The following is a 72,089-nucleotide window of genomic DNA, read 5'->3' as shown; positions in this document are numbered from 1 at the left end:
GCTCTTTGAAGGCTCAAAGATGCTGAAGGAAGGACTCTTGTTGCAGCAGTGAAGGCTCTCCAGCAGTGTGAAGCCACAGCCAAAAGGGGTAAGGTATTTCTCAAAGCTTTCCTTTGTGTTACTGTTGAAGGAACAGTCAGTGATTTAAAAGAAAACACAGTCAAGTATTTAAAGCCTAGATAAGAATGGCAAGGTCAAAGAAGAAAACCTCCACGCCTGTTAAAAATGTGTCTCCCTCCTCTACTAAAATAGAAGGCAATCCATTTGAATACATTTTATTTGAAACCCCAAAGTTTGATGGAAACTTTGATGTATGGGAAATAAAGATGAGGGCTTTCCTAAAATCTGAAGGGATTGAAGTCTGGGAGTCAGTGATTGATGATAGCAAGATGGATAAAGAATCCATGGAGTATGATGCACAAGCAGCAAAGACTATCTTGGATGGTCTCCCTGATTCTGTGAAGAGGAATCTTGGAAAATATACATCAGCAAAGGATATATGGGACAGACTGCATGATCTTCATGCAAAGGGAACACTGATCATGACCATCAGTGAAGAAGAAAGTTATGAACCCATCATAGAAGCTGAGAATGAGAAGCTTGACCTCATCAAGCTTCAAGTAAGAGAAAGGGATGAAGAGCTTGTCAAGCTTAAGAAGGAGCTTGACCAATGCAAGAGGAAACATCATGAAGAAGTCATATCCATGACAAATCAGCTGAATAAAGCAAAGAAGCAGGAAGATGTCTTGACAAGTCAACTTGAACAAAGGCACATGAGAGTGAACAAGCTTGTAGAAGAGATTGGACAGTACAAGGTAGAGGTCTCCTCCCTTAAGTCTGAACTACAAGAAGCCAATAAGCAGGCACAAGGAGCTGAAAAGAAAATGAAGAGCACTCAAGCAAAAGATGAAGAAATCTCCAAAATGAAGATAGAGATTATCTCCTTCAAAATAGTAGCAGCTGAAGCTACTCGTAGCAAGGAAGAAACTGAGGAACAACTAGCAAAGAAAAGTAATGAATGTGAAAAGTTAGAAGAAGAGATTGTCCTCCTCAGGAAGAAGGTTGAAGGGATGAACAAGATCATGAAGAGCTCTCAAGCATTGGATGACATGCTTAGCTATCATAGATCTCCATCTGATAAATCAGGACTTGGGTATGTAGGTGAACCCTCAAACAAGCATGAGGATGCTTTAAGCAAAGGAGATGTGAAGAAGCCAGAAAGAAGGTATGATGCTCCTAGTTCCAGCAAAGGCAAGGAGAAAAATGAAGGCAGCAATAGAAGAAATCCAGCTCCAAGAAGAAATGTAGCTGATGTCAAAGAGGCAAGAGGCAATGGTGATCATCAAAGGATCTCAAGGCAGCAAGGCTTCAGAAGTACATCAAGGAAACCTCCATCTCCCAGGTACCAAAGTTCATTTTATGGTTATTGTTATGCTTGCTCAAACTTTGGTCATATGGCAAAAGACTGTAGAGCATTTCATAAAGATAAATGTTGTGGTCTTCGACAACCTCCAAGAAACAATTTTAGAAGAAATCATGAAATGTTATTCATGAACAATGTTGAATGTTTCAAGTGTCATAACATTGGGCATATGGCACGAGACTGTAACTTAACATGGGCTCCTATGCAAGCTAGACCCATGCAAAAGAAGAAAGTTACACAAGTATGGAGAAGGAAGGAAAGGCAACCTGAAAACCCCTTGAACTCCCCAGTGGATCTAAATTTGTTTTGAGAAGAGTCTGCCAAAAGAAGACAAGCATACATTAAAGGGGAGCTTGTAATTTTTTGTTGTTGAACTGTCTTAACAGTCATTCTTTAATGAAGACTTCTTTTTATAAAGGAAAGACATGAAATCAAATCTGCCATAAGAGCAGAGAAGAAAAGGGGACAGCGCTCAAATGTAAAGTGCAGCGGCGCAATAAGGAGTATGCAGAGCATGGAGACCCTCACAGCAGTGGGAGGACAAAACATAAAACAACAGTTTGAAATTTTCTTATGGAGTACATGCATTGAAATGCATAGCAATGGAATGTAGTTTTCTTTTATGAAATGTGAGAGAACATACTCACAGCAGAGTGAGTACAATACACAGCAGTAAAAAAAAAAATGTTATGTTTTTCTTCATATGCAATGCAGCATGCAAAGAAATGCATAAAGAAAAACATGGACAACAGATTTTTAATGCACATGGGTGAATGATAATGTGTGGCAGCAGCAAATCGAAAGGAATTGCACAGCAGTGCATTGTGCAAAAAAATGAATGAAGACTAAGATTGTGTGAAGCAAGGGTGTAAAAAGAAAAGGCAGCAGCCCGTGTTAATTTTTTTTGTTGTGTGGAGAATGCAACGCAAAACAGCGTGAGGATGATTTCTCTCTATGTGCAAGTAATGGAGAGTAAAGAGTTAGTGTATGGGCACACAGCAGTATGATGAAACAAAAGGCAGCCACAGTGCAAATTACAGAGGCAACGCAGCAGCAAATAAAAACCCAGGGATGACAGTCTATGGTTATGGGTATGGACAGTAGTGAATATGAAAAATGCAGCAGCAAGAAGTTATGGACAGCAGCATGATGGCAAGAAGGAGAAGCACACAGCAATGCAAATAAGAAAATGCAGCAGCATGAAGTTTTGTTGAAGAAATGAAAGGTAATGGACAGCAGCACATGTAAAAGAAATTTTTTTCTTTACAGCAGTATATGTAACTGTAATGAATGTGTTGTTCATTGAATTGAAATGCAATATATGCAACAGCAGTGAATGTAAGAAATATTTACACACAGCAGTGTAAATTTGTAAGTTGGGACAGTGTAATTGTTCCAGAAAAGACAGAGTATTTTGTCTTTGAAAAGTGCACAAGCAGTGCAAGTGTAGACACAGCAGTGTGGGGTAGACACAGTAAAGAAGATGGCACAACAGTGCAGCAGAGAATATGCAGCAGCATAAAAGAACAATGTAATGAGTATGCACAACAGTGCAATGAATTTTTATTGTTTTGAAACTGCATCTAAGGCAGTGTTTGGCAGTAATCCCTCCGTGAGAGGAAGTGAAGTTCTTGGAGAATCCCTCTATCAAGAGGATGATGCTTTTCAGCATAGTCATTGGTGAATCCCTCTGTTGAGAGGAAGATGCTCTTTAGCATAGTTTGGTAAATCCCTCCGTCAAGAGGAAGATGTTTTTTTTACACAGGTGAATCCCTCTGTCATGAGGAAGGTGCTCTTCAGCACATTGTAATGGTGAATCCCTCTGTCATGAGGAAGGTGCTCTTAAGCACAGTTTCAGGTTAATCCCTCTATTAAGAGGAAGACAACTTTGTTTGTTTGTGAACTGCATCAGAAGCAGTTGGTGAATCCCTCTATGTGAGGAAGATATCTTTGTAACAGCAGTACTGAGGAATCCCTCTATGTGAGGAAGTGCTTGGGTATGTCCTAATGCCCAGCAGTTGAAATTAAAGGGGAGTGTTAAATTTGTAATTTCAACAGCGCAGGGCAGTTTTCGGAAAACCGCCCCGGTCTCCCCGCACCGCCTTTGGCAAAAGGTTGTACCAGCAGGAGGGGCTCCGCCGCAATCAGGACGCGCCACGTGTCCCCTGTACAGCAGCCGAAACCGCCTGCTCCCCGGCCGCTAAAGGTCGATTCGTTTGCCCGAGGATGGCTTGCGAACCTCGTCGGATCAGCTCAGCGATCTGGGCGCGCGATCTCAGCCGTTGATTTTCTGAAGGTGCATCTAGTCCGCTGCAAATCAATTTTTACGTAGCGTGTTTGTTTTTCCGCTTGACCGCCGGACAGGGAATTCAATGAAGTTTACAGTTTGTACGTAGATGTAGGTGAATTATTAAATTTTGGCTACGGCACACTATGTTTTCGTGCCTCTTATGTTTTAGGTCATATGCGTATGTTTTTTTTAATACAACATAGAGTTGTGTCTGAGCAGCGTATTGCATATAGAACAGGGAAAAGAGCACAGTGTTGTGTGCCTGCACGCGGGGGTTCTCTGTGGAAATGGTATTGTAAAGAACGCACAACAGTGCGAGAAACAAAACAGAGGAGGCATGTAATGTTTGTTTTGCCACTTGTAAATCACAGTGAAGTGTTGCGCGTTGGAGTTTTTATGAAGAACAGAGAAGGGTGCCTGCGCGCAATAAGTTTGCTCCCGGGTATGCAGTGAACGCACAGCAGTGCGAGAAGGGAAACAGAACAGAGGCATTGTAATGGTGGTTGGCCATTGTAAAACCAAGGAACAACATGAAACTCATTTGTAATACCCACAGCAGTGGAAGACCCGAAATGAGGGAGACAGAGTTTCTCCAGTGAATCCCTCTCTGCGAAGAGGATGAAATGTGTAACAGTTTTTGTTTTAAATCAATAAAAATTGTTTTTATGGCTGTGTAATACTCTGTTATGAGTATATTTGTTTTAATAGCTTCCCTGTGCAAAGGTCCTGGAAGAAATGGAACAGAGCATTGGCTCTTTGGTATTTGCTTGATTGGTTTTGGTATTTTCCCATTCAAAAATACCCAACATCAGTGTCTTTGGCAAACACACTGACGATGTTCTCAGAGCGCTCGTGTTCAAGAATTCAAACCAACATTTCTTTTAGTAATAGTACACCAGTCATTGCCTTACCACTACCACTACGAGAACGTATGTCATAAGAATATTTTGTTTGAAGAATTGGATTGATTTAGCTGGATTATTTTGATATGTGATGTATTTATATTCATGTGGAAACTGCTTAAATGATTAAGAAAAAGCGGGATTGAAGACAACCATAATGATTTTTGAAGTGTTTTATTCGTTGCTGGGCACTAATGCCTATCTGATATTGGAAGTGTTTTATTCATTGCTTGACATTAATGCCAGTCTGATATTGGAATTTTATGGCATTGGTGGATACACATATTGAGATATTTAACTGCACTCGCAATTGTATGGCATCTATCGATACATATATTGAGATATTTAATTGCAGTCTGTGATTACCAAATAAAATTTATATGGAAATTCCTTTAGTACAGTGAATACTCGCTCATCTATATTCTCAAACACGCTAGAGTCTAATTTCTATATAAAAAAACCATATTTAGTAATTGATATGTGGTATGAACCATTAGATTAGTAAATACGGTTGATATATTATATTACTTATATTAATAATTATTAAAGATTTAATTTTAAAGTTATTTTTTCATGATTAAACCACATTTACTAATGTAGTTGAGTATTTGTAATTATTAATAAGTATTGTGTCAGAGACACTCTACAAACCAGTATAGAGGTAGATGTGTAGGTGTAAATATTTAACATTTACATGTCAGTTTAATTGAAAAATAATAACAGCTCAAAAGTATTATAGAGCTGACTATGGTGGAGATGTTGTAGTGTAAACATTTAAATCTTGGCTCAATTAATAATAAAAGTTAAAAGTAATAAAAATAATAAAATTCAATTTGTTATATTGTAATTTTGTTTTGCAGGGAAGCTTAGCCCCTCCAACTCAAGTTAGAAATTATGCTCTAGGAAAAATTGCATAAATAATTATAAGTTACATTGGTCAATGCTAAATTAATAATGGTTGATAGACAAATCATCCTATAATTTTGCTTTGGTAGTAACTAATAAGTAATAACTTGCATAAATTTTAATAAGTCTACACATTACAATTTACTCCGTAAGTGTCGAAAAAAGCATAAATAATGGTGGGAAGTAACTCAAATAAGTATTTTTTTGCATCTTATTCATATTCATTTTAAAATCACAACACAAATATCTAAAAAGATTGCACTAATATTGCAATGATATCCATAAATTATGACATAAAATATGTAGGGCAGTGATCCACATGGCATTAAAACCTCAAGATATAGTCCAATAAAATGTTGAATTTTTTTAGTAAATATTGAAAAATAAATATTTATTTTTCATTTTTAAACATTATAATTTGGTCAATGCTAAACCAATAGCAATCAATAGACAAATCGCTTATTAGAGTTTTGCCTTGGCATGGACTAATAGTGATTCCATAACCATATTTAGATTTAATTAATAAGCATATAAAAACTTATTACTTAAAAAAAACTTACAATATAATAAGTTTCTTAACAATGAATCCAACCCCACTTTACCATGGATATTATTAACCTGTAAAAAAAAAATTGTTACAATAACATGACTTATACATACCACATGTTGAAAAATCGTAACTCATTTCACAATAAAAAAATAAAATGTAAAATATTTTAGACATTACATATAGCATTGATTACAAAGAGTGAAAATTCTCCATCATATGGGGAGAGAGAGAGAGAGAGACAAGGGACGCATGGTGGGGGTGCAGAGAGAAGGAGAGAGGGAGGGAGATAGTGGCAAAGCTGGAGGGAGGAGATAGAGAGAGAGAGGGAAGTGTACGAGACAAGGAGAGAGAAGAATGAAGAGAGAGAGGAGGGGAGGGATAGGAGAGATGCAGTTGGAGGGGGAGAGAGAGGGACGGAAGAACAAAGACATAGAGAGATAGAGGTAGAGAGAGAGGGAGTGACAAGGGAGAGATGGAGAGAGAGAGAGAGAGAGGGAGAGAGAAGAGGAGGGAAGACAAAGATGAGGATAGGAAAAGAGAGGGAGAGAAAGGGAAGCGAGAGGGGGATATAAAAATGGAGGGGGAGAGGGAGGGAGATAACGACAGAGTTGGATGGTAAAGAGGGAAATATGGGGAGAGAGACAAAGGGAGGTGCAAGAGAGAAAGCAAGAGAGGACCTGAGAGAGAGAATGAGAGAGGCAGGGAGGCATTAGAGGAGGGAAGAGAGAGAGGAGAAAGAGAGGGAGAGAGGGATCCATTGTAGATATGGCATGTGTATATATAAAAACTAGCCTAGACATCTTAACCTCGGATCTATCAAGCAATGAGAGAAATCAAATCTCTTTTCTCATTAAAATAGGTTTGTATCTCAAGAGATTTAATCCCACTGGACACTTGATAGATGCGGGGTTAAAATGGATCTAGGCTAAGATCATAACAACCATATCTCTCTCTCTCTTTAAATATATATATATAAACCAACGATGGGCCAACAACATAATATGGTTGATATACGCTCATAGGCCTATATAATCAGCCACATTAATAATTATTAGTTGTATGGTAAAGATTTAACGTCAAAGCCACATTTACACATGATCAGACAACAATTACTAGTGTAGTTGATTTGTAATATATATATATATATATATATTTCAAACTATAATATAATAATAATAATATATGGTTATTATTAATATAGTTATTTATCTCTCACCATTTTTTTACTGTGAATAATTAATATTTTTTATTAATATAAATCATTAATATATCAACGAGTTAAAGATTATTATTATTGAGTAATATATATATATATATATATATATATATATATATATATATATATATATAAACTTAATATTAAATCATATATTATAAACTCCAATATCATAAAATCAAATATAGAAAATTTCTAACACCATCAATCCTAATATATATATATATATATAGCTAGTTAGTTTAATTAGTTATTATTATCATTAAACATAATTATATATTTATCAACACACACACACACATATATAAATTCAATATTATAAACTTTAATATTAAACCTAATATAATAAAGCTTAATTTGTAAACACTAATATTAAACTCAATATTTTAAACCCTAATATTATAAACTCTATATATTAAACCTTAATATATTTTTAAATATGATATATTAAACCTTAACGTTATAAACCTCAACTTATATAAACCCAATATTATAAATTTTAATATTAAACACAATATTAAAAATCCTAATGTCATAAACCCAATATTTGCTTTAATTCCAAAGCGAGATAAATCCACTTCTTTTGGAGATTATAGGCCGATTTCTTTATGCAATTCACTATATAAGATTATCTCCAAAATTATAGCTGATAGATTGAAGAAAGTTCTCAACTCTTTTATTACTAAGGAACAGCACGCTTTCCTCAAGGACAGGCTTATCATGGATGCCGTTGCTATGGCACAGGAGTGCCTCCACTCCATATGCACCAAGAAAATTAACGCCGCTGCTCTTAAAATTGATCTCAAAAAGGCCTTTGACTGCGTCGATTGGAGCTTCCTCAAAATTCTTCTGGCAAAAATTGGCTTAAGACCCATGGCAATCAGCTGGATCATGGCGTGCGTGGAATCGGTCCATTACTCAGTGATTATAAATGGTATTCCATCCACTTTCTTCCATGCTGAGAGAGGGCTCCGCCAGGGATGCCCTCTCTCCCCGCTTCTTTTTATATTGGTGTTGAACTGTCTCAGCTCGCATATCAACCGTGCTGTTGACGAAGGTAGATGTATGCCTGTAAGGATTTGCAGAGACATCTCCCTCTCCCATAATTTCTTCGTCGACGATATCTTACTCTTCGCCATGCTGTGCAAATCCTCCTGGGTCTGCCTTTATATGCTCTTCAAGAAGTTTCAAGCTGCTACAGGCCTTTCGATCAACTGCGGGAAATCTGTGCTTTATCATAACGATTCAAACCCTGCTATTGCTCAGTGGATTGCAGACCGTTTTGAGATCAATCTTGCCAACATAAAGGATGGCTTCACCTATTTGGGCTTCCGTCTAAAAGCAAAGGGGTATCGTTGTATGGACTGGGCCTGGCTGGTGGACCGCTTCTTCTACAAGATTTCTCGTTGGGAAATGCGCTTCCTGTCTCTTGCAGGCAGATATATCTTGGTACAGACAGTTCTCTCTCAACTCTCGGTGTTCTGGAGCCACCTGTTCCTTCTCCCTTCATCTGTTATCAAGCAAATGAAGTCCATTGCTGCCACATTTTTGTGGAGTGGTCGACCTTTCCTCTCAAAAATTCACCTTGTAAAGATGGATACAATCTCAAGGCCGAAAGAAAAGGGTGGCTGGGGTCTTCTTGATATGAACCAATTTGGCAAGGCGCTCATCTGCAAATCCTTACACAGAGGCTTATTCGGGCACGGTCCGTGGAGCACCTTGATCAGACAAAAGTACCTTAAAGGCCGTCCCTTGGTTTACTGGTTCAAAAGATTTTCGCTTGGAATCCGAAATGGATCCCCCATTTGGAACAGCTTCAAAAAGATCCAATCTTTCTTCCTGAAGAATCTAAAGTGGACTCTTTTTTCGGGTTCCAGCGTCCTTATTGGTATAGATCCCACTCTATACAATCTGGAGTCCATGATTCCCCCCTCATTACTCTCTTTCTTTCATTCTAGAGGCCTTTTTACCTGGAACACTCTTATTGACTCTTGGTCCTCTCTTGAACCAATATGGAAATCTGACCTTCAGCTGGCCATCCCTCCCCTCCTCCGTCCCCTATGGCTTTCTTTCTCTTCCCGTTTCACCCATCATGGGATTCTCCAACTTGGCACAAAAGACAACCTCATATGGTCCACTGACACCTCTATCCATCCCATCTCTGTCCGGAAAATATACTCTGTCTTAATCGCTGATCTTCCTCCTATCCCCTTTGTCTTTCCTGTCAAAATCTGGAAGGCCCCTTGCCCCCTCAAAACCATCCTTTTCACTTGGCTTCTCTTCTCCAATAAGAATCTCTCCTGGGATGTTCTGCAAAGAAAAGGTTGGCACGGTCCAGGCAGATGTCAACTATGCCTTCAGGAGTTCGAAACTAACTACCACATGTTTTTTCAGTGTTCCGCCTCCTTTGCAATCTGGTATGATCTCTCATTGCTATATGGTTTTCCTCACTGTTTGTTTTCCTCTGTTCAGGAAGCTTTTTCATGGTGGGGCGCTCAATGCCCCACCTGGCAGGCTCTTTTCTGTCTCACATGTTGGAACATCTGGACGTGGAGGAACAGGCGTATCTTCCAGGCCTCCAGCCTGCCGCTTGCTTCCATTCTTCCTTCCATTTTGGGGTCTATGCCCACTCAGATTTAATTGGCTCCTTCTGCCTTTCACATTCTGTCATATGGTCAACAACGTTCCTGTTTTTTGGATCTATCATTTTCTACTGCTATGGGGCTCGTTTTTCCCTTAGGCGCGGATCTTAATCTATTCGACTTTGTGTCTGTGTTAATAGCTTCATATGGTTTACATTCTCCACAGCTATACAGGCTTCGGGCCTTCTTTGTGTATGATCATTCCGACAAGCGACTGTGGTATAGTTTCTTGCGCCCATATGGTTTATTCATTATGCACATCATGAACAGATAGCCTCTTATGCTCTTTTATCTTATGCAATCCACGTTCCGATAATGGCTGTGGCATTGCTTCTTATGCACATATGGTCTGCCAATTTCTGCACTCCATGTACAGATATACAGAATGAGGCAATGGGTCTTCTTTGTACCCAAGATCTTTATATTTTCTCAATATAATATATACTGATTTTTCTTTCTGAAAAAAAAAGGGTTGACCAAGCACACTCTATTTGTGTTTTTACATAATAAAATTGAATTTCCGAAATTAGAGTTGTAATGTTTATTTATATACAAAACATTACAACCTATTCAAAATACAACATTAATTTGTTATTTATGTCCATCAAGTAGCTTATAAACCCTAATATATATAAACCTTAATCAATATCTTATATAACATTGATATATATAACATATTTTAAAAAACCAATATTATAATCCCTAATATTAAATTCTATATTTACGTTGTAAGACGCGTTCTAGGAAGAAGTGTCACCCTGCACTCTTCTACACCATCAGATTCCCTCTAGGAAGAACACGTTCTGGGAAGAAGTGTCACTCTGCACTCTTCTGCACCATCAAATTCCCTCTGGGAAGAACTGTCACTCTGCACTCTTCTGCACCATCATATCTAATCTTAGACGATTGAAATTTCTTTCACCTATAGTCCACTACTTTAACTGTCAACTGTTAACTATCAACTAAATCTTGATTTGTTCAGCGGTTCACCTTATTGATATTTATATTTATTATAATCTACCAGGTACTTTCCCACCTTTCTCTCATTCTATTCTCCTCGACCATGGTGTTGACGACTTTGAATATGAATTCAAGGTTGATCCTTGCCATCAGATTCTGAAATAGACATAAGTTCAAAGAATTGTTTAGCAAGAACATGCCAATTCAATGTATGGAAATAGGATTTTTCAAATAGGCATCTTTATTTTGATTACAGATATTCCAAAAATAGACATCTTTATTTTGATATCTTTATCATTTTATATGATTTTTTTCTTTTGCAATTTTTTATAATGTTACCATTAATTTGAAATTTAGATCTCTCAATGCTATGTTGAAGTATTAATTGATTCTGGATGATTTATTAAACAGGATGCAAATATACAGAATTCGTTTCAATTGTTCAATGAAAGCGCGGATTTTTAGATTCCCTGCAATATTTATGTGAGCGATCCTCACAGCCTATCGAATTTTGTAAATGAAAGTTTCAACTTTGTTCATTCCAACGGAGAGAAGTATTAAGTTTTATGAATGGTGGTATCACTCCAAAAGTTCCCACCCCAACATGCATGATCAGGGCGTCTTAAATGATATCAAATCAGAGAAGCGCATGTTTGAAATAAGGTTGAAGATGTTGTTTCTCGATACCAAGTATTTTAGTGGGTTTTGTTAGCGGAGAGAAACTCTAAAGGATGTCGTCACAATGCATGCCAATTGTTGTATAGGCATGAAGGTTAAGCTCGTTGATTTGACTTTAATTCTGCAGGATTTGGCATCCTTCCACTCTCCCAATACCGTTGTAACAACAGAGTCCACTAGAGAGCTTCCAATTCTTGTTTCCACTCCTGGTAAGGTCTCAAGGGCTAATTGCCTATCTTCTGAGATTGTCACTCCCTGAATCATTGACCTAAAATAGGCTTTTACAGCTTCCAACATTTCCAACATTGAGATATGGAAGGTGATTTAATTTAATGGTTTTAATTTCAGAATATGCTTACATTTCTTCCTACTATTGACACCTAGAAAGTGATTTAATTGAATGATTTTAGTTTTCATTTGGCATTGGACTTGTACTGGACCATTCAGAAATGGAACTTTCCATTCTAGATAATACATATACTACAACCTAATAAATATGAGTAGAAAATATACATAAAACATCTTTCCACATGTCAGTATTTTTGAGAAAAGATAACTAATTACAGCACCCATGATATCAAGTTGTTGCTTGTGACTCAGAAAAAACCGAGAGCCTGAATCACATTGAGCAACATAGATTACATATTTAACATGATACTGCTCTGTATTGGTATAACAGAAAGTGGTATATACAGAGGAAATCCTGTATTGCATTTACAAAAAATACATCATTGTTGCTATATTTTGAAACAGCCGTCCATTTAGAAAGGTAGTAGTCCCTTTCTTGGAGAAGTTCTGTATGCACTGAATGACTTGTAGCATGTATGAGCCAGTGCAGAGAAATAACAAATTCCACATACAAAAATTTACAGTATTGTCAGCATGGTTATGAAGCAAAACTATGTTCTATAATGTCACCATCTATCGAAGAATCTATAGAAAGCTCCTCGTAGAGGACACTGTTTTTGCCCAGTGGCCAAGCATATGAATTCAAAAAAAAAAACAAAAAACTTTTGTATCCATGAGCAATTAAGACAGTAGTGCTTACTAATAGTTTGTCAGTCTTTTCTAGGTAGTATTGCAGACTGTAGTTTGTCAGTATTTTCTAGGTAGTATTGTAGACTGTTCATTCTTCCGATGAAAAATCATGGTGGATTAGTACATTATCATACTATATATGACTGCTTTATACAAAAAAACAAAAAACAAAAATTGAGGCTTGTATTTAGAAAAGGTTAACCCGGATGTGGGAAGCTCTCCATGTTGAAATTGATTTTCTCCCATGTAATCTCTAATTGCCAATCATCACTGCTTACCTGTAGTCCTTTTTTTGATAATCTATCTACATCCTTGTTAAAACCTCTTTTAATGTGTTGAATTGTGTATCTGTCTTGAGCTTTCCATAGAAAATCAATTCTATCCATCCATCCTTGTAATCTGGGATTGCTTATTGTTGCTCTCCCCATGACTTGGTCAATCATGATTTTTGAGTCACCGTATATGTGCAGCTCGGGGTTTCCAAGGAAGCTGTTGAACCATAGAAGACCCCAGAGAGCTACAACTTCATCTTTGGTATTGGTACCATCACCACATTTCCAATTCATCCTATATATCAAGTCAGCATTTATTGCAATCCACATGCACATTTGTTTCCTTGTGCTGCCCCATAAAAAAACCCATAGGATAAGAGAAATGTAACTCATTTTTCATTTTGGAATTCTCTTTAGAGCATAATGATTGTGCAGAATAAAAAGAAAGATTTGATATTATTTTTTCAATGATTATAAAGAAACCATCCCTGTTGTTTTGAAATATGTTTCTATTCCTCCATTTCCAGATTTCCCAGAAAAGAAAGAGAGGTATCATTCTCCATGCAGGTTTCTGAGTACTCCACCATTCCAAGGACTCTCTAATACAAGTATGTTGAATATAAGGGAAACCCATGAGGGAGGAAATTTTTTTCCAAACCCAAGTAGTGGGAGGGCAATGTAGAAAAATATGATTATTTTCTTCTGAGTGGTTTTTGCATATGCGGCAGATTCCCGGCCCATACCAATTCCTTTTTTGCAAGTTTTCCCAAACAAGATTTTTGTCATGGTAAACAAGCCAACTAAAGATAATAACTTTGATTGATGTTTTTGTTTTCCAGAATGCATACAGGGAATGATTCTCCTCTCTCCTCACAATTCTTTTTGTTAGTTTTTGGTAGGTGTCTTCTACAACAATGTTTTCAGAATGCATTTTCCCCGACCATATAATTTTATCTTGGGTCCCAGATCTACAAATGCCCAATTGTTTCATAGATGTTGTGATCTGAATCCATTCTTCTTTCTAGTGATCAGATAGCCCCAGTTCATTTGCATTTTTCCAGACAGGGAGATTTCCTTTCCAGTGTTTTATGACTTGTCCCCAGAAGAAAAGACCACGATCATTTAGGATTTGCAAGAAATAGTTTGAGATGGATAGATTCAAATCTGCGCCCAGATTGGGTCAAAACCAATCAAGATATTATTACCAGACTGGAATTTCCATGTCAGTAGTTGGATGAAGCATTTCTCAATTTTCAGAAAACTTGACCATATTTCTGAACCTTGTTTTTTCCCAATTGAACCCAAATGGCACCAATGAATGAAATCTTTGTTTTTTTGGTATTTATGTTGACTAACCTTACTCTAGTTATTTGTTCCAAATATTCCCTTCCAGAGCGATTTTATGAGTAAATCTTCTCCAAATCGACGAAGATCTAATATTGTCCATCCACCTACGTTTTTAGGGAGGGTTATATTTGAAAGCTTGATAAGATGGAATTTTTTCCTACTATTTGCACCTACCCAGATGAAGTTAGCCATGAGGCGATTTATGTCATTTACGATGGAGGAAGGGAGATGAAAGAGATGAGCCCAATATACCCCTAGTTGTGCTAGAACAGTTTGTGTTAGAATAGCCCTGCCCCTATAGATAGACATCTGTATTCCCATCCAGCTTTTCTTTTGTAGAATTTTTCTATGAGCCATTTCCACTCAGATATCCTATAACATGTTGGTTTAAGTCTGTACCCTAGATACTTCAACTCATTTTGCATAGGTTTAGCTGCTATTCCGAATAATTCTTTTATATATGTTATAGTTCTCATATCAGATTGGCTATAATAAAGGACTGATTTATTTTTATTCATGCACATTCCCGAAGCATTTGAAAATCTGCTGAAAATATTAAAAAGATAATACCAAGTGAAGCGGCATAACATACCCATTATGAGGATGTCATCGACAAAGAGGTTGTGCGTGATATGTATATTGTTGCCCAGCTTCAGTGGTTTGTAATGCCCCTCTATCGCCGCTCTTTTGATATGTAGACTCAGGCAATCCATTACCAGTATAAATAGCAAAGGAGATAATGAACATCCCTGACGAAGGCCCCTTTCGGACTGGAAGAATCGTGTTGGAATACCGTTGATGATGATTGCGAAATTTACATTTTCCACACATGCCATGATCCAGCTTATACCCCTTGACTGTATCCCAATCTTGCTAAGAATTAGTCTGAGAAAGCCCCAGTCCACACAGTCATAAGCTTTACAAAGGTCAACCTGCAGGATGGCCGCATCCATGCTCTTTGTGTGAATGGAGTGTATACCTTCTTGAGCATTCGCCACTGCATCATGTATGATTCTCCCCGGAAGGAAACCATGTTGTTCAGGAGAAATGTACAGTGAAAGGGTGTTGCGCAGTCTCCCCGCAATAGTATTTGATATAATTTTGTAGATAACATTGCATAATGAGATGGATCTGAAATCCGAGATGTTCTCAGCAGATTTATTTTTCGGAATTAGGGCTATATATGTTGAGGTGATTTTTTGTTGAATATAGCCTGTATTTCTTGATTCTTCAATCATACCCAGCAGGTCCATCTTGATAATATCAAAGAAGTGTGTAAACAGTTCAATTGTCCATCCATCAGGACCGAGACTTTTATCACTTTTAAAAGATTTAAGAACCCCCAACAGTTCTTCCTCTGAAATTTCCTTTATAAATTGCTCATTGTTCTCCTGATCAAACATGTTGGGGTATGGTTCTATACCCCAGATCATGTCTTCCACAGAGACATCTTCATTCCTTCTGTAAGCATTTTGAAAGTGATTTACAACAGCATCACTTATTTCTTCTTGTGAATATATTGTTTGCCCTTCCATGCCAGTTATTTTCCATATGGAATTTATATTCCTCCTGAAATTTGCGAATCTGTGGAAGAATTTAGTGTTTCGGTCTCCTTCACTTAACCAGAGAGATCCGTGTTTTAATCTCCATGTTGCTTCTTCTGCCATTAAAATTTCCTTCTTTCTATGCTCCAGTTCTTGGATGTTGACTCGAATGTGCTCTAGAAGGAAATGTGTAGTCACAGATTGTTGAAGATAGTTCAGCTGGTCTTGGATTTTTACTATTTCTTTTCTGTTGTCTCTTATCTTCTTTTTCTGCCATCGTTTGATTGATTCCCGGAGGGAGTCCAGTTTTTCCAGTATAGTATTCATGGGGGAAGAATCCGAGTTCTTAAAATTTTCCCATGTGACTTTACCATCTTATTGAAGTCAGGATGTTGTAGTAGAGTTCTGTTGAATTTAAAAGGGAGTCCCGAACGGGGAACTCTTTCTCTCCATTGTAGAGTGATGGGTCTATAATCAGATATGAAATCACTGATGGTATTTACTCGGATATCTCCTAGAAGATCCATTAGTTGTTCATGCACCATAAAGCGATCCAGTGTTTTTGCCACATATGCAGATCCCGATCTACCATTGTCCTGTGTCGGAGAGATTTTGTGGGGGCAGATATCTACAAAATTATTCTTGATTATGGCATTTTGTATTTCCCCGCTAGAGGATCAAGTTTTCTGTGACAACCCCAAATTTCATCCAAACTAATTGTACAGTTTAGATCTCCTGCGATAATGAGAGTCTGAAGATCCATTATGCCAGATGATATGAATCTATCCCAGAAATTCCCTCTTTCTCTGTAAGGGGCATAAATATTTAAAATATGAATATAACCTGGTATACCACAGATATTTCCCTCCAGAAGGATACTCGCGAAACATTCATAAGCTTTCATGTTGATCCTTCTTGGATCCCATAAGGCCACCAGACCTCCTGAGAGGCCCATAGCAGCTGTTGTAGTTATATGCCAGGTTGGAAACATTTTCCTGAAGTATACAATAGTATCTGGGACATTGTGCATTGTTTCTTGAATGAGGATAATGAGCGGTTGAAGAGATATTAGCAGATTTTTTAGGGCTAGATATTTTGGGGCTGTCCCCAAACCCCAAACATTAAGGGAGATGATGCACATCATTGTAATTCTTTCTTAGGCATCCGTGCTCTAAGGGCATGTGAGGGTGAGATGTTAGCTATGGGAATATCCATAAGAAATCTATCCATGGGAGATGAGAAAGGATTTTTGTTGGGACGACCCCGAAAGTAGCATCTGCCACGGTTTTGTTTCCTACGAACTGTGATATTCCCCGCGGAGTTTGGACTGATATGGGGAGATGAGCTATCCACATGCTTATGGATGGTAAGAGTACGGAGATCAAGAGTCTTTCTTTGTAGTAGTAGGTCTAGGTCACTCCCCACCGAATTTGTCAGCGATGCAGTTGGGGAATTTGGCGGAGTGACATTGAGACACGATCCTTTATCTTTTGATTGACGTCGTGGCGGAGCTGGAGGGGAGATATAAGCTATTTGTGAGGTGGATGGAATATCTGGTCATGGATGGGTGGTTGTCAAAGGAATGGGAATGTCCTGGACATTAACCAGTTCTGGAGGCGGATGAACCATAAATGTTGGTGGGCTATCAGATGACGGAAAATCTGAATTTAACGGAGATGAGGAAATTGTAATAGGTGAGGAGACTATTGATCCAAATGCATGTGGAAGGTGAGAATTCTATTGAGAGTGTGTATCTGTTTGCTGTAGGGGATACTTTTGTGTCAAGGTCTCTTTCCCTTTTTGATTCTGTCGGCCTTTTCGACCCGTTTCCAAGAGTGGTCTCATAGAACCATTATAACATTTTCTGCCATGGAAACGGCCACCCGGTCGTAAAGGGCACTGTTGACACATGTGTATTGTTTTGTGGCAAAAAGAACATGTAAAGGGAACTCCCCAATGTCACCCCAGTGCAGCTCAACGTGGTTGGGAAATCCCCCTCTGTAATCTTTTTCAATGAGAATCCAGGCAACCCTTTTGTCCTGTGCACCCAGACATCGATGATCTATGTATACAAATTTACCGATTTCATTTCCGATCTCATCAGAGCCTGTTTAGTCCATAATTCTAGGGGAAGACTTGGAAATTTTACCCATACCAACTTGTTGGAGGGGGTATTCCGTAAAGGGTTGTACCCAATATGTAGAATTTTTGTAGAATTTTTCTACAAATCAGATAGCTCTGATACCATGTAGAATTTTCTCTACAAATCAACTAGCTCACTGATATCATGTAGAAATTTCACTTGCAGATCAAACTGATATATGCAATGTACTAAAGCATAATACTAGATTTACATCTACCATAAACTTTGCAGAAGCTATTCAACCATGAGCAACATCAAGCATGAACACATATAACTCATAAGAAGGAATCAATCACACATAACACAGAATATATCACTGGGGAAAGCACCAGCATAAAACACCAACTTTGTGTTATCAGTCAAGTGGAGATCCTCAACAACTTACAAAAAGAATCAGCTCAATAGCTATCATGCTCTCTCTGTAATCAGAGGATGAAGATCATAGACTACCTAGACCTCAATATAGAAGCCACAAGTCCTCCAATCTCCTATAATACGTATTTCTCTTGGAAATAGATCCTTCTCCATGCAAGGAATACTTACTAGAAATATCCAAGCATCTGATAGTACACTGTCCCTCATATGATCTCAACTGAGTCTCTGTCTGAACTGACATGCATCAGTTATCCATGAGGGAATGCTCAGTTATCTAAAATAATAGTTGTCACATGCATGCAAGCATTAGCAAACTATATTTCATTATTTTAACAACTTGTTAAAATAATCTAACTGGACTTGACTAAGTTAAACTAAGTCAAGTGATCCTCTCAATAGACGTAGTCTTTAACGCGACTTTTTGAAAGCCTTTCCGGCGATTTTTTCCGGTGAAAATCCGGCAGTGATTTATCGGAATCCAAGTTTGATAGCTAATTTCTGCACAATGAAAGCGTCCCAGGGGTTTTCCAGGGTGCTGAATCCGAATATGCAGTTAAAAAAACCATTTTAACTGCAAAAAATCATGATTTCATCTCAATTTCTTCCGCCGGATTCCGTCACCGGAATCTCAAAAAGTCGCATTATAGACAACTCCCTCTCAATATAGAACTGAACCTTATCTCCTTTAATCAAGGGATAAATTCCTAAATCAAGAGAGAAAATAATTGCATGATCTCACAAAGACTTCTAGTTTAATTTTCCATAACTAATTAACTCATGGAGATTAATTAATTAATATTTTAAACTACTGTTAAGACCAAATTCGTTTTTACTTCCTATAGATAGACGAGGGACTGCTATAAATAGGAAAGGACCCAGAAATTCTATTTTTAGCAGTTTCACCTCTCACCCAAGGTGGCCAATGATCTCACTAGCCACACTGCTATTTTTAAAAGTGCTATCTTTAGCAGATCTTTTTTTAGCACTTTCTAAATTTAGCATTTCTTGTTGCACATTTTTCAACACAATATACCACTTATAGAGAGCCAAGAAACTTTTCCCATGAATCCATGGAATAGCTATAATTTTATTCAAGTCTTCCTGACTAAAGAAGTGGAAACTGTCCATCCCTTCAATAGCTTAACGACTGTAGGCATGTACCCTAACATCAATTTCCACTTCTTCTCTATCCATTTGCATGTATCAGAGTCTTCCATCTCAACAAAATACCATCTACCTACTAGGGCTCTTTTCTGAAGGCTAGTAATTCGGTCAACTAGAGTATTGTTGTCCAAAGCAAGCGTAGGAGGAGAAGTGGTTTTAATGGAGCGGTTTTTGGGACGATGGTGTTGTTGTACGTGACTATCACCCAAAGGATCAAGGGACCTCTCCATGACATCTGGCATAAAACCATCTCCTAAAATAGAACGCCATGCATAGAGAGACCTAGGGCTGTTTTGGCAAGCTTAGATGTCAGCATTGATTTTCTTGGATTCGGCTTCCACAGTGGCACGTATGAGCGCAGAGTTGGCAGAAACATCTGAGGGGTAATTCGCCATCTTATCGGAATTAAATTATGGTGAGTGATATGTCACTCACTGACAATTTTCACACACTTAAGACTTGAAAGATATAGGTGGATAGCGGGACTGATAGAATTAGGTGAACATCCCTCTTGGGAATAACAATCCCGGAGAAACTTGCGATTATGGAAGATTGCACGTACGAACCCTTAAAAGGTGATTTATGGATGGTTGCCGCCAAATACAGATGTGATAGGAATTTTAATTAAAAAAAGGCTGACAATCGGAATAAAACGTTAGATATCCTGAGGTGATCATAAATGAGGATCTAGATAACAGAGCAAGTGACATGTTTATGGCACGAAGTCACGCCGCCAATTAACATCCCATTTTGGAACTTCTATTACATAATTTGACAAAAGGAATGTGTTTTCGGGAGAATCCAAATTTGGCAATATCTGCGAGCGTTGTAAATTGTGGCGGTGACGCGTATTGAGCAGGCGGGATTTCTGCGGGCAAGTGCTATTTCATGGACTATAGCATTATAAATGCACTCTTAAGAGACCTTAAGTACAGTGTTGGGAAGCTGGTTCTGATAGCCGCTTTGGCGGTCAGCGGTGTGCATCATTTCCCGCATACCATCCATACATCACTCATTTTGAATTTGGAAACCCGCCGTCCCATGTCATACCATCGCCCGCATACCATCCATACATCACTCATTTTGAATTTGGAAACCCGCCTAAATACTGACTCGCGCCTTTCTCTGCTCGGCATTTAACGATCCACCGTCCTTCTCATGGCGACGGCCATACCTCTCACACTCATCTACGTCTTCTCCAAGTCCCTACTATTGCTCTTGCGGGAGTCGGAGGAAATAGCCACCGCGGCCGCTATATTCGTCTACGGCCTAATTCCCCAGATATACGCATATGCCGCCAATTTTCCGATCCAGAAGTTCCTGCAGGCTCAGAGCATCGTCATGCCCAGCGCCTTCATATCATTCTGCACGATATTCGTCCACCTGTTGCTCAGCTGGCTCGCCATTTACAAACTCGGCTGGGGAATCTTCGGGGCGGCGTTTGTGCTGAGTCTGTCGTGGTGGATCGTCGTCATTGCTCAGTTTGTATATATCCTAAAAACCCCAAAATGCAAGCACACATGGACAGGCTTCTCACTTCAGGCCTTCTCCGGCCTGCCGTCGTTCTTGAAGCTTTCTATCGCTTCGGCCATCATGTTATGGTAAGATTTACACTCCACCTTCCTACTTATGTTAGCATGAGTCCATTCATTGATCACATTTTTTGGTTTTCTTGAACAGGGTTGTGAATTATGTTATTTTCTAACATTTCTTGATTTTCTTGATTAGGTTTTGTGAATTATGCTATTTTCAACATTGATTTCAGCTTTTGAATTCACGGTTAAAATTTACTGGTTTTATTGATTTAGGTTCATAAATTACGCCATTGCTAGCATTTTAAATATTTTCTTGATTCCTATTTTGAGTTCACATTTCACTGACCGACTGGTTTTCTATGACATTAGTTTGGAGACCTGGTATCTCCAGATATTGGTTCTGTTGGCCGGTCTTCTGGAGAATCCAGAAATTGCATTGGACTCACTATCTATCTGGTATTCTTCCTTTTTAGTTAAATTTCTTTCTATATTTTAAAACAAAATTGCCTTTACCAAATTGGTGCAGATCAATCTACAGACACGATTCTCTTTACCGATCTTTAATAACTTTATCATTACATCATTTTCTTTCTTTACTGTTTAAAGCTTTAAATTTCCTCTCACTGTTTAAAGCTTTAAATTTTTGTGTACAGTATGACAGTATTGGGATTGTTGTTCATGATCTCAGTCGGCTTCAACGCAGCAGCAAGGTCAGTGATCCATGATTCAATCTTCTCCTCTTCACATAAATTTTATGTTGAATACAGTCTTTTGGCATCTGTTAAAGATTTTTTGGGCGAATATACTTGCCATTTTGTTTTGTCCAGTGTTAGAGTAAGCAATGAGCTCGGCGCAGGAAATCCCAGAGCAGCGGCATTTTCAGTGATAGTGGTGACGACAATCTCTTTCATCATCTCGATTATTTTCGCCATTGCCATTCTCTTGCTACGCAACATCATTAGCTATGCATTTACCGAAGGGGAGGAAGTCTCGGATGCTGTGGCAGAACTTTGCCCTTTCTTGGCTGTCTCAGTTATTCTCAATGGCATACAACCCGTGCTTTCAGGTTAATTAAATTTTATTCAAATATATATTTTTTTATTAAATTTTGAGAAAATTACAAGGTTTGGCAGTTTTGGATGCTTTTATGTTTGAAATTACTCTACATAATTTAATTTATAATTGGAATTAATTAATTAATTTTATATATATATATATGAGATAAAGATAAAAGGTTGCTTTATTATAAAACAATATAAGGGTTCGGAGTATGTTTTAAAAGTTTATTTTTTTCAATATAGATTTTGTTGTTTTTACTGATAGTTATAAGTGGTTTGATTTTGATTGTATAAGGATGACAGATTAACCAGCATGTGAGGATAACAATCACTGTCTCCATTACTCATTTGACAACTTATGATAAGTGTTCTTTGTGTAATAAAAAAGGAAAAAAACAACACAATAATAAAATATTGATCATTTTATTTGAATTATAAATTTTGAAAATATTTTAAAATCAATAAACATACCATTAATATCACTTTTGTCGATTAAATTTCAAAATATTTGAAGCTTTGATGTATGTTTCTTGGCTTATCATGCAGGTGTAGCTGTTGGTTGGGGATGGCAAGCTCTTGTGGCTTACATTAATGTGGGTTGCTACTATATTGTTGGGATTCCTACAGGGCTTTTATTGGGTTTTAAATTTGGATTTGGAGTGAAGGTAAGTTTAATAATTATATAAATTTTAAATATATATATATATATATATTTTAAAACTTGGTAGGGCTATATTTTCATGTTGAATATATCACACTTTGATCTAGACAAGAAATTGAACGAATGATTTCACATCAAAAAATATTAACACCTAATCCTAACTAGTAAACATTTATATTTTTCATATTAAATAAATTAATTTAAAAAAATAAAATATTAAAATTATAAATAAAAATTTAATATATATATATATATATTAATTTTTTTAATTAAAAATATCTTTTATTAATCTTATTTCAATTTATTTTTACATATTTATTGTTTGATATAACAGTAATGTTATTATTCATTTAAAAAATTAAATATTATAAAATAAAAAATTAAATGTTTTAAAAATTAAATAATTTTCTTATTTATTTATATTTTTTAAAATAGTTAGTTTAAGTTCTAAAGTGGTTTCAAAATGTACTTTTAAGAAGTGTAAGCATAGCAAGTCATGGCTAGTTCAATTAGCCATTAGAACCAAGATAGAAGTTAGTGAAATGAGTGAGCCATTCTTCCTCAATAAAACGCTCACTTTCAATGCCCTAATGAGAATTCTCTGCCTTGTTCCCTATTTTTTAATTTACTTCTTAGTTTAGATTTATTTTTTAATTTACCAAACACAAATTTTTTGGTATTAGATTTATATTTATGAAAAATAATAATATAGTTTTTATAATTTTAAATTTTAAATTTTATTAAGTATCATACTTAATTCAAATTTATTTACATATTTTTTTAGTAATAATGAGAATATTTGTATTTTATATTTATATTTTTGAAAATGATAATAGCAATTTCTATAAATTTTAATTTTTGAACTTTATTAAGTTAAATAATATTATAATTAATTAAATATCTATATAATATTAAAATTTATTATTATTTTTTTAGCAAAAATGACAATAATTGTATTGATTTCAAATTCTTTGCTAATTTCATAATTTTATATCAAGGTTATAATTCAAATTTGTCATATATTTCAAGGATACCTAGTATAATTTGTATCAAAATTATCCTTTGTTTAGGGACGCTAAACTGAGAGACAAAGAACATGTATTTGGATGTGAAAACATTCCAAAAGGATCCCAAAATAAAGGAAAGAATTCAAAACATCCAACTTATTTGAGAATAAAATCTTTCATTACATTGTACTTTTCGAGATCCATAGGTTTATTTCCCAGATCCATAGGTTTATTCAGATCTAGGGAATTATTTATAGTCAGACCACTTGAGCTAGTAGAATCATTCATGTCCACCAAGATGTTACCAACAAGATTAGTTCCTCAACCTAATGACATATTTCATCCTCCTTTTTAAATAATTCTTAACAAGGTATTCAGTGGAATTGAAACTTAAGGAACAAAGGACGGTGTTAATTAGTCATCTAACTTTTCTCCAAACTTTAGGATGCAACCTTCATTGGCACATTCATTTGCTTCTTTATTTTTCTCATGTAAAACATGGAAATAATTAATTGAAGGGATTTTTTTTGTGACCTTTATAATTTGATTTAATAGATTTTCCAATATCTTATCCCTTGGAAAGGATCCTTTTAACATGTGTTGAATAGTTAGAAGAGAGGGGACATTATTTTCTTTAGCTATAAGGAGGCCTTGTAGAAGACCATAGGCTTCTTCATGATTATTTGTCATCTTTCCTAATCCCCATAACTACTTCAATACTTTAATTCCATTGGGGCCATAGAGTACCCCTCCTCCTCTTGCCACTATTGGATTCATTTTTGAGGCATCGTCAAAGCTAAGGACAAAGCTCGAGAGATGTGCCTTCCAATCCTTGAAGGCTTCCCAAGAGAGGCAAAGTTTCCATTTTTTTGTGATAGATTTTGTAGCAGCCTTGGGGCAAAATTGATTTCCTTTGGAAGGGAGAGCTTTGAAAGCCAAACAAGTTCCAAGGGATCCAAAAGTTGAGGAGAGGATACTTTACAAGGACTTTGGACCCACAATTAGGAGCACAAATGCAAAGCTTTAATTGTTGTCAATTGAGGATGCACTTGAGTATTGTTAAAAATAAATTCGCTCCTTGCTAATCAGAATTAACAACAAATGAACTTGTGTTAGGCTTCCTAAACTGGTTAAAAAAATTGATTTTGAATGAATCGACCTGAGTATTGAAATTTCCGGGAAGAAAAGAGATATTAGAGCGAACATGGCCATATCAGTTAGTTTTTCAAATGGGTGATAATTGTAATCCATACAATTTTTATATAGGAGCACTCCAAAAAAATGTGTTGGATATATTCTTCACTGTTCTTGCATAATTAGCATCGAGAAGGGCCATGGATTCCCTTTTTCTGAAGATTTTATGTGGTCAAAATCTACTTATGCACCAATAACCAACAAAAGAAATTAATCTTGGGAAGGCTATTAGGATGCCAATTTTTTTCACAACAACATGATTTTGGAGGAGAACCACGTGAGAAAAGAAAATCCCAAACTGTATACACCGAATTATCCCATCCTTGTTCGTTAGGAACATCATGACTCCAATGGGAACATCTAGCGAGAGCATTACAAAGTTTATGAGCAACATGGACCAGGTTGGGGGGTTATGAAATCAAATTTTCTGCCACACCACTTTCCTCTACCATCCTAAGAAGAAATATCGGCGAAGGAGAATTTCCAATTTGCAACAAATACATTCTTGAGTGACATCGAGTCTCTATCCTTTTCTAAAGGAGAATTGTTCATAATCCTTTCTTCACATATATTAATACTTTCTCCATTATTAGGATTCCAAAAAAAATCCCTAATTTCATAATGGGAGTTGAATTCACACTATAGATCCGAGAAGGGAGACAACCAAGCAGGAATCACACCCAAAAGGGAAGTATTTTGAGCACAACACCACCTTCCACCATTCATCTTTTAGGGAGAGAAAGCATGGACAATTTTAGCTCCAATTTCTTTATTCATGAGCACTAGATCTCTAATATTGAGCCCCTCGTGTGCTTAGGTTGTTGAACAGTGGCCCATTTTACTAGATGAAACATTTTAGTGTTGGTTATACCTCCTTCCCATAGGAATTTCAAAAAAAAAAATTAGCCACTAAAGAGATGATATTTTGAGGATCCAAGAGCGCATAACACTGATAGAGGGGTAGTGTTGAAAGAACAACCTTAACCAAGACTATACGATTAATAAAATTTAACGAACATGATCCCCATTGAGAAAACTTTGATTTGAATTTTGAAACTATACTCACCAAAGTCTACACATAGTGTCATTTTAGGCATATAAGGATGCCAAGATATTTAAACACTTTCCGAGTTTCCATATGTTGAAATCCTAGAACCTTGCAATCTGCATTTATTTTCTAACACTAATATTCAAAGAATAGATATGTGATTTCCTAGAGTTTATCATGCCCCTTGAGGCCTCCAAAAAATGGTCTAAGATTGACTTAAACCTTCTGGCCATAATGGTAGAATCTCCTCCCATACATAAAGTGTCATCTACAAATTGTGAAGAATTTATAATCTTAATTTCCCTTGCAAATTGAATTCCTAGAAGCCTTTCACTTCTTCTCTCAAAATCCAATCTCGAAATTAGATAATCTGCAACTATGATATATAAAAAATGGGAGATAGGGCAGCCTTGGTGGAGGCCCCTTGAAAGTTTGAAAAATCTAGAATATTTTCCATTAACGAATGGCAAGATCCAAGGAGCTTAAATGCATAGAGATATCCAGTGAATAAATTTGCTATCAAAACCAAATTTTGAGAATACCTTAAAGAGAAAGCTATGGTGCATTTTATCAAAGGAATTTACAATATCTAACTTGATACTTTCATTTATCACCCCTTTTTTGGATGGAATGTATTGCTTCTTGAACCAAAATAATATTGTCAAAGTTTTTTCTTTAAAAGACAAATCCTATGTTTTCTGAAATAATTTTTGGAAGGAGAAGTTTGAGCCTTACAACCAAGATCTTGGAAATGACTTTGTAAGATACACTGTAGAGTAAAGTAGGCCCGAACTATACAAATGATGATGGATTAATAGTCTCTTTCACTAAAAATAGGTTGAGAGGCCATTAAGTCTCGAAGATTTATTTTGATTGAAAGAAAAACGTATGCTCTTGATCTCCTCCTTTGTAATATCCTTTTGTAAGGAATTGTTATCTTCTTACGAAATTATTTCTAAAACATTATCCAACATAATCTCCTTTAAGTCTGCATTTGTGAGGTCCATCACGCTATAGAACTTGTGAAAATGATAAATTTCCTCATCTTGGATTAGTCCAAAATCATTGATTTTGTTCCCTCTCATTGTGATCTCTTTGATTTTGTTCTTCAAAGTTCAATTTTGAGCTCAATTATGAAAGACTTTAGAATTTATATTTCCTTCCTGAAGCGAGAAGTCACAATATTTGAGCCTCCAAAATTCCTCATCTTCTTTCAAAGCAGAGTGAGAGGCTTCAAATTTTTTATTTTCTTTCATAATAATTTCTTGAGTAATTAATCCATGCTCCATAACTCTTTGAAGAGATTCCAGATTAATTTGTAGTTGGGTAATCAAAGCTTGCCTAATTTCCTTTTGTCTTTTAGCCCATGTCTTTATTGCCTCTTTGAAATTTTAACTTTTTTTCTCACAAATGTGAATTGGGATTCTTGTAATCCATTGCCTCCAAACTTGTTTGATCAAATCATAGAAACCCTTTGATCCAATCCAAATCAGGAATAACTTGAAGGGGAGAGGACCATAATTACCTTTGTCCTATATTTCTAACAAGATAGGTAAGTTGCATCATGGGAGAATTTTGAAAGAGAACAATAAGTCTTTCTCCAAGAAGGAATCAATAATAAAGAAATGATCAAGACAAGCAACAATGCGACCAAGGATTGATTGCTTATTGCTCAAAGTGAACTTATTTAAATAATTTATATCAAGGAGATTTAGCTTCCTATTTAAATCTTCCATATTTTCTTGGATCTAATCTTTGAATTTATCTCTTCCTTATTTTTGTTTGCTAAGTTGTGTGAGTCCTAAGATGACTGCATGCTTAACCTTTGGCTTGAGAAACCACGATCTAGGGGCATCTAATCTGTCAAAATCAATCGAGGATCACACCCAGCTTGGGCTACACTAGCCCTTAACATGATTGGATTTTTTCCCATTGAGTTTCAAACCAATGACCTTCACATCACAAAGATCTCTAATAGTACACACCATCATTGTCTATTCTATGCCCCATGGGCTTATCTCCTTTTTTTGCCAAGAATAAAAGGGTCATATTAAAGTCGCTCCTAAATATATTGTGTTAGCCAAAACCCAGACTCCCAAATCCATAAGGGATGAACAACACATGATCATTTTCGTGAAATGAATAGGCATATATACGGAAACTGGGCATATACGGAAGATGTGCGCATATACGGAAACTGGGCATATACGGAAGATGTGCGCATATACGGAAGATGTGTGCATATACGGAAACTGGGCATATACGGAAGATGTGCGCATATACGGAAACTGGGCATATACGGAAGGTGTGTGTATATACGGAAACTTGGCATATACGGAAGGTGTGTGCATATACGGAAACTGGGCATATACGGAAGATGTGCGCATATACGGAAACTGGGCATATACGGAAGATGTGCGCATATACGGAAACTGGGCATATACGGAAGATGTGTGCATATACGGAAACTGGGCATATACGGAAGATGTGCGCATATACGGAAACTGGGCATATACGGAAGATGTGTGCATATACGGAAACTGGGCATATACGGAAGATGTGTGCATATACGGAAGATGTGCGCATATACGGAAACTGGGCATATACGGAAGATGTGGGCATATACGGAAGATGTGTGCATATACGGAAACTGGGCATATACAGAAGATGTGCGCATATACGGAAACTGGGCATATACGGAAGATGTGTGCATATACGGAAACTGGGCATATACGGAAGATGTGTGCATATACGGAAACTGGGCATATACGGAAGATGTGCGCATGTGGGTATTTAGGCATGCTGGGGCGACGCATTAAGTTGACCACTTGCAAGTGCCCAATATTTCTATATTCCTCCGATCTCATGCGCTTATGGCAGAAAAATCCAGCCGGTGGGCAATGGGAGCTTCTGACTCTACACAGCTTACAGTTTTCATCATATAAGGTGGCAGCGGCCCACCACGAGGTATAGCTACTTCATTCGATGAAAACTGTAAGCCGTGTGGAGTGAAAAAATCCCATTGCCCACCAGCGGGGATTTTCTTGTCATAACCGCAAGAAAACAGAGGAAGGCACCCCATTAAAATTATTGCCAGAGAAGACACATAACAGAAATACTTGACTTTTGTAAACCATAGATTTATCTTCTGCACTACCATGCTTAATACCCAATGGCGCAATCGCAATATATTTTTCTTGAATAACCAGCATTCTGGTTTCCGTGTTATAACTTGCCAGCATAGACCGACTCCTTGAGGAGTAGAAGACTGGGTTGTTGTCTGCGCCGGAACGAAGTGATCGTCCGGATAATTTGCAGTTGATTTCTGATCATTGCCTTACAGTCGTAGGGATATAAATGACATCATGTTCCTGATTATAGACGGTTGAAACTAGTTTATGAAACACCCATTTACCTATTCAAAAAGATCACCAAGGGTTGGTAAAATCACTGTACTCAGCTCCTAATCATTTTTTTCCAAAACATTAGATTATAAAAATTATGAAACGACTATTGTTTATTCAAAAATTGCGTTGAGGGTTGTGATTATAAAATTTCCAAAACATTAAATTATAAAAATTATGAAACTACTATTTGTTTATTCAAAAATTGCGTTGAGGGTTGTGATTATAAAATCACTATGTTCAGCACTTTATAATTTAAATTATGAAATGGCTATTTGTTTATTCAAAAATTGCATTAAGATTCTAAAATCAATGTTGTCAATTCCTTATCATTTCTTTCCAAAACATTAAATTATAAAAATTATGAAACGACTATTTGTTTATTTAGAATTTGCGTTGAGGGCTGTGATTATAAAATCACTATGTTCAGCTCTTTATCATTTCTCTTCAAAACTTTAGTTTATGGTACATCTAATTTAGAGTACTGTTTACATGATTTTTTTCCAAGACTGAGTTTTTCCAAGAATGGAGGATCCTTTAGCGCATAGCCAAAGTTGGTAGAATAACCAAACACGACAATTGACATATACGGAGGGAGACAACCAATCACATATCACCAAGCGGTCTCCATTGGACACATCGACCCACAGATCGACCCCAAGGGAGGTATGGAGGTCATGAAAATGAAAGTGTCAAGAGAAAGGGCATTGGATACGTCAGCACCAACAGGCAACAATGATGGCCAATGGGGAGTGTTTCGGGCGGTCCCCATGGGACATGTCAACTCGGAAGGCAAACCCCGATGAGTTTGTTAACATGCACAAGAGGGAAGTGCGTGGATAAGGAAGATGTGCGCATATACGGAAACTGGGCATATACGGAAGATGTGTGCATATACGGAAACTGGGCATATACAGAAGATGTGCACATATACGGAAACTGGGCATATACGGAAGATGGCATATACGGAAGATGTGCGCATATACGGAAACTGGGCATATACGGAAGATGTGTGCATATACGAAAACTGGGCATATACGGAAGATGTGTGCATATACAGAAACTGGGCATATACGGAAGATGTGGGCATATACGGAAACTGGGCATATACGGAAGATGTGCGCATATACAGAAGATGTGCGCATATACGGAAACTGGGCATATACAGAAGATGTGTGCATATATGGACACTGGGCATATACGGAAGATGTGTGCATATACGGAAACTGGGCATATACGGAAGATGTGCGCATATACGGAAGATGTGTGCATATACGGAAACTGGGCGTATACGGAAGATGTGTGCATATACGGAAACTGGGTGTATATGGAAACTGGGCATATACGGAAACTGGGCATATACGGAAGATGTGAGCATATACGGAAACTGGGCATATACGGAAGATGTGCGCATATACGGAAACTGGGCATATACGAAAGATGTGCGCATATACGGAAACTGGGCATATACGGAAACTGGGCATATACGGAAGATGTGGGCATATACGGAAGATGTGCACATATACGGAAACTGGGCATATACGGAAGATGTGCGCATATATGGAAGATTTGCGCATATACGGAAACTGGGCATATACGGAAGATGTGCGCATATACGGAAACTGGGCATATACGGAAGATGTGTGCATATACGGAAACTGGGCATATACGGAAGGTGTGTGCATATACGGAAACTGGGCATATACGGAAACTGGACATATACAGAAGATGTGCGCATATACGGAAACTGGGCATATACGAAAGATGTGTGCATATACGGAAATTGGGCATATACGGAAGATGTGCGCACATCTTCCGTATATGCCTAGTTTCCGTATATGCGCACATCTTCCGTATATGCCCAGTTTCCGTATATGCGCACATCTTCCATATATGCCCAGTTTCCGTATATGCACACATCTTCCGTATATGCCCAGTTTCCGTATATGCGCACATCTTCCGTATATGCCCACATCTTCCGTATATGCCCAGTTTCCGTATATGCGCACATCTTCCGTATATGCCCAGTTTCCGTATATGCTCACATCTTCCGTATATGCCCAGTTTCTGTATATGCACACATCTTCCGTATATGCCCAGTTTCCGTATATGCGCACATCTTCCGTATATGCCCAGTTTCCGTATACGCTCAGTTTCCGTATATGCACACATCTTCCGTATACGCCCAGTTTCCGTATATGCACACATCTTCCGTATATGCGCACATCTTCCGTATATGCCCAGTTTCCGTATATGCGCACATCTTCCGTATATGCCCAATTTCCGTATATGCGCACATCTTCCGTATATGCTCAGTTTCCGTATATGCCCACATCTTCCGTATATGCCCAGTTTCCGTATATGCCCAGTTTCCAGTTTCCGTATATGCACACATCTTCCGTATATGCCCAGTTTCCGTATATGCGCACATCTTCCGTATATGCCCAGTTTTCGTATATGCCCAATTTCCGTATATGCACACATCTTCCGTATATGCCCAGTTTCTGTATATGCACACATCTTCCGTATATGCCCAGTTTCCGTATATGCGCACATCTTCCGTATATGCCCAGTTTCCGTATATGCGCACATCTTCTATATATGCCCAGTTTCCGTATATGCACACATCTTCCATATATGCCCAGTTTCCGTATATGCGCACATCTTCCGTATATGCCCAGTTTCCGTATATGCACACATCTTCCGTATATGCCCAGTTTCCGTATATGCGCACACATCTTCCGTAAATGCCCAGTTTCCGTATATGCACACATCTTCCGTATATGCCCACATCTTCCGTATATGCCCAGTTTTCGTATATGCGCACATCTTCCGTATATGCCCAGTTTCCGTATATGCGCACATCTTCCGTATATGCCCAGTTTCTGTATATGCGCACATCTTCCGTATATGCCCAGTTTCCGTATATGCGCACATCTTCCGTATATGCCCAGTTTTCGTATATGCGCACATCTTCCATATATGCACACATCTTCCGTATATGCCCAGGTTCCGTATATGCGCACATCTTCCGTATATGCACCATGTTCCTTTCACCATAAATCCAATGTATGATACTAATTACCAATTAGAATGATATCATAATAGTCAATTGATTCATATGCAACAAACACCATTAGCCTCTATCATGCAAAGCATAACTTATACTAGTTAATGATACCAATTCTCAATGCATAATCTCATACTCAAATATTGACTTGAGTATACTCCCCTTGTGGTCATGCTCCCTCTTTGTGTTAGGAATAAGACCTCTTTGTGTTAGGTCCCTTTTGTTGGCACCTTTCCTGTTATCCACCATAAGACCGAGTCATGGCGAGCATTGGCTTAGGCCCTAGGCACTAAGCCCTTTTAAGTCCTATAGGAGGCCTTTTTCCTTTGTTAATGGCTCCACGTCATTGGTCACGTTTTTAGGCGAATGACCACCCATCAACCCAAAGGACGAAGCTCCCTATTTGATAGCCCCTTTGTTTATTATGTGTTTCACTCCTTCCTTTCTACGCGAAACAATCCAAGGAGCTAGTGCTTAGATGCTCCTAGAGCCTTTGCGACTCTTTTCTCTATGCCCAAGATATTATTTCTATGTGAAACAAGTCGAGGGTAGTGTCCAGGTGCTAAGCTCGAAACTCCCTTATCCACGCACTTCCCTCTTGTGCATGTTAACAAACTCATCGGGGTTTGCCTTCCGAGTTGACATGTCCCATGGGGACCGCCCGAAACGCTCCCCATTGGCCATCATTGTTGCCTGTTGGTGCTGACGTATCCCAATGCCCTTTCTCTTGACACTTTCATTTTCATGACCTCCATACCTCCCTTGGGGTCGATCTGTGGGTCGATGTGTCCAATGGAGACCGCTTGGTGATATGTGATTGGTTGTCTCCCTCCGTATATGTCAATTGTCGTGTTTGGTTATTCTACCAACTTTGGCTATGCGCTAAAGGATCCTCCATTCTTGGAAAAACTCAGTCTTGGAAAAAAATCATGTAAACAGTACTCTAAATTAAATGTACCATAAACTAAAGTTTTGAAGAGAAATGATAAAGAGCTGAACATAGTGATTTTATAATCACAGCCCTCAACGCAAATTCTAAATAAACAAATAGTCGTTTCATAATTTTTATAATTTAATGTTTTGGAAAGAAATGATAAGGAATTGACAACATTGATTTTAGAATCTTAATGCAATTTTTGAATAAACAAATAGCCATTTCATAATTTAAATTATAAAGCGCTGAACATAGTGATTTTATAATCACAACCCTCAACGCAATTTTTGAATAAACAAATAGTAGTTTCATAATTTTTATAATTTAATGTTTTGGAAATTTTATAATCACAACCCTCAACGCAATTTTTGAATAAACAATAGTCGTTTCATAATTTTTATAATCTAATGTTTTGGAAAAAAATGATTAGGAGCTGAGTACAGTGATTTTACCAACCCTTGGTGATCTTTTTGAATAGGTAAATGGGTGTTTCATAAACTAGTTTCAACCGTCTATAATCAGGAACATGATGTCATTTATATCCCTACGACTGTAAGGCAATGATTAGAAATCAACTGCAAATTATCTGGACGATCACTTCGTTCCGGCGCAGACAACAGCCCAGTCTTCTACTCCTCAAGGAGTCGGTCTATGCTGGCAAGTTATAACACGAAAACTAGAATGCTGGTTATTCAAGAAAAATATATTGCGATTGCGCCATTGGGTATTAAGCATGGTAGTGCAGAAGATAAATCTATGGTTTACAAAAGTCAAGTATTTTTGTTATGTGTCTTCTCTAACAATAATTTTAATGGGGTGCCTTCCTCTGTTTTCTTGCGGTTATGACAAGAAAATCCCTGCTGGTGGGCAATGGGATTTTTTCACTCCACACGGCTTACAGTTTTCATCGAATGAAGTAGCTATACCTCATGGTGAGACACTTTCATACTCTGTCCGAAATTATCCTGCTTATGACAAAGTGATGTATTTGATTATGGAGGCCTTTCGACAATGGAAGAATTACATTCTGGGGAAGGAAATGGTCATCCACACATACCAACAACCCCTGCAGTTCGTAGAGACACAAGGGAAGTTGGAGAACGATCGTCATCAGAAATGGTCCACATATTTGCAACAATTCCATTTGAACATTAATTATAAGAAGGGAACAACAACAATTTTGCAAACTTCGTCAGCTAACCACCGACAATGGAGCTGACCACTGTGCTTGAAACTTGTGGGAATGATACTGTGGGGTGGTCGCATCTTTACAAGAGCTATCCAAAATTTGGCAACACACACCAGACACTTCTGGAAGGAAAGAAATTTCCAAAATTTCACCTCCAGGATTCATTTTTAAGCCACCTGGGACACTTTGTGTTCCTTCAAGAGAGCGTGCCAAGATGATTTGGGAGGCACACTACAGCCGGGGTGTTGGACATTTCGGGGTAGAGATAATTATGGTAGTGCTATGGAAGTATTTTTATTAGCCGAAGCTTCAACATGATGTTGGAAAGTACATGAGATGCTGCATTACTCACACTATTTCTAAAGCAAACATCAAGAAGAAAGGCTTATATACTCCTCTTCCTAGTCCTAGTTGACCTTGGGAGTCCATCTCCATGGATTACATGTCAGGCCTTCTTTCTACTAAGCATGGAAATGACTACATTTTCGTGGTCATCGACAAATTCTCTAAGATGGCCATTTTGGTGGCCTACAAGAAGAGTATCATAATAGAAGCCACCACTAATCTCTTCTTTGAACGAGTGTGGGTACATTTTGGGATCCCACAGTCCATTCTCTCAGATTGGGAGAGCAGGTTCCTAAGTACATTTTGGTCAAGTCTCTGTTCGATGTTGTTTACCAAGCTCACTAAGTCCACAAATTTCCACCCCCATACTGATGGCCAAATAGAGGTTGTCAACAACAAGATCATAAACATTTTGTGTATGTACAATTTGAAGCATCCAAGAACATGGGATGAAAGCCTCACCTATGTCCAACAAAACTACAACATAGCTCTTTATAGCTCAACTGGTGACAACCCCTTTCAGGTGGGGTTGGGATTATAGCCACTGTGTCCAATTGATGTGGCCATACCATTTGCAACTACTTAGGCATATTCAACTCATGTCCAGTCTGAAGCTCACAGGGCTAACAACTTCATTGAGCAAATTCATCACATCCACCAACAAGTCCACGAAATCTTGGACAAAGCCAATGCTAAACACAAGTACCGTCATGATCAACATTAGGTGCCACACAAGTTCCAGGTGGGTGACCAATTTTGGTTACATTTGTAGAAGGAACGCCTTTCTTGGTCCCACCACAAGCTTCGCCTGCTACAATATAGACCTTACACCATCACTAAGGTTGTAGGGAATAATGCTTTCGAGCTCAGAATTCCACCAATCCTTAGACTGCACCCAATGTTCAATGTGGACCACCTTTGACAATACTTTCCACCATTACTACACACATATACATTGTTGAACAGCTCACACCAACAGAGTTAAACCGAGACTGCATGGAAAAAGCCACAATTGATTGGATCATGGACACGCAAATCAAGAAAAATCACCAGCAGAAGATCCAATTGTATCATGTTTTCAAAGCTAACTAACTCCTACACCAAGGTAAGTGGCTTATTAGGGACCAAGTTTAGCAAAATTTTTCCCATTTCATGAAGGCACTCAACGCAATGGGTACCATTGCTTCCTTTGGGGGGGGGGATTGATCTAGGTGGATATGGGTGGCCACCCACCTATTCCACTTGGGTGACCATTGTTGTTTCCTTTCAGTTTCCTTAGTTGTAACACAACTTACTATTTTTGGAAGTTTTTTGGGTCCTAAAATTCCAGAACCATTTTGAGGGACTAAAAACCGTTTTTAGGGTAAATAGAGAGACTGAAAAAGCTCTAAATTGATTGGCTTAATTATTTTTCGACTTCCTCTTTGCGATCCTTGAAAATAGCTATTATGATAACCAAATGGAGATTGTATCTCAATGTTACGACCACGAGAATTTGATGTACCAATTTACTCAAACTAGGCCCACAGTTTTGGTGCTTCATCTCCTAGGGTTAGGTTTTTGGATTTTTATGGTCTTCCATTGTTTCTAAATAATAAATAGGCCTTTGAGCCTCATTGTAACATAGTTCAGAGGCATGTAGCCGCCACATCTCTTCTAAGAGATAAGCTACCATCGCTCAGGCTAGTTTATTTCCATTTATGTATGTAAACATATTTCAGTTGTTTGATATTAATGAAATGAAGTCTTATTTCTACTGCATCTCTATGTTTATGTGTATATCTATATTTTGTTGCATTTTTGCATAAGTCTAGGTAACTCTTAAGCTTGAATCTTCAAATCTTGATTTTGGGACAAATCCTTTTGTCACAATCTTTGCTTCGTTCTTCCACTTCTTCTCCCTTTGTTTCCAAAGCCATTGAAAATTGTCAACACGTACCTGCAATCGTCACTAGGAGGCAATCGAAGAACAACTTTTGAGAAGAATGTTAGCTCCCTCTTGATTTTTGCCTTCTTGAATCACCTTCATCCACAATGTCATCATGATGTCATATCTTCCTTACATGAGCTCAGATCTCTATCTGCAGTGGAAACGACCAATTCAAGATTTTGTTGCAGTGGAAACTTAGATTAATAACATTATTATTTATTCTTTGCAATTTACCATATTAAATAGTAAATATACATAGTTCTAATTATACAAGTAACTTGTTGCATCATATTGATAATTAAGTATATCTAAGCCAAATGGAATTTGAAGCTTTGATTTCATTAACAATATTTAAATTATGGTTGTTTTTTTCTTTTAACTTATCATTTTTATAAAATAATTAAGATGTGATATTTTCAAATTTATCAATATATTTATATTTTACTTATTTTTTACAATTTATAGAAAGTCAAATATTAATCTTAAATTAATAATGAGTTAATATTTTTCATATATAGTTTTACATATATGAATAACTTTGTTATATTATGTTGATTAGTATATTTAAAACAAATAAAACTTTCATTAAAATATCATATGATTGATTTTTTTTGGAAAGCATTTGAATTTGGGCTATTTTTTAATTTTTTTATAAAAATAAAATATTTATATGAATAATAAAATATCAATTTATCAAATTTGTCGGTAAATTTAAATTTATAAATAATAAGTATTTTTAAAACTAATTAATAGTTAGTATATATTTATTTATTAAATAATTTTTTTTAAAAATATTTTACGCACATTATTTTGATTATGTCAATTAGCACCATTTATATGTAATGTAATATTAAATATATATGTGTGTTTTATATAATAATGTTATTATGATTCGTTACCGTAAATTGAAATTAAAAAAAAAAAAAATCTATTTATCAAATATATTAAAAACTAATTAAAAAATATTTATTTACCACACATTAAAAACTACTAACTAGTCTGACGTGATCGATGATCAGTGCTTGAGAACAAGAATGAAGTAGGGTTCACAACAATAATAAAGTATGAGGAATATGCCATGGATCTCATGAGATATATATTTTAATATAGGTGGAGTAGAGCTTGTTATATATTAAAAATAATCATGAATTTAAAAAAAAATATTAATTTTAAAATTATAAAAAATATAAATATTTATTAATTGATTTGATGGAAGTACTATTGTTGGTGTTAAATTGGTGGCCGTCTATAGATACTTAGTGATATTATATATATATTTTTAACTTTATTTTTTATAAATAATAATTTTTATTCTAACAATTATATTTAAAACTTCACGAAATTAATTACATCTTATGCATTTATAAATTGAAACAAGTGAATTTAAATTTTAAAAAATAAAGAATTGAGTTTTAATTTTCAGAATATTTAATTTAATATTATAATTTTGAAAAGTTGTATCAAACTTTATAGATTTAAAAAAAAAAAACCATAAATTAATTACAATATAACACCCTTTTTTTGACATGTATAAAAATAAATATCTTTAATTTGCCTCTTCCACATGTAAAAAAAACAGAAAAATGAAGTGAGAATTAAAATACTTTTTAAATTAAATTAGAAAAACTATAAGAAAGCGTCATATACCTTACAATAAATAAATACTTAAACCGTATGATTTATTCAAAGTAAAATGTTTATTAGCATTTTTCTTTACAAAAAGTTATTAAAGAATAGCTATATTATTGTTATATTATATAATAATATTAATAAATATTTATTTTATAATGATCACTTTAATGGTATATATTTAATTCAAATTTATTATTACAATATATTTCATTAGTAAAAGGTAATAAAATACTTTATGCATTAAAATTAAAATGAGAATTAATTTATTATTGTTTTTTAATTATTTAAAAATTCAACTGCGAAACTTCCGTGCAATGACCCACCCTCTGTCCAAAGTAATAAACTAAACGACCCAAGTCAGGAAAGCAGTCCAAACTCCAAATACAATAAGCCAAGCCTAAAACGCTTTTATGTTCATATGTGTATTACACATGACATTATAACTATTCACAAATTTAAGGTATCATTTCAAATTTCCCATCCTATTCTCCATCAAATTTAACCTCTGTATTTTACTTCCATTGAAAAAAAGTCGAAATTTGCAACAGCCCTTCTCCTATTAGCTATTAAATGGGAGAGAAGAGACCCTCGAAGCGTTACACAGCGAAACAAAATAATCAATTGCATCGCCTGTCATCCGAACGATATCCATATTGGCCCAGAAATCCCCAGCCCAACATCCTACAATAACACAACAAACTACAAGTACGCTAAACCGTATGCTCCTCTTCTTCCACTCCCGCCAGAAGTAAACGATATTACTAAGCGAAACAATTTGCTTGTTTTATGATGTCAAAAACCATTTCAGTATTCGAGATCAAATAACTTGAGCAGATTTACTGCAGTAACTGTCTACAATATACTCTCACGTTTGAGACACGATAATGTTGAAACTGGTAAGTAATGGTACAATATAAAACCATTGCCAAAGTGCCAGAGTTGCCCACCATAAAACACTACACTACACAGACAGAAATTTGTGTCTGTGCACCGATCTGCCTATCATGAAGCGAATAGCTTCATCCAAACATCTTTTCATATTCTACTACAATCTGCACAGGTTCTACAGTCATCACTCTTCGTTCCACAAAAATATATGATATAAATATACAGACTATATAGAAATCTATGAGCTACAACATATACGGAAATTAAGCCTCAACTGTAACAGATATTCAAGAAACTGATGAAGATAATAATAAAGACTTTACCTCCCTAAGAATCCTCCAAAGTGTTTGCTCGGCAGGTCTCATGGAGACTCCGCCCCACCTGCATTCAAAACCAATCCAGACATCGCCTATATAGGCCATTCCAGAGCTTCCGCAACTTGTCCAGTGGGTATCACGTGGGTGTTCCCTGGGCATATTCCCGATTTCAAAAGCATTCAGACGATATTGACTGATAAAGCAGGGAGGAAGTGGAGGGCAGTGAATAGGAGAGAAAGGCGCGAGTCAGTATTTAGGCGGGTTTCCAAATTCAAAATGAGTGATGTATGGATGGTATGCGGGCGATGGTATGACATGGGACGGCGGGTTTCCAAATTCAAAATGAGTGATGTATGGATGGTATGCGGGTGGATGAATGCGAATGAGAATACATACGGAATCAGAATTCGTTCGCCGGAGAAATGATGCACACCGCTGACCGCCAAAACCGATGTCAGAACCGCTTCCCAACACTGTACTTAAAGTCTCTTAAGAATACATTTATAATGCTATAGTCCATGAAATAGCACTTGCCATTTCTGCGAGTCTTGAGAAATGTGGAGGTGACGCATTAGGGGCAGGCGAAATTTATGATGTTGGGAGACAGGTATGGATGGGATTCCAAAAAGTCCGCTACTGGAAAAATGACAGCCAGCCAGAAAACACTTCCATCGACGGAATGGCTAGCAGGGGCGACCAGAGAGAGGGTGGCGGACTGTGGCGCATCAACTGTGTCACAGTGTGTGATATGGTAGAAAGGCCGAGGACCTGGAGCAACCTGTGTTTAAATAATAAAAACAGTTTACAGGCCTTCTTCGCCACTCACTGGCTTTAATGGCCTGTTCAGTAAGAAAAAATTTGGAATTTTTATCCCCCTATGTTCAGACAACAACAATAGCAATCATTACGGACAAACCACATATCACAAAATCGAAAACCACACTGTTTGCAGGGTCTACATATGATTACGAAGTTGGATATATGGAACCAATTCGGAAATTGCCAGTTAAATAATTTACTGGATAGGCTGAATGCCAGTAATTCCGATAGGCATTTTTTGAGCTTTTGTGAACCCCACTGCATATGGTTGTATGGGGGAACGTTATACCCGCAAACAGTTGTTAAATTGTCGTCTAAACAGGTTCTGACTGAGATTTATGACTTATGTAGATAAGGGAGAAAAAACCAGCCAAACATAGGAGGGGAGAACAGCTTGTTCACAAATAACTAGCCTAAATAGGGATGTAACAATTTTGTAGCACCCAAACAAAGAGCTTACTTTGAGTATTTAAACCGATAAGTTTTAACATATTCTATATCATAGGCATTCAAATAGTCCAGATAAAGATACATAACTTTCCAAGACCGAAATTGTGTTGTATTTCTTTTGGTCCATGCATCCTCAACGGCTCACCCAGTCTTTACCCAGAATTCCATTCGGCATGTTAATTGCACCATCTATCCACGAGCCAGCAAAATTTTAATAAAAACCCAGTGGTCGCTGTCACAATCCTGGAAGAGGAAACTGGAAGAGGAAACTGATAGCCTAGTGGCCAAGCTTAAGAAAAGCACCAAAAACTGAGCGAAAGGCTTAAGATTTGGCCCATTCTGTTCTGAATCGATGGAATTGGCCGAATCTCTACTGGATCAACTACTTAATCGACAGAATCTACTTAATGTCTCAGCTAACAAGGATTTTAGCTACGCGAAGGAGCGAGTCGATGAAATGGACGAGGAGAAGATTAGGAGCTTCCAGCATGTCCGAAACATTGCAACTTCCTTGTAAAACAATCTGATCTTCAGGTAAAAGCGATCTCGATCTTTCAAATCTCTAGGTGAACAAAAATTAATAGAACCCGTTTAGAACCCGTTCAGTTCCATAATAAGGTTCACGACCCTTCACTTGCTCCACACGATAAGCTTACAAAACCTGCAAAACTCAACGAGGAGAATTATCATTACATATCATTACAACTACGATATGCAATTTTAATGTTTTAGCTCAAAGTTCTTTTCATAGGGTAGAACATTCAGTTATTGCAATCTTACAATCAATTGAATAACATCAAACGAGTTTGCATTATTTTAACGTTCACATGAGAAGGTGATTTGTGCGAATGATTTTGATTTTAATTTTAATTATGTTGATATTTTGTCTTTTAAGGTGGAATAATGGGGAGAGGTGTTCTCTCTATTTTTTCATGTTATGTAAATATAAATAATAAAATAATAAAAATAAAAATAACTTGTAAATAAAAATAATAAAATAATAAAAATAAAAATAATTTATTAGTCTAAAGTATTGAAACATAATATATAGTTTATTTAAAAGGGGAAAGACTTCTTAAATGGGAAAAAACCAAGATCGATTCAAATTTAAGATCTCATGGATCAAAGCCTCTCAAGTAATAAGTTTGTACTACATTTATCATTAATATGAGAAATTGATTTACTTCAATGTTTTTAACATAAAAATGTGATTTACCTGAATGATTTTAGTTTTGAATATGTTTATTTATTTTTTATTTTGTGTTTATACTTCTTTATTGATGGATAAAATTATAAAATTTTCAGTCTTAATTTCTTTACCTTTTTAATATCTTATTGTTAATAAACCTAAATTTTGCAAATGAGCTATTTTTGGACATTTTCTAAAAAAGATATTTGTTAATTTGGTTAAAAATTCACCTATTAAATGGATGTTGTTGTTGTTTTTTTTTTTTTTTTTTTTTTTTTTCCCGAAGGTGGCAAAACCTATCAAACTCAGGTGTCAAACCAACAGTGAGGACAACCATCTCTGGCTGCTATCCGCGAATGTCGGTTTGACTCATCACTGTTATCAAGGAAAACCACGCCACCTGTAATAACCCGCTGGTGGTCCGTAAGGGAGCAGGCTTTCACTCCTGCCAGATGCCTCTGGGTCTTGGGCCGTTAACCTGTTTCCTTACGTCCGAGGAAGACGAGCTCTTAGCCAAGCAGAAGCAGTTTTACGGCATACTCCAGGCCGCCTATTAAATGGATGTTATCACAAAAAATTTACCAATTTTAATAGTAAATTACATGTTTTTTTATTGAATATTTGCCTACATTCTATGCATATGAATTTTCAAACCAGAATAGTTGAATTTTCAAACGTCAATAGTCGTTTGCAATACTATATAAAGAAAAATATTTAAATCTTTAAAAATGCCCGATTACACATTATCAAATAATAAATAACATCATAGTTATAAAATAATGCATGTGGATTCATTCTTATGATCTATAAGATATTTTTCATTCTACAACCTAATATGAGGGCTAAGTGTGATCCCTTCAGTACCTAATATGAAGGTAATGTGTGATTCCTTCATTGCTTAAAGTGGAGTTGGCACATGTCCCTTTTAAAATAAAAGTAAAAATAAAATATTCTCTAAGTAGAAAAATAATATTCGCTATAATAGAAACTAATAAAAAATAGGCATGTTTAGTTAGTTCTAATTAAAAGTATTATAAAATATCAATAATCCCAAGCTCATTATGGTCATGTGATAATGTGATAAATAAAATATTTTGATGTCCACATAATGTAAGATAATTTCAAGTAAAAATAAGTGTGAGTAAAATGTTTAAACCTTAACTTTTCAAAAATACTTAAAGATCTATGGTAACTAATTTATGTCGAGATCAATTTCATATATATCTATATAGAAAGAAAATGTTAAAAGAAAAGTTAATTAAAAAAAAATTGTACTTACTAATAAGAATTAAAAGAGGGAGATGTGTAATTGATTTGATTCTTAATATAAAATTAATATATAACATTTAAAATATTTGTAGTAAATAGAAAATTCAACATGAGTTATCAATAAAATATTTTGATATGGACGATTAAGTAGTATACTTGAAAATATCTTAATAACAAAAAAAAAATACGGGTAATGTAGTTCATAGATAAAATATTTCAATTTACATGTTATGTAATAGATAAAATGTTTGAATTTGCATGTTATACAATATGTCATAATTAAGGTCCACTAAGACCAATGTGGTCTATTAAATTGCGACTCTTTAATATTTACAATGTAATATGTGTTCCTTCTCTCTTGGAAGAACCTATGCATTGTCAGATTTAATGTTAGTAATTTTGTAACTAAATTGTACTGAACCATTCTTTAGCGAAAAAAAAAAGAAGTTTCCCATATCATTACACCTGCAATATGCAATTTTAATGTTTTGGACCATTACATGTTTTTTTATTGAATATTTGCCTACATTCTATACATATGAATTTTCAAACCAAAATAGTTGCCTGCAATACTATATAAAGAAAAATATTTAAATCCTTAAAAAATGCCCTGATTACGTTACACATTATCAAATAACAAATAACATCATAGTTTATAAAATAGATAATGGGTATGTAGACTTATGCATGTGGATTCATTCTTATGATCTATAAGACATTTTGCATCCTACAACCTAATATTTTGGAAAAGTGTGATTCCTCTCAGTGCTCAAAGTGGAGTGGCATTTTGCATTCTACAACCTAATAATTTGGTGTGTGATTCCCCTCAGTGCTCAAAGTAGAGATGACACATGTCCACTTTAAAATAAAAATAAAATGTTATGTGCCAAGTGTCATTCCTTTCAGTACTCAAAGTGGAGTTGCATTTTGCATTCTACAACCTAATATTTTGGCCAGGTGTGATTCCTCTCAGTGCTCAAAGTAGAGTTGGCACATGTCCCTTTTAAAATAAAAATAAAATATTTTGTAAGTAGAAAAACAATGTCCGCTATAATAGAAAACAATAATGAATATGCATGTTTAGTTAGTTTTAATTAAAATTATTATAAAACATCAATAATCCCAAACTCACTATGGTCATGTGATAAAAACATTTCACTCAGATACTCTGAATCATAAATAAAATATTTTGATGTCCACATAATGTAAGATAATTTCATATCAACTTTAACAAAGTAATTACAAGTAAAAATAAGTGTGAGTAAGATATTTAAACCTTAAATTTTCAAAAATATTTAAAGATTTGTGTTAACTAATTTATGTCGATATCAATTTTATATATATCTATATATAAAGAAAATGTTAAAAGAAAAGATTGTAATGGTTTATATAGTAAAATATTTATTTTTATTTTTTTTGAATATGACTAAATCTATTAAAGAAACAAAAAATAGTGATACATGGAGGCACCGACCTCTGCAGAACCTGTCTCAGAGTTTTTACCAAGTATTAACAAACAATAACTGAAAAGGAGACTGCCCTCAAGGGGAAACCAATCCAAAAATCATGGTGTGAGCTGCCCACACAGGGGAACCAGCCTGTAATGCCCATGTTGGAGAGTTTTTTTAGCAAACCAAAAAAAAAAAAAGACCCCAAAAAACAACACTTACAACAGAAAACTACAAAAAAGACCCCAGAGATGATGACCGGGAGTCTAAGAACCTGAAAATGAACCGAAGCCTGTTAGGTGTTAGCAAGTGGCAAATGTTCCTCCACGATGAGACACCCGTAAGCATACAAATCTTCAGTGTCTTGCTGATGTCCCCCTGTCATGGCTTCCATCTACGCCTTGCCACCTGGAGTGCTCGTCTCGGCTGCCATCTTCCCATGATCACCAGGAGTGTTGTTCGTCTTGTTCAGAGCGTCACCCTGAGAGCTGCTATCATGAGTATTCCACCTGCTAGCGCCAGTCCTGTCCAGAGTGATGCTAGCCAGGATGTCAGTGCATTGTGGCTCCTCTCTGAAGGCGACAGAAATGGTGGCGATAATACAGGGGCGTTCCAAGGTGCATCTGAACTAGAAATGGGTGGAATGACAGGGATTCATCATTGGCACAGAGTCATCAAGGGGGTGTTGGGCTTCCGCATCACGCCGAGGGCCAGCCCTCTGGTCATGCCCTCTGCCACTGTGGGTGTTGGGATACCGATCCGTGCCTTGAGCAGCAGTCGATGGTGAGGAGGAATCTGCCTGAGTCGAGTTAGACGGGGACAGTGAGGGAGGGCGAATTGCTCTCCCTCTACTGCTACCCCTGCGACTTCTCATTCTGTGCCTCAAGCGGGGCATATTTGCTTGGTGAATTTCGGTACGTCGGGTGCTTGGAGGAGCAGGAGAAGGGATGGAATGGCTCGTGGAGGCAGGAGAGTGAGGAATTCGATTACCAAAGGCGAAATTGAGGGCCGAAGCGTAAATCTGTAGTAGCAAAGCGGGTTGTGTGAGAAGTGGGCACCTTCGATCATCTCTATGCAGCAGAGGAGCTGGCATCTTCTCCCTGTGATTGTTCGAGAGCTTAGCTCTGCCGCAGCGGGGAGGCAGTTACAGGCCAAAGGAGGCAGAACAGGGGGAAGGCAATCCGCATTCTCCATCTCAAGGATCAGAAGTAGGTAGCCTCGGCTCTCTCCCATCATTAAAGTATTTCGGCTTCCAGGCAGCATTAAAACGCCATAAATAATGGCGGTGAGTGTCTTGGTAGCAGCGTGGGTGGCCATGTGGCCATACCACTTGCCCGCCCGGATGAGCAACACTGTAACAGTGCCATTAATCACCCCATTAATCACCTGCATTTGGGGGTTCTGCGTCTCTCTGCACCAAATTGATGCATTCCTGTAAATGAGAGCTGTCATTTAGAATGTCAAGTGAGCCAGCATTTAGAACTCGATCACTATTCACCCCTAGATTTGCCAGGAGATCTGCCACTTTATTGCTTTCCCTTTTGGTGTGTTGGAAAGTGATAGCTCTATTAATTAAGAGCCATTTTTCAATGAGCTCTAAACGAGCTGCTAATCTCCAGCTACTGGCTACCTTGTGGGCATGAGTACCTTAGAGAATGCGATTGACTATGGTGATAAGGATTTGTGAGTCTCCTTCAATTATTATAGGAAAAAAACCATGCTTCTGAGCCAAGCACAGTCCCTGCCATAGTCCTTCTAATTTTGCTGAGTTGTTTGTATCCCATCCTATCGATCCATAGAAGATCAGGAGAGGTATGCCTTCATGATCCCTGAAGATTCCTCCATAACCTGCCTTACCTGGGTTGCCTTTAGAGGCTCCATCAAAGTTTAATTGTACCATTCCTTGGGAAGGAGGTTGCCAATGACTTGGAGCGTTGGAATTTTGAGCGATGTTGCTAGAGTGCTTGTGGGTTTGGGAGATACAAAGATGCCAATTCTCCCATATATTCTTCTTTGAGGAAGGGTAGGAAAGTCCTCCTCATGCCAATTTTAAAGATTCAAGGTTTCTTGTAGATTGTTACAAAGGTTATTCCATAGGATATCCAGAGGAGTACATTGATTCTTAAATATGCGCCTGTTTCTTTCTTTCCATAAAGTCCATACCAGTAGGCCTAGAATAATCTTCCATAGTAAGTTTAGCAGCCTGCTCTTGTAAGGATCAATTGTCTAATTTCTGATGGTGTTTGTGATATCCTCTGTTATTCTACCCTTTTTTTGACATCTGAATTCAATTTTTTCCCATAGTTTGTTGGCAACAGGGCAAGTGTTCATGAAGTGCTGGATTGTCTCTTCCTGTTGGCTACAACTGGGGCATTAAGAGGGCCAATGGAAGCTTTTCTTCCTTAGATTGTCCCAAGTGAGAATCATTTTTTGACATAGCAGCCATAGAAACGTTGAGATCTTGGGCCAAATAACCGGAGACCAGATTTTCTCCCATATTGGGTCTTTTTCATCCTGATGGCCAATCAAGAGATTGTACACCTCTTTTGTAGTGAAAGTCCCACATGGTGTATGTCCCTAACGCAGGATATCCTTCTTTTCTGAGAATCGAATTTTCCTATTCATGAGTTCTGTGTCTAGCTCATTATAAATTTGCTCTGTTCCTTGTTTGAGTATCTGAGCTGCATTTAGCCATTGCCTATATCCTTGATTGAGGCCTGGGGTCCAATGTTGATTGATTGTTTCCTCCTGTTGCGTTTCCCAGTCCTCTATATGTGGAGGTTGAAAAACATTGCTAAGTCATGGTCTTTGATTCCAAGAGTCCATCCAGAATCGAGCCTTATTGCCATCTCTGATTTCCCAAAAACTATGTTGTTGTATCATGTTGCTATGTTGTTTTGCTGCATTCCAGATTAGAGATCCCTTTTCAGTGGGAAGAAGTTTAATTAATTCATCTGGCGGCCTGTTATTTGCATATTTGGCAGTCCATAGTGTTGCCCAAGGTGTGTGTGGCGCTGATAGCCATTTCCACCATATCCTTGCTCCCATAACAGAATTGCTATGTTGAGGATCCCGGAGGCCCGCTCCTCCATATTTTTTAGGAAGGCAAACTGTCGTCCATTTAACCAATGCCCATTTTCTATTTTGGCCTGAGGATCCCCAGAGAAAGTTGCATTGCAAGTTTTTGATTCTTTTGAGCACCCATTTTGGTGCTGCTAACACAGAGAAAAGATAAAGAGGCATCGATTGTAAAATTGCCTTAACTAGCACCATACGACTGGCCATGTTAAGGGCTCTATAAGTCCAAGAAGAAAGGTAGGCTTCTAGCTTTTCAAGGAGCATATGCCATGAAGCATGTTTAATGGCTGAGTCAGTCAATGGGGCGCCTAAATACTTGGAAGGGAGAGAGGCTTTAGAGAAACCAAGGATGCGAGATATAGAGGATTGAGTGGAAGGGGGGGTGTGAAAAAAGAAAATTTGGGATTTTGTTGTGTTGATGCTGGCTCCAGAAGCTTCCGAGTATTCATCAAGCAGAGATTTAAATTTAAAAGCTTCTTGAACTGACGGGTGCCCAAATAGCATGTTGTCATCTACAAATTGTTGATGGGTGATGGCTGGGGATTCATGGATAGAGATGCCTCTGATCTGCTGAGTATGAAGAGCATTCTTTATTAGACGTCCTAGCCCTTCAGCCATTAACACAAAAAGAAAGGGAGAGAGAGGATCTCCTTGTCGAATGCCTCTTGAGGGTTGGAAAGGACGAGAGGGAATACCATTTACTAAAATGGAGAAAAAAGATGAGGATATCATATTCATTACCCATCTGACCCAGGTAGGAGAGAAACCAAAGGCCATAAGCATTCTTTGCATGTAAGTCCAGCTTAATTTGTCAAAAGCTTTTGAGAGATCAATTTTGAGAAGCATACCTGCTTTTTTGTTGTGCTTTAAAGAATGGATTATCTCATGTGTGAGGATGATGCCGTCAATAATTTTCCATCCTTCTACATATCCCGATTGTTCTGGCGATATTAACAGGGGTAGCAGCAGTTTCAGGTGAGAGGCTATAACTTTGGATATGACTTTGTAGATAACATTGCAGAGAGCTATTGGCCTAAATTTGTCTGGAGTCATAGAATGCTCTTCTTTATGTATAAGTGCTATGTAGGTGGCATTTAGAGAAGGAAGCATCCAATGCAAAGTTCTAGATTCTTCCATTACCTGCCAAACATCCATTTTGATGAGTTCCCAGAATTTATGAAAGAAATTAGAGGTAAATCCATCTGGTCCAGGAGCTTTCCCCTCTTTGAGTTGATTCATTGTTGTTTCAACTTCTGAAAGAGTAACTGGTCTAAGGAGTAGTTGATTATGTTCATCCGTGATAATTTTAGGGATATGCTGGAGGATCCTTTCTATTGCTGGCTGTTTGTTAATTTGTGGTTCCTGATGAATGCTTTTGAAATGCTGGAGTATTTCTCTTTCAATATCCTCATGTTGTTCCATCCTTTCTCCCTGCTGATTCTGGATTTGAGAGATGTTGTTGTGCATTCTTCTTTGAATGGTGGTGCGGTGAAAGAATCTTGTGTTCTGCTCTCCCTCTTTTAACCACTTTACTCTGGATTTCTGCCTCCAGAGGATCTCTTCTTGCTTTCTTCTTTCATCCAGTTGCTTTTGTAGGTTCTGTTCTTTTTCGATTAAAGTTTCTGTTCTTCCACCAGTTATTATAGTTTGTTGAATTTCCATCATTTCTTGTGCCAAAGCTTTTTGGGCCTGGAAGATATTTCCAAAGGTCGTTTGATTCCATTGCTTGATATGTGCTTTGAGATGTTTGAGCCGTTGTTGAAATTGATACATTTTTTATCCTTCTGGGGGTTTGAAACTTTTCCAAACGGAGGTGACCATATTACTGAAATCTGGGTGGGTAAGCCAAAATGCTTCAAAGCGGAAAGGTCTCTTGGTGGAGTTGCCAGGTCTTTGCCATTGCAGAGATATGGGCCAATGATCTGATCCTGAAAGCGGCAAAATTGAGGTAGTAAAGTCTCCTACATGAATTGCATTATTAGATAACAAAAAATGATCCAACCTCGAGGCAATTTGTTGCGAGCCTGATCTTTTATTGTTCCGGGTATAAATTTTGTTGTTAAAAGGCAAATCTATGAGCTAGTTATTTTGTATGAAGTCCTTGAAGTGGCTGCTTTCCATTTCTAATCTGACTCGGCCTCCACTCTTTTCTTCCAGCTTAGTGATCATGTTAAAGTCACCCCCTGCAATCCAAAGAGGATGGACTCTGGTGGAATTGATCCTTTCAATTGTGCTCAACAATGCCAGTTTGTTCGCAGCATCCTGAGGGAAGTAGACATTGGTGAGATGTCCATGAATATTGGTTCCAATAATGTGAAAAGTTGCTTGAATGAGATTATGGTTCGCATGAAAGTCAGTGAGCGAAATAGCTTGGGTATCCCATGCTATTGCTAGTCCCCCTGAAGCTCCTGAAGCATCCACTGCCACTGACTGGCTTCCTGGCCAAGCTTTTGTGAGAATGGTGCCTATGGTATTACTGTTACATTTTGTTTCTTGCATGAAGAATATGTGAGGTTTCTCCTGCTGTATCATGTTTTTGATCATTCTGTACTTCACAGGGCTATTTAACCCTCTTAAATTCCAAGATGTGAGCTTCATGATTCAAGATTGGGTAGCAGCCTGTAGTACTTTGTTAACTTGGAGTATCTTCCTGACTCCACCAAAATTTCCCCAATGATGATGGTTCTTTGCAGGTCTGTCTTTCTTCCTCGTTTCTTGGTATCTTTGGGAAGGTTTTTCCCATCCCATTGACTGCCCGGCTGAATCCCTAGAGTTCGCTGCTGGTGTGCTCTAGAGAGGATCACCTCCAAACTTTCTAGTTGTCTATCTGGGATTTTATCAAACTCTTTCCTTCTGCAAGCTTGCTCAAGACTGAATATGTCCAGATCCCCAATGTCAATACTTTCAGGTTCCTCTTCCATATGTTTGGGCTCACTGCTTCCTGCTAGCAAGTCATTTGAATGGATTGGTTCTTGGTGAGAGATAACCATTTCCATCCCATTGAACCTCAATTCGGATTCCTTGGTGGGTTTGGATGTTGGGCTTGTTATGGTCTTAGATGGCTTTGGGTCTTTTCGAGAGACTGAGGGCTGAGTTACCACAGATGGCATGAGAATATCTTCGATATGGGTGGGGGGTTCAGTGTCTTTTGAGGCTGATTGAGCTAGGATATCAAAGCTGTTACTGGTGGAGGGTAGGGTTGAGTTGGCTGTGGGATTTTTGGATCCTGAAGCGGATTTTTTGTGGTGCTTTTTCCGGGTGTTGACTTTAGTAAATCCTTCCTCATCGGTTTTTTCTGGGGAGGTATGGGGATGGGGATTGACATTTAGAGGGCAGTCATGGAAAAGATGACCATGTGCATGGAATTTTCTACATCGAAAGGGAACATGTTCATAGTCTATTGGTTGAATCCATTCAAAATCATCGTGATAAAGACTTACTGAGTCCGGAAGTGCCTTGTCTAGATGCATGTAAACACAGATGCAAGCATAGGAAGTGTACCTTCTTAGTTTCGTTTCTTTGGCTATCTTGATAAAGTCGCCCAGACCATTTCCAATGTCTTTTAGAGATTCTTCATCCCAATATTCTAAAGGAAGGGAGTACAGGCGGATCCAAACAGGTGCCCAACTAAAATCTTCTTTGTCCGGATTGAATCTTTCTATCCAGTCTCTGAGATACAAGCCGACGGAGTTGAAGAAATATGGACCTCCGTCTAGGACTCTATTACGGTCTTCTATGCAGTTGAAGACAACTGTAAAGAAGCCTTTGGGTCCAAGCTGCAGGGTCACATGTCCTTTGGGTTTCCATTTGGCTGCAACCCAGCCTTGCAGGGCTTTCTCTGTTGGCCAGAAGCCAATAAATTTCCCTATGAGAGCGTGGTCCTTCATAAATTGGATTTGGGCATTAATCCGGTGACCAGGTAGTTCTATCTTGGGTCTCTCTGCTGCAATAGGTTTGCAGGTGGCCAAGGTGGCTTTGGGGATCTCGTTGTTCAATGTCGGATTATCTTGCTGCTGAGTCGGAGGCAGTGCCTCTGTGTCCTGTGGTGATTTTTGTTTCCCTTGCTCTGTTGGGTCAGTCTATTGTACATTGTTGATGGGTTCTGCCATGTCAAAATCTTGTTCAGTCTCATTTTGAATCTGTATCGTGCTGCTGCCGCTGGGGGGAGGCTCTGCAGCCTCCCCTGGAAGGGGACCCATATCCGTGGATCTGAAAGCTAGGTTGTGCGGTTGCCAGAGAAGCTCAGGTTCTGTAGGTCTATTGTTGTTCAGAGAGGGTCAGATGCTGTGTAGCTCATCCAAAACCCTAAGCTCCGTTCTCCTCTAGTAAAATATTCAATGTCCATAGAAAAAAATAATTGAAAGTTAATTAAAAAAATTTATCGTACTTACTAATAAGAATTAAAAGAGGGAGATGTGTAATTGATTTGATTCTTAACATAACATTTAAAAAAATTCGTAATAATAAAAAAATTCAACAACAGTTATAATAAAATATTTTATTATGCACGATTAAGTAGTATACTTAAAAATATCTCAATAAAAAATAAATTTAATATGGGTAATGTAGTCCATAGATAAAATGTTTCAATTTACATGTTATGTAATATATAATGATTAAAGTCCACTAAGACCAATGTGGTCTATTAAATTGTGACTCTTTAATATTTACGTTGTAAGGCGTTCCCTCTGGGAAGAACCTCTGCACTGTCACATCTAATGTTAGACAATTGAAAGTTCTTCCATTGTTAGATGCCACTGATTTAACTGTCAGCTAAATCTTGATTTTTGCAACCATTAGACTTATTAATCTTTATCTTTATATAATTTAGGAACATATTTCAGGTACTTCCCCACCTTTTCCTCATTAGGTTCTCCTCAGCCATGGTGCCAAGGGCTCTCAATATGAATTCAATGTTGATCCTTGTCATCATTGCTTCTTTTAATTCAACGATGCACATTTCCAAGCAGAATGTGGCCGAATATGTGAAAAATCATCCCGCTATAACATGTGTTTAAGATCCTGTAGTACATGTTGTGCCAGATGTAATTAAGTTCCCCCTGGCACATCTAGAAACAATGATCTCTACCCTTACAATTCCACCAGAAAATACATGGCAATAGACCCAAGTTCCCTTGAATATATAATATATATGCATTAGAGATATGTGTATTTGAATACTTATTGGGTTCTCTAGCTCTAGATATACTTCGTGGTTATTAGTTTATGTATGTCCAATATACATAAAAGGCAGTTGTGATCCCTTGCTAAGAAGATGCATATTCAACGTGCTTACATTTTGATAGATATATACCATGAATAAATGCTTATCAATATTGATTTCTATGTGAATTGATGATATGGAAAGCAACTACAAAAGTGGAGTGTGAAGTGTCATATTCCTTGAATGATAGAAGTGTGATATGGAGCGTGATAGTTCTTGAGTGGTCGAAGTGGGAGGAAGGGCTTTAGATATTTTTAGATATTTTTCATTAACATCCCTTTTGTTTAGAATTCATTACTTACCTTTCTTAACATCCCTATTTGTTTAGAATTCATTATTTACCAGTTGTTTACCTTTCCGTCGCTGCGTGCAACCAAAGTTTCAGGATGGAATAGAAATATTTTATGTAATAAGTCATTTGTAAAACATTTGTCATTAATTTTTCATTTCAACTATTCCTCACTTTGTAGTGGAACATATCAGTAGTAATTTGATGGCATGACCATTTACGAACACTTTGTGTACCCAAAGAAACTTCTTGGGATCATCCTCTCAAAAAAATGGAGCCAACACATGTTTCTCTAAACATTTCTTTCTGTGGATCTTGTAAGTTTGGATGATGTCATTGGCTTCCCAATAGATTTATTTAAGTTTACAAAATTATTGTGTGAAATATTTTGGGACAACCATAAGGAAGTATGTTTCTTGTTAATAAGGGACTGAGGGTGCCCAAGGGAGGATAAAGTTTGGTCAGCCTTTCCCTCACCTTGTGGAAGCATCCATGAGATTGATGCTCTCAGAAGCTACAAAGTGTTACAATCTTCTACTTCCTTGTTCCCTTCATTAAAATCCAATTCATATTAGACATGGACCAGATAGTTCTCCATAGCAGATCTTGTAAAACTGGCCTTTCACTCTCTGCTTATATTATAGCTCTCTTCATCATCATGCATGATAAAGACATAATTTCAATGTCTTTTCTGGGATTTACAAAAATATAGAATGAAATGATAAATAATAGTATAATTTCTTGTTGTCTCGTGTCAATCATTCCTAAAATGTTAGCTTAACAATTGGCTAAGATTAAGTTTTTTTGGTTGTGTAGAAGGCATAATCCTACTGTGAGAAAGACTGCTACTTATGCTATCTTCTATTTTGTGCTTCAAAGTATAAAGTAAATTTATGTATTCGCCAGAAATAAGAGCACTATTATCTTAATTTTATGTAGAAGTATGATGCATCGATGAGGACATATGTTATGTTGTGACAATATATTGTAATATATTTAGTGTCAAGTCTATTTAGTCATCATTCTAGGGTACATTAGTTATATTTTTCATTTAAATTGATATTTCCAAGGGTATAAACTAGGTGCAATATATTTTAGGTTTTAAAATTATTTAAAATGTTGTATAAACTTTTGTTCTTTTGAATATGAGGCAGAGTTGTCTCTTTGATTTATGGAATTATCATTATCATTTTCTATGCCTTTCCATCTCTTATTTGTCTTTCCATATTACTGGTATTAAATGATTGAGGTCTGGGATCAAAAGTTTTTTTTCTCAAAGTTTTTCCTCTTGAAGGGAAGCCTGCCTAACAAATACATATTGAAAATAAATTTCTTTCACTCATTCACAAACAAGTTTTCCCTTTTCAGTTAATGCAAATGAAATCTTGGGATAAATCCACTAGACCAAGTCACATTACCTGACCAGTAAGAACCATGTACATGTAATGATGAATTTGTAGCCAAAGCGCAAGGAGACTTGTATTAGCAATACCCAAGGATCTACCATCCATCCTGCTTCACACATATAAATCTCATAGCTTGATTTTTATCTTTGTTCTGGCATGCCCTTTGTTTAATCCCTTTTCTCAAGTGAGTGAATTTGTTGCAGGAATCTAATTCGTATCTCTACTGAATTGTTTTGATTTCTTAACTACAACATTGATTTTATTTGGAAATCACATCTCATTCTCATTTAGTTCAGTTGGCTCGTTTCTTAGGTAAGAATTTTGCAGAAATCCATGGAAATTTCAATCATTGACTCATTATTTTAATTTCTTTTCTACAATCCATTACTATGGCATTATAGCACTATGCTGAGAGCCGATAGATTAGCAGTATGTGATTGGTAGGGAATATTTAATGAATTCATGGACTGTGGAAATTTTTATGCTAATTTTGAATGCATATATTTCTGAAATTGATGGTGATGTTTCTTGTGATAGATTGGTGTTTGGATTAGTGTGCATTTTATCACAATGAGTTGGTATTCCTGGTGGACAGGTTCCCTTGGCCCTTATGGGGTAAGTGTTTTAGTTTATAGTTACACATCTATTTCTAAGTCAATTTATTGGTCCTTGAAACTCTGATAAAATTGGGGTGAGCAGTTCTTTAGTTTTTTAGTATTCTTTCTTCAGTATAATATGGTTGCTCACTTTGAGGAATTCAATGAAGAGAGTCATTATATTGATCTTTCTTCTTCTTTGGGGAAATATGAACCCTGTGAGGCACTCTTTCATGAAGATCTTCCTAGGCTACCTGTGCCCCATTTTTACTACACTCTCGAGGATATTGTATTTGAGGCTGCAAAGAAGAAAGAAGGATTAATGTGGTCTATTCGACATCCAACACACATATTTGAATTTTCTCCTTGGAGATTCATTAATTTTTTAGGTACACTATGTGTTTACACTACCATTTTCAAACATGAGGGGTTGTCTTTCAATTACCCATGGAACAATATTTCATGGGAAGAATTTATGGATGCATCTGATGTAGATTTACTTTCAGAACAATAAATTTGGGCTATTGCAGATCCTTATTTAAAGAACTAGAAACTTAATTGTGCTAATGGAGACATGTATAAATGGAAACACCTCTAGACAATACTCACAGAGAAATTTGATCTGGAACCATTACCATATGAGGGTGAAGTGTTCAGTTTGGTTGAGGCGATGAAAGACAAAGGTCTAGTCTGGAATGCAATTGTCAATGAAAATAAGCTCTTGGATTGAGCACTTGGGAAAGAAGTTACACATGCCTCTGTTTTAAGTAGATCGTGTTATTGTATTACATTTGAAATTAAGATATTTTTTTCACTCAAATTCGGCTATAGTTAGATCGCATAACACATCACATCTTTTTTCATCCATGCTCTTCTTTTATATGGGCTATCGACTTACGACGTTTCCTTTGTAAGATCTAGTGAAAATTCTAGTATAAGCCCTCAAATTATAAACCTCAAATACCATAAACCATAATTTTTTTTTTAGAAAAATGTCTTCAGGATCCATCACATGAATGTATTTGTGGTTGACGTGTTTTGAATGGGATAGAGCCTTTAGAAGGGGAAGAGTCGAATTGAAGTCTCTTGGCCATTTGGATTATCAGTTGTGAGTCCCCTTCTATGATAAGAGGGAGGAAATTTTTGTGTTGGGATATAAGGATTCCTTGAATTAATGCTTCCAATTCATCCACATTATTTCTTTCATGTCCTATGTATCCACAATACATGCTTATGATTCTGAATTTCACCTTCGATTCTTGCATCCCCAGGGTTTCCTTTTAAGGCGCTATTGAAATTCAATTGAAGTGCTAGTTTGGAGGAGAAATCAATGAATCATGATTAAAGGGTAAGGAAGGTGGGAAAGGAGGGGCTATAGTGATGAGAGGATGGGAGAAATCCCACCAGTTAAGGAACATATTTTCTTTGCGGAGAGAAGGGAGATCCTTTGCATCCCATCTGGAAGAAAGATTGTTTCTTCTAGTTTCTTGTGAAGCGGAAGCCAAATTTTGTGTATATATCTGTATTTCTCGTGGAATATGCGTTGATTATGTTCCTCCTAGATAACCGAGACTAGGAGCCCAGGGGTTGATTTTCATAACTTGTTGAGGAGAGGGATTTGAAAGGGGTCTTTGGGCCAAGTTTTGAGAGAGTGGACAACATCTCTTTGGGCTATAACTGGTTTGTTGAATCCAATTGATATTTTGATCCATAGATTGTTAACTAGCTCACAGGAGCCCAGGAGGAGGTCAATGGTTTCTGTATTTTGTTTGCATATGTAACACCAGGGTTGGCCTACAAATCCCCTTTTGAGTAGGTTCTCCCAATTGAGAATTCTTCTTCTAGCTACCAAATATAAGAAGGTGGTAACCTTAGGCCATAAGTCGAATGTCCATATAATAATTCATGCAGGGTTAGGATCGGGCGAGGGAGTTGGCCTGGCTAGAGAGTAGGCTTTTTTGATTGAGAGATTCTTCCCATCGGTTAGCTCCAACCAAAGGTGGAGAGATTCTTCCCATCGGTCCTCCACTTGTCATCTATTTGGGTGTATCCACTAACTAAAAGGGCTGATGTCTCCCTCTTTCCAATAATGGCAAACACATATTTTTCCTCTGAGATGAGCATTGCATTAAATGGAGAGGAGGTGGAAGGTAGATGCCATGCTTGGGAGTTTCTGCCAATATTCCTCCTAGAAATTGATAGATTTACCATTTCTTATTTCCCAAAAGGAATGTGACTATATGATTTATTTTTTGGCACTAGACATGTTCCATATTAGTGAGCCTTCCGGGGTAAGTGACATGTATATCAGGTCATGTTTTTCTCTATCACTGGTTGATTTCCTGTGCCATTCATGATCCCATTATTAGGTGGAGTAATTGACCCATTTCCACCTTATTTTGTCTCCTAACATTTTGTTAACAAGTTCAGGGTCATGCAAGCCTAGACCTCCTTCTGTCTTTGTTAGGCACAAATTATCCCATTTTGACTAAAGGCTAATTTTGTTTGTGGCCATTACCTCCCCATAATAAGGTTATTTGGAGAGTTCTTATATATTTCAAGACCCATTAAGGAGAAACAAGCAAAAAAAAAAGGTATAGACGCCGAGATTGGAGCACTAATTTAAGGAGGACCAGTCTGTCGGCTATGCTTAGGGACTGGAAGGTCCAACTATCTAGAGGATAGTTTAATTTGTTAAGGATATCACGCCATAATGAGTGTTTGATGGTAGATTTAGTGAGAGGAGCATCTGGGTATTTTGATGGAAGAGTGTAAGCCTGGAAGCCTAAGATTCTAGAGATGCTTCTCTGAGTGATTAGAGGAGCATTGAAAAATAAGATCAATGATTTTTCTAGGTTTATGGTCATGCCTAAAGAATTAGATAACATGTCTAGGATTTTCTTAATTTTTTTGGCTTCTTTGACTGAAGGATTGTTCAAGAGCAAAGCGTCGTCCATTTAAATTTATTAATATTAATATTGAACTATTAAACATTTTTAAATCTTAACTATGACTCACCAAGTTCACTAAGGTTAACGATATTTGAATTTGGTCAACCATTGTTGACTATAATTGAATATTGTTGAGTTACATTGACTGAGGATGGCTATGAGTGAACAAGGTTGAAAACTGTCAAATATGGTAAATATAGTGTTCAACAAGTTCGATGATGGTCAATTATTTAAAAATTGACTACAAAGGATGAGTTTTATTTGGCTATGTTTGAATAATAATAATAATAATAATAATACGAAATTATATTCATCTAAAGTTGAAGAGTGTTCGTTGTCAAACATAGTTGAACATATAGTCAACCACATTAGTAAACCAATTTGTTTTAAACCATATTAATATTAATGTTATTAAAAATTTTAGTTAAACATTTACTGTGGGTGAGCATCATTTAACCATGGGTGAACATGGCGATGTTTAACAATTGTTTGACTATGGTTGAGCACGATTACCTATAGTTGTCCATGTTCACAATGTTTAAACATCGTTGAACCCTTTTTACTATGAATGACTATGGTTAATGATTGTATGACTATGGTTGATCATGATTGACTATGATTGAACATGGTTTTACTATGTCTAACCATTGTTTGACCACAATTTGACTATCTTCAACCACATTTGAATATGATTGACTAGAGATGGCCATGTTTGACAATAGTTTGACTATGACTAACCATATTTTGACAATGGTTTCTATTGTTAACCATGATTTGACTATGGTTACCATTGCAATGATGGTTTTTGATGGTTAATAATTGTTAGACAATAGTTAACACTAACCATCCAATATAGGCCTCCATGGTTACTACTTCCCAATATGTTTTGAAACCAAATGGTGTTGATAGAGACAAATTAGACACTATTAAAAACTATATTGGAAACAATTAAAAATTATATTGGAAACATATTATTATCATGATGTTTTCATATTAATGAGAATGTTTATATTGTCATTATTCTTATCATTAATAATTATATTTATTAATATTAATGCTATTAAATTTTACTAATAATATTATTAATAACATTAATGTAACATACCTCTTACACACAGAAAAACATCCTGAAATTTTTTTCACCCAATTCTCAAAGTAACTCTATAGTAAGGATATATGAATAATGTCTCCCTTATATTTTATATGGTTACTTGTGATTGGAGTGGACTTCCTTATATTTCTATCATCTCACTCTATAACATATATTCTATGCTCGAGATTAACATTGCAGTACCTCCAATACTTCTCATTAATTTTGGTTTGTGCATTAAGCACCATAACCATTTAAATATTTAACTTAATTCACATCCCTTGTATATTTTTCAAAAGTGTTCTACCCATGAATGTATCACTAGGTTTACACATTATTATTTTTTTCTCACATATATACATATACATGGAGTTAAAAAATCTGCACCCTTAACCTAAGTTAATTTCACGATGCATATTACACAAGGTTTATTGTTACAAGGGTTAAGACATTGAGTGTATGATTTATCCCCTTAGCTTATGTAGTGCATGATTTGGATGGTGGGGCCACCCCTCATAGATGGGATTGAATTTGATAGACCATGCCTTTAACCTCCCCACCTGCCTTCACATGGACGGTCAGTGATGTGTACTTTAATAGTTTGACGGTGTAGATTGATTTGGGAATCTAATGGTGGAGCTTCAAAGAGTTTTGACCAGGGTAAGGAACCCTAATCATCATTTCATTTGGCTCATTTTGTCTTTATTTTATGTGGCCAATGAAATTCTCATCTCTGTTATGCCTTCAAGGGTTTTCTTGCCACCTTACCCCTAATCTTCTAGATGTTAAGCTTATTCCTTCCGAGAATTTGCATGCTTACATAGAAAGGAAATTCCTATCGACTTACTCATAGAATAGTAACCTTTTTTCTTTAACTTTGCACTATTCTTTCATACTTCAAATTCCTTTTGTTGAGATTTTCTGTTTTATTAATTTTGGGAAAAATCTCATGTATGTGACAACAATAGGATTAGTTGCTATATTAGCTCCAGTATTTTTGAGGAGGAGTTAATGCATCCTATATTTGTTGTGAGGGAATTTATGATTCAGTTTTATGCTCCAACTATATAGAAATGTAATCCGTAAAGGATTGTAAGTGTGTGTGTAAAGTATGTAGAGAAAATAGGGAGAGCTGAGAGTATGTGTGAGAATTATATGTTGTAATCTCCTTTGAATAATAAGTTTGCTGATGCCTCTGTTCTGGTGGACATAGCCCAGATTGGTTGGGTGAACCACGTTAAATCACTGTGTTATGGTTTTGTGAGTTTTGTGTGTGCTGTGTATGTTTTGTTTTATTTCAGCTGCGCTTTGTTTAGTCTAACAAGTGGTATCAGAGCGGCGCAGCGGAGCGTGGAGGGCCCATAATCTACAAGTCTGATTGTGAAGCTGGTGTGTAGGATAGATCGGCTGAAGGTGGAGTTCTAAGGTAGAGTTTCGGCGATTGGCGCGGTTTTGGTAGAAACAGTCGCGCCAATTTCTCAGTAAACGGATTGGCGCGGTTTATTTTCAAACAGAAGCGCCAATTGGTGCGGATCTGAGTCTGATACTCGCGCCAGAGATCGGATATACAGATTGGCGCGGAATCGACAGGTTTAAGAGCGCTAATTTTTCGTCACTTAAACCGATTTTGCTCTGGTGCGCATGACCTGCCGTCAGCGGAGCGTCAGGCGGTGGATTGTGTTTTAGGCGCGGATTTTCCGCTGTCAAAGAGCGCCCGACAGTTTTTCCCTCTGGTAAACTTGCAATTTGTTGTTTTTCGTTTCAAATTGTGGTTACATGGTACGATAGAGGCATTTTTTTAAATTAGGATTTGGAGATTGTTTGTTTGATTCAACATGGAAAAAACTCAAAGTGCTCGTTTTGAGATCGAGAAGTTCAATGGCAAAAATAACTTCGAGATTTGGAAAGTGAAGATGCACGATCTACTTGTGCAACAAGGCGTGGCAAAGGCGCTGTTGGGAAAATCCAAACAGCCTTACACCATGATTGATGACGAATGGAATGAGTTGGATGGAAGAGCTCTGAGCGGTATTCGACTATGTTTGGCGGATGATGTTCTGTTTAACATCGTGTCAGAGAAAACTGCTGCTGGTTTGTGGACAAAGCTGGAGAAGCTGTACATGACAAAATCCTTGACCAATAGGATTCTTCTAAAGCGACAGTTATACAGTCTACGCATGAAGGAAGGTACATCTATTACTGATCATTTGAATGTCTTTAATACTCTGCTGGTGAAATTAGAAAGCATGGAAGTAAAATTTGAATCAGAAGATAAAGCTATAACTTTATTGTGCTCGTTTCCCGAGTCATGGGATCATTTTGTTATTTCTATAAGCCTAAGTACATCAGAAACCATTGAATTTGATGATGTTGTCGGAGCTTTGTTGTCCGAAGAGACAAGGAAGAGGTCAAATTCTGAAACCTCTACATCATAAGCAATGATGGCTATAGGTCGTTCTAGAGAAAGACGCTCTGGTAAGCATAGTGACTCACGTTCAAAATCAAAAGGGAAGAAGAGTAAGGTAAAGTGTTGGTTTTGTGGCAAATCGGGACATTTGAAGAAGGACTGTTGGAAGAGACAGCAAGCATCCAAAGAGGACTCTTCAACAGCAAAGCAAGAAGCAAACACGACAAATACAGGTTCGGCATCCAAGACAGGTATGAGTGATGAAGTGTTATCAGTTGATTTGTCTAGTCATGATCAACATTAGCTGTTAGATTCTGGTGCATCAAATCACATGTGTATTCATAGGGAATGGTTTAAAACTTATAAACCAATCAATGATGGAGTAGTTTACATGGGAAATGATGTCACATGCAACATTGCGGGAATTGGAACTATTCAGCTTAAAATGTTTGATGGGACAAATAAAATTTTAACTGATGTAAGACATGTACCTGAATTAAGGAAAAATCTCATTTCATTAGGAGTATTGGACACAAATGGATATAAAACCTTTGTTCAAGGTGGAGTAATGAAAATTTATAAAGGAATTTTACTAGTAATGAAAGCAAAGAAAGTTGGAAATCTTTTTCAGTTAGAAGGAAGAACAGAGTCAGATCATGTTTCTATAGTGTCTGAAAATGACAGTAGTTCTATTCGTTTATGGCATCAAAGGTTGGTCCATATGAGCGAAAGAGGTTTAAAGATTTTATCTGATCGAAAGTTACTTCCTAGTCTAAAGTCTGTTAAGTTAGATTTCTGCAAACATTGTCTGTTTGGGAAACAAAGCAAGCAGAAGTTTCAAATTGGAAAACATACTAGTAAGGGAATCCTTGATTATATCCATTCTGATGTTTGGGGTCCGTCTCCTACAACCTCATATGGAGGTTCGTCATATTTTGTATCTTTTATTGATGATTTCTCTAGAAAGGTGTGGGTCTACATGTTAAAGAAGAAGTCTGATGTGTTTACAGTTTTCAAACATTTTAGAGCATTAGTTGAAAACATCACGGGAGGAACTATTAAATGTTTAAGAACTGACAATGGTGGTGAGTTTACTTCAAAGGAATTTGATAATTATTGCAAGGAAGCTGGGATCGAGAGACATAAAACCACTGTGTATACTCCTTAGCAAAATGGAGTTGCTGAACGCATGAACATGACTCTTTTAGAGAGAGCAAGAAGTATGTTGAGTAACGCCAATTTGCAGAAGGAATTGTGGACAGAAGCGGTTGCTACAGCTTGCTATCTGGTAAATCGATCACCATCAACGGCAATAGGATGCAAAATTCCTCAAGAGGTATGGAAAGGCCATCCTTGTGGTTATTCTAAACTGAAAGTTTTTGGTTGTGATGCATATGCTCTAGTTCCAAAACATCAGCGTTCTAAATTAGATCCTAAATCAAAAAGGTACATCTTTGTTGGATATGGTGATGGGACTAAGGGATATAGATTGTGGGATCCTACTACTCACAAGATCATCATTAACAGAGATGTTAAATTTAATGAATCCTCACTTGAAAATTCAGATGTAAATGATAAAGTGAAACAGGATAATGTATCTAAGCTTCAACACATTCAATTTGAAACCAGTCCAAATATTAATGATGATCAAGATGAACATGGTTTAGATGTAAGTCATGAACAGGTTTCAGATGCAGGTCATGAATAGGTTTCAGATGCAGGTCATGAACAGGTTTCAGATGTAGATCATGAACATGATTCAGATGCTGATCATGAAGAAGCTCCTACAGATAATAATCAGCCAATTGTGGAAGTACTAAAAACATCTTTAAGGAGGTCCACGAGAATTAAACTTCCTCCTAGAAGGTATGATGATTATGTTACTTCAGTTGCTTTAACCGCTAACGATGATGAACCTTTGTGTTATCAGGAAGCTGTAGAAGGTTCAAAGAGTGAAAAGTGGAGAGAAGCTAAGAAGGACGAGATGATGGCATTACACAAGAATGACACATGGGATCTGGTAGAACTTCCTAAAGACAGAAAAACTGTGGGATGTAAATGGGTGTACAAATTGAAAAGGGGTGTTGATGGTACAAAGGATAGATACAAAGCAAGGCTGGTCGTGAAAGGTTTTTCTCAGAAAGCAGGCATTGATTTTCATGAGATATTTTCACCAGTTGTAAAAATTGTTTCAATTCAAATGGTATTAGCATTAGTGGCTTTGCTTGATTTAGAATTACAGCAACTAGATGTTAAAACTGCTTTTTTACATGGAGATTTAGATGAGGAAATTTACATGGAACAACTGGAAGGGTTTGTTCAAGATCGCAACAAGAAATTTGTTTGCAGGCTCAAGAAATCATTGTATGGTCTGAAGCAATCGCCTCGACAATGGTACAAGAAGTTTGATTCTTTCATGTTGAGTCAAAATTATATAAGAAGTGAATATGATCATTGTGTTTACTTTAAGAAATTAAATAATGGCATGTTCATTATCTTAGTGTTGTATGTTGACGATATGCTTTTAGAAAGCAAAAGCATAACAGAGATCAACAGGTTAAAGGCTCAGATGGCTAGGACATTTGATATGAAAGATCTAGGAGCAGCAAGACAAATTTTGGGCATGGAGATTTTCAAAGACAGGAGCAATGGTAAGCTGTGGCTATCACAACAGAAGTATATTGAGAAAATACTTTTGAGGTTTGGTATGAACAATGTGAAGCCTGTTTCAGTCCCTTTAGCTTCCCATTTTAAGCTTTCTTCAAGTTTATGTCCTAGTACAAATGAAGAAAAGGAATATATGTCTCGAATTCCATATGCCAATGTAGTAGGTTGTTTAATGTATGCGATGGTTTGTACTCGACCAGATATTTCACATGCGGTTGGGGTTGTCAGCAGGTATATGGAAAATCCAGGAAAAGAACACTGGTCAGCAGTGAAATGGGTGCTTCGGTATTTGAGAGGCACAAGTGATTATTGTATCACTTATAACAGAAGTAGTGATTTTGTTTGCAGTTATGTTGATTCCGATTTTGCAGGTGATTTGGATAAGAGAAGGTCAACTTCAAGGTATGTCTTTACTCTTGCAGGTGGAGCTATTAGCTGGATGTCAAAGCTACAGAACATTGTTGCTTTATCCACTACTGAAGCAGAATACATAGCTACTTCGCATGCTTGCAAAGAAGCGGTTTGGTTGAAAGGTTTGATTGGTGAGTTTGGTAGGTTGCAGGACAACATCAAGTTATTTTGTGATAGTCAAAGTGCAATTCATTTGGCTAAGAATCCAGCCTATCATAGTAAATCAAAGCATATACCAATCAAGTACCATTTTGTAAGACAGGTTATCATTGAAAGGGGTGTCTCTCTTGAAAAGGTGCATACAAAGGAAAACTGTGCAGACATGTTCACGAAACCAGTTTTGTTAGAGAAGCTACGTTGGTGTCTGGCTTCTCTTGGCTTGCAGAAAAGATAAAAATAATAAATGAACAGGGCATCAGGCTAATTGTTGTCAAGGTGGAGATTGTTGAGATTTTCTGTTTTATTAATTTTGGGAAAAATCTCATGTATGTGACAACAATAGGATTAGTTGCTATATTAGCTCCAGTATTTTTTGAGGAGGAGTTAATGCATCCTATATTTGTTGTGAGGGAATTTATGATTCATTTTTATGCTCCAGCTATATAGAAATGTAATCCATAAATGATTGTAAGTGTGTGTGTAAAGTATGTAGAGAAAATAGGGAGAGCTGAGAGTATGTGTGAGAATTATATGTTGTAATTTTCTTTGAATAATAAGATTGCTAATGCCTCTGTTCTGGTGGACATAGCCCAGATTGGTTGGGTGAACCACGTTAAATCACTGTGTTATGGTTTTGTGAGTTTTGTGTGTGCTGTGTATGTTTTGTTTTATTTCAGCTGCGCTTTGTTTAGTCTAACACCTTTAACTCTTACATTTGGTCTACTAATACATTCATGTGTTTTTTATGGGAATTTCTCATGATTATGATTATAATACAAGGGCGAAGCCTAATACATTCATGTGTTTCGTCTACTAATACAAGGACGAGACCTATGATTATGGAACTTCCTTGCAAGAAATATCGTCACTCGCATCTCCACCTTGGTAAGTTCCTCATCGGTTGAAATTTCCTGTATTTTTTAAATTTTCTCATATAAGATTGTAAGGAGTTTTAATAACCCTTCTCTTTAACACGGCACAAGAGTGCAACACGGCCATGTCTTCGATGTACCATTATTTTGTCACAACTTCATTTTACCTTTCGTAAGTTTTAATCTTACCCATGCCTCATTTTCCGCATCACAGCGTGCTCATGTTTTGGTCTAGGGTCTTTCTTGGTAGCCCTGGGATTTTATCAAAGTGTTCTAGCGTATGCGCCCTTTATGGTTGTAGCCCTTGTGGTTGTGAAGCCACTTTATGTTTAATTTCATTATAGTTAAATATAACTCCATTTTCTTTTCTTTTCTTTTTTTCTCAATAATTAATTTTCCATTCATATTTCAAAGTTGTCACTATTTGACCCAGGATTTTTAAATTTAAACCCTAATATTGTCAATCTTGTTCACTGTTGTTTTTTTTAAACAATGGATTATCATTTTTAAGGCTTGGAAGTCTATTATACAATGTTTCTTGGCTAGATTTTCATTTTTTCCCTATATATAATGTATTTTCCCATTTTTGGAGTACGGTAATTATAATGAGTTTTTCATATACTCAGCGATTTTGTATTAGGCGACATGCTTTCACCATTAGGTATATGTTCCCTTCTTTTATTCGTGATTAACGATTTTAACAATTCCATAAATGCCCTTTTTCCCTCTTGATTTAACATATGGTCTCAACTATGTTGTAGTTATGTTAGCTATTAGAGTGCATTTCAACCATCTCAATTCACCCCTAGAGGCAACCTTCATCAACAAAGACTAATACTGACTCTTTCTATTCACAAGTCGGTCGCACTATCCTAATTACTACCTATAAACATATGTCCCTAAGAAGTCCTGTTTATGTTCCTTGATAGAGATTTGAAGTCGATGATTTTTTGGGTAAAATTATTTTGAACATGGACATGTTCTCCTCTTTGAGGGTTTTTAGGCCCAGTGGCCAATATTTCATTTAAACATTGTAATATATTTGTAAGGCTAAAATCCTATTTAATTACAATATCTTGAAAATACTAGGTCCTTGTAGACCATTTCATTGTATTTGTACTTTTTTGAGTTGGTACATAGTTTATATGTCCTACTAAGTGGGTTTGATTATATTTTATGTCTATGAAAATTGATTTAAGAGAATCATGCTTTTATTTTATTTTCTCATTCAAAATTTTGCATGAATTGAATGTATTAGTTATTATTATTAATACCCTTATGGAGGTGAAATCACTTTTTTAATTGGTTCAATATGCACAGTCTTTCGTCCCAACAAAATTTATCCCATAGTTCACTTCCTCATTTGTCAATATTTATTGTGCTCTGTGTTAGAGTCGGTCCTTACAGCCCTTTGTCAGAGATCTGTTCACTTTTTGCATATCATGCTTAGGTGTCTCGCTCATTCCACTTTGTTGCATTTCGCTAGGGGCATGCCATTGACTGATGAGAGGATCTGGTCGTCTTGTCTTTCCTCATGCTTGTACCTGTAGGGCTAATTAAAATTCCTCAAAAATCATTGAAGTTCAGGTCACGTCATCATGGTCATAAATGATTATTTTCGTTAAAAAGAGTCTTTAGTCCTAGAGTCTAGGGTTTCAAATCTTTTGATACATGTGATAAAAGCTCGCAGGCCATGAGGTTGGTTTCGAGAGGTTCCCATTTCATATTTTTATTCTCAAAAACATTTGAAGACATTTTTAGTTCAAAACTCTGTTTTGAATTAGAAACTGTCAAATTTAGTTTTTGTAATATTGATGTATTTGTTTCACCATAAGAAGTTTCATAGCAAGCCTCTGATGCTTGCCAAAGCCAAATGCCAAAATCCCTGCAAAAAATTAAGACATTTCATCGTCCAAGATTCAGAAAAAGAGTGAAAGGCCAAGATAGAATTGCATTAAATGATAAAGTGCCAAAAGCCAAACATCATAAAAATGGGTTATGGTTTATGAGATATTTTACAACCCATATAAAGCATTGAAAATAAATCATTTTCACAAATTTCCCAAAGCAAAACCGAGTTAGAGTGTTGAAGTCAAGTTTGAAGCGTTTTCAAAGTCGTGGACTGGAGGTGGAAGTGCGCGCTACGCACAGAGTAGGCGCGCTACGCACAAGAGGCACGCGACGCACTGGGCTTCACGGGCCTGTGCAAATTTACATGCATGCTACGCACATACCGTGCGCAACGCATTGGGTAAGCGCGCTACACGTATAATCTCAGAGCCAAAAAATTTTGCTCCTTCGTCCAGATTCATGCCAAATTGCCTCCAACTGCTTGCAAGTAGGTTCTTTACGTTTGATCAGTGAATTTTGGACATGATTATGGTGTTTTGAATGTGGAGAAACAAGTGTTTAATGTAAAGAAATGTAAAACCCTATGTTTATTTCCAAGTTCACTTCTTAGGGTTTGAAACAAATATTAGGGACTGTGTGGGGGTTTTCCAAACTTGTGCTATTAATATATGCCTGTGTCATCTATTTTCAGTGGTGTCCATGCTGATTATTAACCTTAGCCTCCCGCTCTCTCTTTGCCATTACATCACTGCTGTCATTGTTATGGCCATTGTCATTTGCACACTGTTTATCATTTATGTTATGACATAGTCCCATTTTCACTTGTCCACATCCTCCATTGATTTGTCAAACACTGCCAGGGCTATTGTCACTGTTTTCAAATCCCCTCATAATCAAAGCAAGGACCGTTTTTCATGCAAACTCATTTGACAAAAGTATTCTCATTGTGGCTTTCCTATGATACTTTGATACACATGTGACACATTTGGGGAGTAAAGCATACAATGAACTTTTGCCTTCACTATACCTATATCAGCATACATTTTGCAAACAGTCTGATTTCAGCACAATGTCAGAGATGGATTCAGGTTATGAACAGGAGTATGACAGTAATTCCACAGCAGAGATTAATGTGCCACGAAGGTCTCACAGAAGTGGCAAAAGTGGTAAGCATCTCAGGGAGGAACCTACTTCTTTGGCTCAATTGCATGCTTGCCCGCTTGCAATGGATTGTTTTCACTATCAGTCATGTTACCACTATTGTGAGCTGATTTCACAAACTCAGCATCATCATGAGCTAGCTCGTCTATTTTATCTACACTTACATGATGGCCATGTAAATCTTGTCGGAGTAGATTTCATTATGTCACCAGAGACCATTGCTCAGGCCATCGGAATTGTTATAGACATTTTTGTGCCTTACAGCTCTAAGCATGAAATGTCCATAAACCAAGAGATCCTAAGTCCCTAAAAGTGTTGTTCCGGCCCCTAAAGGAACAAGGTCAACAAATTACAACTTCTCCCAGAAGTTCTCCACCAGAAACTGCTTAGAATCAGTCAAATCAGGATCATTTCAGCTGCTCCACTAGCTAGCTGCGTTGCATAGCACCCAAGTACACTAGCTAGGTGCGTTGCAACGCACCTAAATGCACTACCAGGGTGCGCTGAGCGGGAAATGACAAATGGCAGTGTCATTCCGCGAGGTGGACAGACAATGGAAGCTTCCAGAATCTTCCCCAATGACACTTGCCTCACTGAGTTCGACCAAGGATGAGTAAGAGGTTCTTAGTCTCCAAGTGGAAGCAAGAACTGACAGAGAGAAGCCACAAGTCAAATCATAAGCTGACTCATCTTCTTTGCATACATCTATATATGGATCCCTCATCCCAGAGATCCAGAGGCTGGAATTTTGTACATTGCAATAGAGATCAGAGTATTGGGTGATTTATGCTTTGTTGGAGGTGAAGAGGGGATTCCTTTGCTGGGGGGTTGATGCTGGATCAGGAATCATCGGTTGTAACTCCTCCTGGACCTTCTTGTTATATCAATAAAACTATTTGAGTTTCTCCTACATGCTTGTGTATCAATGATGTTTGTTATATTTGCATGTTTAGCTTAAATCTGATCCTAAGCTATTTATGAATATAAATCCATGTCTTTGTGTAGTTTTTTTCTTCTGTGATCTTGCAGGAACTTGGTGAAGCTGGGCAAGTAAGGGAGCAGGTAGCTGGAAGCTGTCAAAGAGAAGAGAGATTGGATCAAAGGACTAGCGCAAGACACAGGTTGGTTCATCCTATTCCTCTTCGTTTATAGTTCATAAAGAAGAATACAAAAGTAGTTTTCTCTGTTTGTTTCTAAGGTACTGTCACACCTTAGTGGGATAGGGGCGTTCTGAGTAGACACTTTTCCCGTTAACAAAATGGCGACTCCGCTGGGGATCGTGTCTAGTTAGTTTGTTTGTGTTTCTCTTCTTGTTTGTTTCATAAACCCAGAAGTAGCAATCGAACTGCATTTGCCATTATCAAATGCAAAGTAGACATCTGCTACTTCAATCCATTCACTGGATTTGTTTATGATTTGAACAGCTGATTCACAAATGATCTGATTACCCTTTGTGATAGCTCTTAGACCTCCTTTAAATCCACCCTCTGATTGTGCATTACTGATTGCTTTTACTCGACCAAAAACCATAGATTAAACTGCAAACCGTGACCCAGAACCCGGATTCAATTCTCGTTTCTGCCCCAGCGCAGGCTCTGTGAAGAGATTCTGCATTTCAACGCAGTTCCCGAGAGGGCTACCTGCGCTGCAATCCAGTTTCTCTGTGTAACAGGTGCGCTGATCAGCCTAGCCTTGTGCAGCTGAGGTTCTTTGCTTCATTTTTTCAGTTTTGTCTCTGATTTTTGCAGCCTGTGATCAGTGTGTGTCTGTTTAAAAACCCCTTTTCTTTGCCTTAATTTCGCCTCCTTTGTACAAAAAGGTTGTAGATGTTCTTTGTGTGTTTGTTACATCATTTACAGTTTTCCATTGAAAAAGTAGAATAGTCATACTGTCGTCCTTTGATTTAGATCTGTCGTAAGTGTCGATTTTGATCTTAGGAGAAAGTTTATTTACTGTTGACAGTCGATTATGCTTTTACTTTTTGCCTTTGGTTTGAATTTGTGACTTTCTAGTGTCAAAACGAGTGTTTATTTCAAAATCATAAAGTGTCGTAATCATCTCTACCTTTTGATTTCGAAAAGAAGCTTGTTTGTGTTTGTCATTTGAAAGCAAATTCAAATTTGTACATCAAATTTCTTTTTAGGCATCAATATTAAGAAAGTGAAAACAAATACATGCACATGTGCATTTGCATATTGATAGTCTGCTTGGCTTGATTTAGGAAAAGTGCATTTACAGTGTGCTCTTTTCTCTTTGAGAAAAGATTGTGTCTTTCTTTTCCCCTTGTAGCTAGGATTTTCATTGCTGAAAAGAGATAAAAGTTTGCTTATCATCTTTAGATTGCATTTTAGGAATTACATCTACATCTCGTGGTGATCCCAAAAGGCAAACTTCTAAGAAAGATCAACTTAAAATAAATTGAATGAATCTAACAACGCTTTGGAACTTAACGCACAACATTTAGAGGTCTAGGCTAGAGACGTATTCCGGCTTCGTAAAGCCTGGTAACTGTTGTCCTCACTGATGGTTGGGTGATTCCTCCACTTTGAGATGATAAGTGCCAGTACGGACTTGTGCTCCCACGTACTGTCGAGTATATATTGGGAGACCCCTATAGGCTTAAAACCTTTTATCCATAGGAAGCTGTGTCGGCCGCCCTACTGATCGCAATGGACCGAACACAGCATTCGGGAAGATTAACTGTCGTACCGTAAAAAGTATTCTGCATTTTTGCGATTGGTTTGGTACTCCGTCTACCTAGACCTCCAGAGCAGTCCCTTTCGTTCCTTTTCAGACTCTTTAACGGAAAAGGTCCATCTGAGCACTTGTCACTTCAGGCTCATTAAAAATCGAAGGAGACTAGAGTCATCTTTTGTTTTTTCTCGACTCTTAAAAATTGAAAAAACAAGTTGTGTCAAAGCGTCTAAAATTTAATTTAAACGGAATAATCATCACCATTCCCTCGTTGGTCTTCGAAGTTAGTCTCTTTTCATCGCAAGTTCTTGTAGAATCGCTAGTAAATATTTTGGATAGACTAGATATGTCTGAACAACCGTCAACATCCAGGACTGTGTCATCCGACGCAGCAGC

At 37.1% G+C, this 72,089-nt stretch overlaps 2 protein-coding genes across 2 annotated transcripts; one reads left to right on the top strand and one right to left on the bottom strand.

The window, feature by feature from the left end:
• The first annotated feature begins 20,595 nt into the window (after positions 1 to 20,595).
• LOC149196195 (protein DETOXIFICATION 40-like) lies at positions 20,596 to 40,676 on the top strand. Its single transcript, XM_089408218.1, has 8 exons — positions 20,596 to 21,051; positions 21,355 to 21,441; positions 21,639 to 21,695; positions 21,813 to 22,051; positions 22,590 to 22,708; positions 39,266 to 39,353; positions 40,178 to 40,269; positions 40,548 to 40,676. The coding sequence occupies exons 1-8, from the start codon at positions 20,609 to 20,611 to the stop codon at positions 40,674 to 40,676; spliced, it is 1,254 nt and encodes a 417-aa protein (XP_089264344.1). The 5' UTR covers positions 20,596 to 20,608.
• Positions 40,677 to 49,994: 9,318 nt separating this feature from the next.
• On the bottom strand, positions 49,995 to 50,513 carry LOC149196194 (uncharacterized). Its single transcript, XM_089408217.1, has one exon. It carries the CDS (start codon positions 50,511 to 50,513, stop codon positions 49,995 to 49,997), a length of 519 nt encoding a protein of 172 aa, XP_089264343.1.
• Between the last annotated feature and the right edge of the window lie 21,576 nt (positions 50,514 to 72,089).

Source organism: Pinus tabuliformis, chromosome 2_2 (assembly GCF_031772625.1).
Source record: "Pinus tabuliformis cultivar Carrire ecotype Pingquan chromosome 2_2, CPIR1, whole genome shotgun sequence".
Lineage (NCBI taxonomy): Eukaryota > Viridiplantae > Streptophyta > Pinopsida > Pinales > Pinaceae > Pinus > Pinus tabuliformis.
The sequence above is the reverse complement of the archived record's forward strand: the minus strand, read 5'-3'. Positions and strand labels throughout refer to the sequence as shown.

Coding starts and splice junctions, on each gene's coding strand:
- LOC149196194 (XM_089408217.1), bottom strand. CDS start 50,513: ATGAAGCTCACATCTTGGAATTTAAGAGGGTTAAATAGCCCTGTGAAG.
- LOC149196195 (XM_089408218.1), top strand. CDS start 20,609: ATGGCGACGGCCATACCTCTCACACTCATCTACGTCTTCTCCAAGTCC. Junction 21,442..21,638: donor TTGGACTCACTATCTATCTG/GTATTCTTCCTT, acceptor TTTTGTGTACAG/TATGACAGTATTGGGATTGT. Junction 39,354..40,177: donor ACACGATAATGTTGAAACTG/GTAAGTAATGGT, acceptor ATAATGCTATAG/TCCATGAAATAGCACTTGCC.